This window comes from Balaenoptera acutorostrata, chromosome 9 (assembly GCF_949987535.1).
Source record: "Balaenoptera acutorostrata chromosome 9, mBalAcu1.1, whole genome shotgun sequence".
NCBI lineage: Eukaryota > Metazoa > Chordata > Mammalia > Artiodactyla > Balaenopteridae > Balaenoptera > Balaenoptera acutorostrata.
This window is the reverse complement of record NC_080072.1, coordinates 81,266,446-81,338,534: the sequence shown is the minus strand read 5'-3', so window position 1 is coordinate 81,338,534 and position 72,089 is coordinate 81,266,446. Positions and strand designations below refer to the sequence as shown.

Genomic DNA, 72,089 nt, shown 5'->3' with positions numbered 1-72,089 from the left:
AGACCTACTAGAGAATGGACTTGAGGATATGGGGAGGGGGTGGGGTGAGATGTGACAGGGTAAGAGAGTGTCATGGACATATATACACTACCAAATGTAAAATAGATAACTAGTGGGAAGCAGCCGCACAGCACAGGGAGATCAGCTCGGTGCTTTGTGACCACCTAGAGGGGTGGGATGGGGAGGGTGGGAGGGAGGGAGATGCAAGAGGGAAGAGAAATGGGAACATATTGTATATGTATAACTGATTCACTTTGTTATAAAGCAGAAGCTAACACACTATTGTAAGGCAATTATACTTCAATAAAGATGTTAAAAAAAAAAGAAGAGGATATTATGCTCGTTAACATCTATGTGCCTAATAATGCTAATTATTAGACAAATACAAATCAAAACAACAAGGAGATACCACCTCACACCTGTCAGAAAGTCTACAAATAACAAATGCTAGTGAGGATGTGGAGAAAAGGGAATTCCCACTGTTGGTGGGAATGTAAATTGGTGCAGCCACTATGGAGGTTCCTCAAAAAACTAAAGATAGAACTACCACATGACCCAACAATTCCACTCCTGGGATATATCTGGGAAAAAGTGAAAACACTAATTCAAAAAGATCCATGCACCACAGTGTTCACAGTAGCATTATTTACAATAGCCAACATGTGGAAGCAACCTAAGTGTCCATCAACAGACAATTGGATAAAGAAGACGTAGTATACATATACAATAGAATATTAATCAGCCATAAAAGATAATAAAATTGTGGCATTTGCAGTAAGTAATGTGGATGGACCTAGAAAATATTACACTTAGTGAAATTAGTCAAATACTGCATGTTATCACTTATACGTGGAATCAAAAACATAATACAAATGAATGTATATAGCAAAACAGAAACAGACTCACAGATATAAACTAGTGGTTACCAAAGGGGAGTGGGAAGCAGGGGAGGGGCAAATTAGGGGTATGGGATTAAGAGATACAAACTGCTATGTATAAAATAGATAAGCAACATGGATATATTGTACAGCACATGGAATTACAGCCTTTATCTTGTAAGAACTTTTAATGGAGTATAAACTGTAAAAATACTGAATCACTATGCTGTACACCTGAAAATAATATAATATTGTAAATCATCTATACTTCAATCTAAAAAAATAAATAAATGGACAGGCAGGCTAAGAGAGATGTGTAGGAGGGTGTCCCTGACTGAGAGAACAAAATAGGGAAGACAGAGCAGGATTACAGCTCATGGCACAATTCAGGGGTGATGAGGAGTTCATTACAGCTATAGCAAAGGCTGCAATGAGAGACACTGGGAAAAGAGGCTGAAGAAGGCAGGGCCAGGACAGGAATGTCATGCAAAGGATTATGAGCATTTTCTTAGAAGCCAAGTAGAGCCATTGAAAGATTTTATGTACATGCTAATATGATTATATTTTATTTTTTTAAATGTTACTTTGGTAAGAGGATAGTTTGGGTAAGAATGTTACAAGACTGATGCAGAGAGACTGGTAAGGAAGCTATTTTAATAATCCAAGTAAGAAATAATGAAAGCCTGAACAGAGGCAGTGAAGGAGGAAAGAAAGAAACAGACTCCAAAGACACTTCAGAGAAAGACTTCACAGGACTTAGCTGTTTAGAAATGGAGATTATGTTCTTTAAATATTTTGCATATATGTTTAATATTAAATTTTAAATATTTTTGAAATAACACTGATAATCTCTAGATGGTAGAATTGTGGGTGATTTTTAATTTACTTTTTTAATTTTTTCTTTTGTTAAATAATGGGCATGGGTTTTGTAAAATTTTTGTATAACAAAAAAAAAATTATTAAAAATAAGTAAAGATGGGACTTCCATGGTGGCGCAGTGGTTAAGAATCCGCCTGCCAGTGCAGGGGACACGGGTTCGATCCCTGGTCCGGGAAGATCCCACATGCCACAGAGCAACTAGGCCAGTGCGCCACAACTACTGAGCCCACGCTCCCTAGAGCCCGTGCTCCGCAAGAGAAGCTATCACAATGAGAAGCCTGCACAACGCAACGAAGAGTAGCCCCCGTTCGCCGCAACTAGAGAAAGCCCACGTGCAGCAGTGAAGACCCAAAAGCAGCCAAAAAAAAAGTAAAGACAACCCAGTACAAATTAGCACAGCTAGCCCACATCTTGATTCTTAAATGTTGTTCTCCAATAAAAGGAACCAAGACTCCTTGGAAAAATGGCGGATTCCAGCCTTTTTTTTTTTTTTTTTTTCCACACACACACACACACACACACACTGTATTTTATTTTTACAAGAGATAAATCAACTGACACCAAGCATTGTAAATGGATGACCACAAAAAAAGCAACAATGACTGCAATTACCAAACACGAAACACACTCATACTATGTCCTAATATTGACATTCAGTCCAGTAATCCTCCACTGTAACAGCTCCTTTACTTTGCAGTGAAAATTGATTTGTATATTTTTTGCCTCTGAGTCCTTGTGGGAATTTTTTTTTTATTCAAACAGAAAGTCACAAAAATTATAATCATCCTCATCAGTTCACTCAGTCCCATGTAATTAATGTTTTTTTCATCTTGATCTTTTGTTAGCACTTTTATGAATTCATCAATTTTCCATTAGAGTTCTGAAAATGCTTATTCATTCAGTTCAGCAGTATAGTCAGTTACCAGAAACCTGTACTTGTCACAGTCTTTTCCATGAATTCCTTGAAGATGAAACCCTTTTATAGGAACATATTTGCAAAAGCATCAGAGCACCCCCAGAACTGTCTGTAAATGACAAAAGACTTAAAAATGACCATGGTTAAAGATTTGATGAAAGTTCATAATAATGCAATTGACAAGGAAATTTAGTTATTTCTGAGATATACATTTTAAAGTAATAACTAGAATTATGACTTATAACATTATACCAGAACATACAAGATTTCTAGAAATTTCATGTAATGTCTGAAACATTTATATTAACATATTTCCATACAAATAACCCAAAGAAAGTTTAGTATTAGTTGTTTTTTGTTTGTTTGTTTGTTTGTTTATACTGCAGGTTCTTATTAGTCATCAATTTTATACACATCAGTGTATACATGTCAATCCCAATCGCCCAATTCAGCACACCACCATCCCCGCCCCACCGCGGTTTTCCCCCCTTGGTGTCCATAAGTTTGTTCTCTACATCTGTGTCTCAACTTCTGCCCTGCAAACCGGTTCATCTGTACCATTTTTCTAGGTTCCACATACATGCGTTAATATACGATATTTGTTTGTCTGTTTCTGACTTACTTCACTCTGTATGACAGTCTCTAGATCCATCCACATCTCAACAAATGACTCAATTTCGTTCTTTTTATGGCTAATATTCCATTGTACATATGTACCACAACTTCTTTATCCATTCATCTGTCGATGGGCATTTAGGTTGCTTCCATGACCTGGCTATCGTAAATAGTGCTGCAATGAACATTGGGGTGTATGTGTCTTTTTGAATTACAGTTTTCTCTGGGTATATGCCCAGTAGTGGGATCGCTGGATCATATGGTAATTCTATTTTTAGTTTTTTAAGGAACCTCCATACTGGTCTCCATAGTGGCTGTATCAATTTACATTCCCACCAACAGTGCAAGAGGGTTCCCTTTTCTCCACACCCTCTCCAGCATTTGTTGTTTATAGATTTTCTGATGATGCCCATTCTAACTGGTGTGAGGTGATAACTCATTGTAGTTTTGGTTTGCATTTCTCTAATAATTAGTGATGTTGAGCAGCTTTTCATGTGTTTCTTGGCTATCTGTATGTCTTCTTTGGAGAAATGTCTATTTATGTCTTCTGCCCATTTTTGGATTGGGTTGTTTGTTTCTTTAATATTGAGCTGCATGAGCTGTTTATATATTTTGGAGATTAATCCTTTGTCCGTTGATTCGTTTGCAAATATTTTCTCCCGTTCTGAGGGTTGTCTTTTCGTCTTGTTGATAGTTTCCTTTGCTGTGCAAAACCTTTTAAGTTTCATTAGGTCCCATTTGTTTATTTTTGTTTTTATTCCCATTACTCTAGGAGGTGGATCAAAAAAGATCTTGCTGTGATTTATGTCAAAGAGCCCAGCCATTTTTATTATAACACGTAATAACATGTAATATTACATGTTAACATAGCACATTTTTATAACATTTTCCAGAAAAAAAAAATAGTGAGAAGAGTGGCATTGTTTCACATTTTAAAAAAGCTCTTTAATGTCTGGCTTTATAGAAGAAAATTTTTTTCTCATATCTGCTGTGCATTTAATCTGTTGCAATATTAAATGTCATGTAGCCTCTGAAAAACTACACCATACATGTATGAGAGAATGAGCATAGAGAAGGAAAATAATGCTTAGCAATATAGCAGAATTTAAAACCTCATGGATCCTGTGAAAGTTCCTCAAGGACCTCCCTGGGTGCCTGGACCACAATGTGAGAACCACTGGATTAGATAACAGTATTGTATCCAAAGTTAGTTTCCTGATTTTGACAATTTGACTAAGGTTATGTAATATGTTAACATTTGGAGAATCTGTGTGAAGTGTATAGGTGAATTATTTGTACTATTTTTGCAACTTTTTGTAAGCCTGAAATCATTTCAAAACAAAAAATTTAAAAGATAGCAAAAATTAAATAAGTATTTTCATAACTAAAAAGCCATGCAAGAACAAATAGAGGTGTAGGGAATCAGGAATCAAGGATAAATTCCTGATTTCTGGATAGATGTTGGCAGGGTGATAGTAAAAATGTTTATCTACCAGTATGGCTGAGTAATGATGAATCAAAAGGCCATGAGCAGCCATGACAGTTCTACCAGGGCATACAGGCTACATACCATCCTGAAGGCTAGTGTCATTGCCAAGCTAGAGAATATAAGAGGAGTTATAGGCTGGGCCAGGGGTGGAAAAGGCACACTGGAAAACATGATGAGCTTTATTTTGGACTTACTTGAATTTGAGAGGAGAATTAGTCTGAATTTTGAATCCAAGTGACAAAAATCCAACTAGAACTGCACTATTGGTTCAGATCAAGGGGAAATTTACCAGAAGACTCACACAATCACAAAAAAAGATGTGTATCTAAGCCTTAAGGAGGATAAAATACTTCCAGCTCTCCCCTCTCCCGTTCTCCCCTCCCCCCCCATCTCCCTCTCATTTCTGCTTTATTTTCTCCTGCAGGCACCTGGCATTTCCACCCAGTGGGGGACATGGCTGCAAATAACTTCAGAACCTCACATCTCCGATCCCCAAAAAGGGATCAGTCTCTAAACCCAAATTCAATAATCCTGGAAAACTGGTCTAATTCTTGCCCTTGTGTCACTGATTGGCCCATTCCTACACCAATTAAAGGTAGCCAGAAAAATGGGAAACTGTGATTGGCCCAGCAGGGGTCAGGTACCTTTCTCACCTGGAGGAATTTTTTTTCTTCCAGGGAGACACAGCCTAGAAGAAGTTTCATTCAAATTACATATTTGAAAGTATAACTTCCCAGTCGACCAGCATCACTTCTCTAAGCAGACAATTCAGTAGATGCCCACTACACAGTACCTATGGAAAGAGAGTAAAGTGGAGATTCCAGGAGACTGTTGGATGTATCTTAAAAGATACATCATCTGGCTATTTTGCATATTGCTGTTGGGGGCAGGGTGGGCTGGAGAACACAGGGTTTTTGGGTGAAGACACACAATGGATATCTTTTTTAATTGTTGCTCTCCATACCCTGCATAGATGTTATAAATAATTCTTTTGAATATATTCAGTATGAAATATTAAAAAAAGATATATCGTCTGGGTTGATGATAAAAATTGAGGTTTCATCAGCATATATGTGGATCTTGAACTACAGTAATTTATGAGGTTACCCAGAGAGAACACATAGAAGATGAGAATACATAGAAGAGAATACACAAATAAGATGATTAGAGATGGGCCCTGGAGAAAACCATTTAAAGACCTGGAAAAGGAAAAGAACTTAAATTAAGGAGACTAGGGAGGAGCACAGGGACATGGGTGTAATGTGGTATAATCTGGCTAAAATGCTGGAATGGGAGCACATAAACTGAGTATGGTAATGATATCTTCCTCTATTCAAATGTACTCATAATTTTATTGTTTTTATTACCTAACTTGATAAACTTTTTAGATATTTTTGAATTCAGAGAACAAATAATTTAATTATTTAATTTTCCCAATTTAGGATGACTTGTTTCATGTACGTTTAAAATTATATCACATTTCTGACCATTGTAATTTTTTCTGGGAATTTGAGAGGTCATATAACTTTCCTTCCTCAATCAGGGCTAGACCAAGGCTAAGCTAATATTTAGCCTGATGATTTGGCAACTTTCAAATCTATACTCTTTGACGATTTCTTCAATGCTTAGTTAAAGGAGGTCAGAAAGAAAAACAACTTTTCCATTAATAAAGATCATATCTTTTGTGTATACAATGAGATTTATCACAGGCACTTAATGAATTACAAACTTGTTTGGACTTACCTTTTATTTCTATTTTTCCCTTACATAATTAATCAAAGCTAAATTTAATTTGCATGAGTATGGTTTTACAGATTGTTTACAATAAATTTTTTCTGTCTTGAGTGTTCTCAAAATCTCTAACATTTATTCTTCTCTTTAGTGGATATAACAATGTAAATTTACAAATAGCTTTCACACTTTTTCACTAGCTCCTCAGAGCAACACTGTGAAGTAGCTCCTCTTGTGTGAGTCTAAATCCTATTTTTCCACATAGTAAGGTGAGCCTGCATAATTTAGATGACCCGTTTTTAAATGTTTTCTTTTTTTAATTTTCATTTTGAAGCAGCTTTAAACTTACAGAAAAGTTGTAAGAAGAGTAGACAGGACATGGAAGCAACCTAAGTGTCCATCAACAGATGAATGGATAAAGAAGATGTGGCACATATATACAATGGAATATTACTCAGCCATAAAAAGAAATGAAATTGAGTTATTTGTAGTGAGGTGGATGGACCTCGAGTCTGTCATACAGAGTGAAGTAAATCAGAAAGAGAAAAACAAATACCGTATGCTAACACATATATATGGAATCTAAAAGAAAAAGAAAAAAGGTTCTGCAGAGCCTAGGGGCAGGACAGGAATAAAGACACAGACGTAGAGAATGGACTTGAGACATGGGGAAGGGGAAGGGTAAGCTGGGATGAAGTGAGAGAGTGGCATGGTCATATATACACTACCAAATGTAAAACAGATAGCTAGTGGGAAGCAGCTGCATAGCACAGGGAGATCAGCTCAGTGCTTTGTGACCACCTAGAGGGGTGGGATAGGAAGGGTGGGAGGGAGGGAGACGCAAGAGGGAAGAGATATGGGAACATATGTATATGTATAACTGATTCACTTTATTATAAAGCAGAAACTAACACACCATTGTAAAGCAATTATACTCCAATAAAGATGCTAAAGAAAAAATTTTTTTTTAATAAAAAAAAAAAAAGAGTAGAAAGGACTCTCAGTTGGACACCTCATTCACGTTCTGCCAATTATGCCCCAGGGGTCATGTCCCTCTCGTTTCCTTCAACCTGGAACAGAACTTCTGTCTTTCCCGGACTTTTGTCGACTGAAAAAAAAAAAGCATAAAACCTAAAAGTTGAGAGTTATGTTTTATCGGGCAGACAAAACTGAGGACTTAAGCTCTGGATGCAGCTTTTCAGGTAATTCTAAGTGACCGCTCCAAACGGGTAAGAGAGGAGCCAAGATATATAGCTTTTGCAGCGAAGACCAGGTGGTTGGAACATCAAAAAATTATTGTTAATTAAAGAAAACCAGACATCTCAAGTTAAGGAATTTAGCACTTTTCTGTGTATGGGAAGATGCAAGAGTCTGGGCTCACTGAAATCATTCCTTTGACAGGCACCTCAGCTACCTGGGGCCAGTATCCTGTGCTTTCCCATCCTGAGTCTCCTCAGGGTGTATTGTCATGGCCGCAGTGGCTGACTGTTAGAAGGCAGGCATCCTGTTTCTCTCCTGAGTTCCCTCAGGGTTCACTGTTGGAGTGGCTGTAATGTGGTGGGTTGATGGCTGCAGCATCCTTTGTTTACTGATATTGCAGACAATATGTTCTATTTACACTTTCATGACCTTGACATTTTTGAAATTATAGGCAGTTATTTTACAGAATGTTCTTCAATTTGGGTTTGTGTTTTTGGCTAGACTATCACAGAAACTATTGGGTGACATATAGTGTCCGTTTAATTCCATTACAGGTGATGGTAATTTTTTTCCTGAGTAATACACATTTTGTGAGATGATACTTTGTAACCATGTAAAAACCCCCTTCTTCCCTCCATTTCACCCGCTAGTTTTAGCAACCTTTGATGTTTCTTGCCTGAATCAATTATCACTAAGATGGTTTCCAAATGGCTCTTTTCCTAAAGTCATTGTTCTTTCCACAATTATTTGTTAGTTGGCTTTCTGCTGGAAGGAAGAGCTTTCTCTGCTCTTCATTATTAGTTTGTTTATTTCAGTATAGACTCATAGGTTCCTATTTTATTTAATGGACTGCAACGCATTACTATCATTATGTATTTTGATGCTAAGCAGCGTCCCAGATTAGGCCAGAGGGGCCCAACAAGCTAGCTGTGTTCTTTTGACGGGTCCCCATCATTATTTGAGAACTTCCTTACTACCTGGCACCACACGATGTTCCGGGTTCATCTTTTCATCCCCCCCCCCCACCCCCGGCTCTAGAATCTGCCATTTCCGAGAAGCCCTGGTGCTTTTTAGTCGAGGTAGCATTTGGAAAACAAAATCTGGCTGCAAAGTGTGCATGTTGGAGCTGGTGTATCCCTGTTCCCAGGCCCTCTCAGTGGACACTGATAGGAAATACATATATGTATACACATACACACAGGCTTGCACATGTGGCCCCATATTTATTTCTGTGTCTTATGAGTTTACACCAATACCCTCATTCCCATTTGCTCAGGCTTCATTCATTGTAGCTTCCCTCCTGTCTGTAGCTGTACTTCTCTTTTCTGATGGTGAGAAAGTTGGCTCCTGTTATCTTAGTCCTAGAGGTGTAGTCAATCTCTTGATCCTGCCCCACATACACACACCCTGACCCCTGCTCAAGCTTGCCTTCCCCAAGTTACCATCCCCATTTGGCCTTGTTTAATGGCTTTTTGATAAGAAAGGGAGGGAGGGAGAGAGGGAGGGAGTGAGGAAGGAAGGAAGGAAGGAAGGAAGGAAGGAAGGAAGGAAGGAAGGAAGGAAGAAGGGAAGGGGGAGAAAGAGAGAGGGAAACAGGGAAGAGGAGGACGGAAGAAGAAAGAAAAGAAGGAAGACAATAGGTTATTTTTTAATGGTGGGGGGGGGGTTGGGGAGAGAAGAGCAAAAGCCAGTTCAACAGCTAGAGAAAGAGGCAAGTGGATGCCATGTTCAAGGTTAAAGGGTCCTCAAGGCTGCCCTATTTCTCTGCTCCATCTACTCTCTCCGTAGGTAATCTCATCTAGTCTTGTAGCTTCACCATCACCTATACTTAATGCCTCCCAAATTTTTATCTCCAGCCTCAACCTTTCTCCTAACTCCAGCTTTACATCCCACTGCCTTCCTGAAATCATATGTAACAGATCCAACACAGAACTCTTGACTTCCCTTGCTCCCAAATTCACACCTCCCCTCGTCTTCCTTATCTCGTAAAAAGTAATAATTGATATTCACTGAGTGCTTAGTATGTGTCTAACACTGTTCCAATAGCTTTAAATGCCCCAATATTTAATCCTCACAACATTTCTGGAAGGGATGTATTATTACCGTCATTCCTATTTTCCAGATGAGAAAAGTGAGGCACAGAGAAATTTGTGCTGCAGGCTGTGTCAGTGACCCTCTCAGAGTCCTTTAGCCTACATCAGAGGTTACCTACAGCCAATTTCTACCTCTTTCTGAGGGCATTTTCTAGTCACAGGCACACACCTGGCCCATGTGGGATAGTCTAGAGGCTTCTGAAAAGGAATGTCCCAAGAGCAACCTCAACCAATGAAGACAGTAATTACTAGATAAATAGCCCAGCTGCCCCCCCCCCTTCCTGGGACAGTTCTGAAGTATGCTCCACATAGGGTCCCCAGTGGGGCTGAACCCCAAATGCCCACAGTGGTAACCTTCTCATTCATGTACCCTTTATTAGCTTTCTTCCCTCCCCAGGGAAATGACACAGGAAGCCCCCTCTAGCACTTCTGGGGATCACTGCACCTAAATCGTTTCAGAGTCTGCTTTTGCAGGAGACATTAATTGCCCAAAGTCACACAGATACTTAGTGATGGAGTTAGGACTTAAATCCAGACATACTGCCTCAAACTTATGTTCAAAATCACCATGCTTTACTGCATTCCCTCACTATTTGCTCAGACATAATGAGATTCATTCTTGATTCGTCCATGATACATACAGGCCATCAGCAAGCCTCAGAAGCTCTCTCTCTCTGTATCCTAGATCTGATAAGTTCTTCCCACCAGCGGCCCTGGAACATAAGCATATATCAGAATCTCCTGGCAAGCTTGTTAAAACATAGGTTGCTGGGCCTCCATCCCCAGAGTTTCTGATTCAGTAGGTCTTGATGGGGCCCAGGAATTTACAAATCCCCAAATGATGCTGGTGCTGCTGGCCCAGGGGCCACACTTTGAGAACCCCAGTCTAACCACCATCACCTCTTGCCTGGACACCAAGCAGCCCAGCTGGTCTCCCTGCTCGCACTCACACATCTGCACAGCAGCCAGTTTTCCTTTTAGACACGTTGGATGCACTGTGGTGCGTATGCTCAATCCCCCCACTCCCAGCGTCTCCCATCACATGGGGAGTCTGGTGCAGGAATCCAAGCCCAGCCAAGATTCACCCTGCTGCTGCTCTGACCCCTCCACCATGCTCCCCTCGCTCACTCTGCTCTGGCCTCCTACTCTCTCCTGGCTCTTCCCCAGACACACCAGACTCTAAAACAACCTAAAGGCTTTAGTAGCTACTGTTCCCTCTGCCTGGAATATTCTTCCCCCTAAATACTGATGAGACTCACTTTCTCCTTACATTTAAATCTCTGCTCAAATGCTGCCTTCTCACTTCTGCATTCCCTGCACCCAGAACAGTGCCTGGAACGCATAGAGGACACTCAAAACACATTTTCGAACATATATAAAAGAAAATAGAAGAGGAGGAAGTGGTGGGGCTGTGGTAGATCCTTCAAAGTGATTGAATTTATTTTACATGAAGACAAAACTCTAGAGGAAAAAAATGGAGATTTCAAAAGAAACTACCGGGCAAGCTATCAACTTCCAGAAATTGCTGATTCCTACACTGAAATAGCTCTATAATTTAGACCTTTATAATTTATAAATTATAATATAATTATTATATAATTATATTATATAATAATATAATATATAATATATTATTATATAATATATAATTATATAAATATAATTATATATTATATAATATAATTATAATTTATAATTATAAATTTATAATTTGACTCATTAAAATGATTGGGCAAGTGGAATGTGTCCTAATGGGACTTTTGACATCCCACCCCTTACAGAGACTGCTGTAAACACATTTACTATCCAACCTCAAAAGTTCACATTAGTGATCATAGCATTACAGGCCTGGGATTTTACAATAAACAAAATGCTAACTATATTGACATGTTTGTCTCTCATGGTACGTGATCTAAGATAAACATAACTGTTAGCCCTCTGACCCCAGCCTCCTACAACTCACCCCTCGGTGACCCCCTCCAGTCTACACTGTGTGCTTGCTCCTTTCAGAGCAGTCTTTCTGTAAATGCAAACCCAGTCATGTCATTCCTGGGAAAGAAACGCTCCAGTGGTTTCCCATCACAAACCCTTAATGTCTAGATGCCTTAGCCTGGCACACAAGGCTCCATGACGTTGCCCAGCCCGCTCCTCTCCGTGCCCTTTAAATAAACCCGTCAAGCCCTTAAAAGCCCTTGCTGCTACTGTGGCTGCTCCAGACTTGCTCTGGGCATTCGGCTCACCTTCTGCCTTCTTTGTTTTGCCAACATGTTCCAGCTCCGTGCCCTGGAACCTCATTTCATTCCTCCTCTTGGACCTCAGCTTGGGGTAGGACTTGTTCTCCTGGCTTTGACCATTGCCCATGGCTCACCCAGCAAATGACTCCTGGCCTCTGCCTTGCTGATTCAGTCATCGGAACTGTGGGTGAGAGGTGTCCTCCAACAGACAGGTCTCTGCCTACCTTTTCTGCCCCGTCTCCTGGTTCTGCCCCCAAATAGACTCGTGCATAGAAATACCTTCAATTTCCTAAGAATAGATGCCTTTCAATATCTCCTCACCCCATAGTCCCTCAGCTTGGAATTCTCCCCTCCCCACTTCCCTCGCCCCGTCCTCCTTCTGACCTCACCCATCTTGCTGGTGAACTCAGCTAAAGCTCCTCTCTACAGAAAGCCCTCCCTGACCCCTCCTTTCCTCCATCCCACTCCCACTCTCAACAGCCCAGGAAGAAACAGGCTGGCCCTCTTCTGCCCTCATCTAGATTCCGAAATACCTCTGTTACTCCATTAATTACACTGTGGGACACTTTGAGTTTACATCTGAGTCTCTCCCTGGAGACTCTGAGACCATGGTAGGTAGGAACAGGTTTTTATTTACCTTTTGTACCTCAGCACTAAGCCTAGTACCAGCACATAGACTAAATGCAAGAGTTTTCAACTGAGTAAATAAGTGAAGAGTGGGCAAACAAATGAATAAGTAAAATATGCCACTGAGTTCATCATACAGATTTTCTCAAATACAAACTTAAAGGGTACATGGATATAGTCTCTCAAAGTTTCACTGTTCTTTTTGTGGCGCAAATGTCATACTTTTTTTTAAGCATAGTTGATGTACATTATCATATAAGTATAGGTGTACAATATAGTGATTCACAATTTGTAAATTTATAGTTATTATGAAATATTGGCTACATTCCCTGTGTTGTACAATATATCCTTGTAGCTTATTTTATACCTAATAGTTTGTACCTCTTAGTCCCCTACCCTTATCTTTCCCCTCCCCCATTCTCTCTCCCCTCTGATAACCACTAGTTTGTTCTCTATATCTGAAATTTTCATTTTTTTTTAAAAAAAGTATGGTAGCCTTAGAGGAAGATTTACAGATATGGTTAGGTATAAGGCCTTACCACCTTAACACTATCGTTGTCGTTTCCCCAGGTTTTCTTTTTTGCCTTTATACTTTTCTTTAGCAGACAGAAACAAATTTGCCCAATTCTGTGTTTTCCTTTTTTGGTTAAAATTGTTCTTTTAATATTTTATGCACTGCTATTTCCTTTCTAATGACTAAATTATATAACATTGAATTGCCATCACTTACGTAACCACTTCCCTATTTTTAGACATTTAGGTTGTTTCCAAGTTTTTGCTCTTATAACTAAGAATAAAATAAACACTTTGCTTTTAGTCTTTTAAATTGATTTCTCACTGAAAATTCTTAGGAATATGCAATATGTCCAAAAATGTATGAACCCTTGTATGGTTCTTGGTATATATTGCCTTTTAGAAGGATTCTACCAATTTGCAATGTAAAGGCACATTTTTTTGTCACAAAGATTCAGGCCATTTCTAAGATCTTACTCCAAGTTCTCAATCTTATTATAGGAGAAATATTTAAGCTCCTAAAGTGTAAAAACAATGTCTCATATCTCTGTACTTCCAGTGCCTAAAAAATGATTGATGCTCAATAAATATTTATTGAATATGCGAATGAATGTAGGTATTCATATATATATAAAATCTTCCCTTTTTCTTTCTCTCCTCTCCTCTCCTTCTTTCTTTTCCTGTTCTTGGTGAAGATAAACAAGTTGACTTCTGCTTCTGGAAGGGGCTGGGAGGCCCTCTTTGAGCTTCTCATTCTCACAAGTGATGCCAGATCATTTGATCGTTTTCTGTATGGTGTTCTGAGGGTAGTCTGGTTTCAAATACACTTTTTCTTTCTTCTATTTTTATTCCACCTGATTCTAAAATATTTGTTTACCTAGAAATTCAGAATATCGGTTAATATTATTCTCTATTCTTTTTTTTTTCAATGTAAGTGTCTGATTTAATGTAAAAGTCGGGGTAATAAGAAAGGTATTAGAAGGCACAAAAATTAGAAACAAAAGTTAGATCTCTGGTGTCAGATAGCCTAATAATTCACATAGATTATTCTAACTAATCTACAAAAATGTTAAAGCTAATAACTGCATTTAGCAAATTTGGAGAATATAGTCAACATTTAAAAATCAAGGAAGAACTATAAAAGTAAATTTGAAAGTACCAGAAAGTAAAGCAAAAGTGTTTAGGGATAAGTTCAACAAAGGTATAAAATAACTCTGCACTAAAACTTACAGAACATTGCTAAGATAAATGCAAGAGGACCAAAATAAATACATGTTCATCAAATAAAAAACTTATTATTTAGATAACCATTCTTCCATAATAGATTTTTTAAATAACATCTTTTTTGGAGTATAATTGCTTTACAGTGCTGTGTTAGTTTCTGCTGTATAACAAAGTGAATCAGATATACGTACACATATATCCCCATATCCCCTCCCTCTTGCATCTCCTTCCCACCCTCCCTATCCCACCCCTCTAGGAGGTCACAAAGCACCAAGCTGATCTCCCTGTGCTATGCAGCTGCTTCCCACTAGCTATCTGTTTTACATTTGGTAGTGTATATATGTCCATGCCACTCTCTCACTTCGTCCCAGCTTCCCCTTCCCCTTCCCCATGTCTCAAGTCCATTCTCTACGTCTGTGTCTTTATTCCTGTCCTGCCCCTGGTTCTGCAGAATCTTTTTTCTTTTTCTTTTAGATTCCATATATATGTGTTAGCATACAGTATTTGTTTTTCTCTTCTGACTTACTTCACTCTGTATGACAGTCACTAGGTCCATCCACCTCACTACAAATAACTCAATTTCATTTCTTTTTATGGCTGAGTAATATTCCATTGTATATATGTGCCACATCTTCTTTATCCATTCATCTGTCAATGGACACTTAGGTTGCTTCCATGTCCTGGTTATTGTAAATATTGCTGCAATGAACATTGTGGTACATGACTCTTTTTGAATTACAATTTTCTCAGGGTATATGCCCAGTAGCAGGATTGCTAGGTCATATGGCAGTTCTATTTTGAGTTTTTTGAGGAGCCTCCATACGGTTCTCCATAGTGGCTCTTTCAATTTACATTCCCACCAGCAGTGCAAGACGGTTCTCTTTTCTCCACACCCTCTCCAGCATTTATTGTTTGTAGATTTTTTGATGATGGCCATTCTGACCTGTGTGAGGTGATACTTCATTGTGGTTTTGATTTGCATTTCTCTAATGATTAGTGATGTTGAGCATCCTTTCATGTGTGTGTTGGCAATCTGTATATCTTCTTTGGAGAAATGTCTGTTTAGGTCTTCTGCCCATTTTTGGACTGGGTTGTTTGTTTTTGTGATATTGAGCTGCATGAGCTGCTTGTATATTTTGGAGATTAATCTTTTGTCAGTTGTTTCATTTGCAAATATTTTCTACCATTCTGAGGGTTGTCTTTTCGTCTTGTTTATGGTTTCCTTTGCTGTGCAAAAGCTTTTAAGTTTCATTAGGTCCCATTTGTTTATTTTTGTTTTTATTTCCATTTCTCTAGGAGGTGGGTCAAAAAGGATCTTGCTGTGATGTATGTCATAGAGTGTTCCGCCTATGTTTTCCTCTAAGAGTTTGATAGTGTCTGGCCTTACGTTTAGGTCTTTAATCCATTTTGAGTTTATTTTTGTGTATGGTGTTCGAGAGTGTTCTAATTTCATTCTTTTACATGTAGCTGTCCAGTTTTCCCAGCACCACTTATTGAAGAGGCTATCATTTATCCACTGTATATTCTTGCCTCCTTTATCAAAGATAAGGTGACCATATGTTCGTAGGTTTATCTCTGGGCTTTCTATCCTGTTCCACTGATCTATATTTCTGTTTTTGTGCCAGTACAGTACTGTCTTGATTACTATAGCTTTGTATTATAGTCTGAAGAAAAACCTTCTAAACTAAAAATATATATATCATTACAAAATGGAGTATGATATGATTTATGGGTTAAAGAAAACATTTTTACAAGTCAGGCATTCAAAGTGGAGTATATTTACTGGGGAAGTCTGAAAGAAAGACTGTGGTATGGCTGGCTGTGGGCTGGAAGGCCAGCTGGTGGCTGATTGCTAGGAGCCTACCTCACTGGAAGGCATTCTTCCAGACTGGGGCTGAACTCCTTGCAAGTCAAGAAATGTAATCATTTATGAAAGCTAAACTCACTAGAGATTGAGATGTAGAAACCAGAGAAAGAGTTGAATCATTTGCAATGAGAAATAGCATCAGTCAGGGAGCTTGGGCAGGTTGGCTGGCCCCCCTTCAGTGTAGGCAAGACTCGTGGGAGTGCTAGGGAGCTGCCTGGCCACCGGGGTCAGCCAAGTGGTCCACCTCCAGCCAATTCTGTGCCCAGTGTTCCCTAGGACACTGCGTGGCACATGCATCAATGTATGTATTCCGGTAACTGTCAAGAACACAGATTTTTGAGCTCTGACAGATTTGGGTTAAAATCATGGAGCCACCACTTAATATCTACATGCAGTTCAACTAATTATTCACCTTCCCTAAGCCCAAGTTTCTTCATTTGTAAAATGAGGTGTTCTATAGTTTTGTGGAAAATGTACATAATGTGCTTGGCTCAATATCTGGCATATAATAAGGGTTTAATAAAAGTTTCAATACCTTAGGGTAATGCTACACACCTTTGTTTGATTCATTACATGGATTAAGGAAAAATTTCTCTCCCTGAGGGCAATCTTATTTTTCTTATTCCTAACTTTAATCATTCAATCAATCACTCATTCATACATTCATTTAGTCAACAGCTGTTTATTGAAAACCTATTTTGTGCCAGACACTGTTTTATGGACTAGGGATATTGCTGCAGACAAAAGATAGAGTCCTTATCCTTATGGAGCTTACATTCTAGAAGTGAAAGACAGACAAAAAACACTTGAACAATACATAGCATGTCAGTGTATACATTTAATGATGTAATGCTTTATTTTTTCCCCACAACTGTTATTTTAATCAATGGTCAATTCAATAACCGATGGTATCTTAGATGTAAGAAAATGTCCTATATTCATTTTTTATTAATCCTTCACAATATTTCTGTGGAATTTTTGAAAATCATGGCAAAAAGCAATTCTGTAGTCTCCTGTTTATGAACTGGACTGAACACTAAGCATCCATTTAATCCTCTCAACATCCCTTGACATAGGTATTATCCCCACCTCGCCCACCCGCTATTTGACAATGCAGGAGTAGTTTAGGAGGTTTCACAGATTATGGTAGACATTTTCTGGGTTTGGTTCTGATTTGTTCTTTGGCTGCCCAGCACCAATTTTCTCTCTGGGGGATATTCCCATCATATATATATTTATATATAATTGGTGGTCTCTATGGAAGCTGTCCTACCTCTTAGTGTGGAGGCCTTCTTCTTGCCTCTGGACATCAGGGTGAAGGCACATGACCCAGGCCCAACCAATAGAATTTCTCATTAAAGACTGAATGCTGAGGGAGTGAGAAAAAGACAGAAACAAGAGCAGCAGTAGCCTTGACTGTCCATCTGGAACATTGTCCAGTAGTAAGAGGCAAGGGTCCCAACAACTGATCACTCCTTGGCTCTGGTTTCTTCTGCCTTTAGTCCTGCTGGTTCTTCCAGCCTGATGCTCCAGGCTTCCTGGCAGTTCTCTAAGCTATCTGATATCCTTTAAATAAATGTTTTCTTTTAAATTATCCAAAACTGGTTTTCATAGCTTGAAACATAATAACACTGACTAGTAATATATCTAGAAAGTGACCAAATCAATATTTAATTCTAGGTCTGTCTAAATACAGAGCCCTTTAATAAGTCAACTGGGCAATCAGTAATTTATTCAACAATTATTCATCAATCCATAACATGCACAGCAGGCACTATCTCAGCAATTTCAATGTTGAGTATTTACTAAAACCCCTATGGAATCAAATTCAGCTAGGGTCTAGAAAAAAGCAGTTCTTTGCAGTAAACTTGATTCTGTAATTTAAAATGCTTATCCTCTTACATTAGTGGTACATGGAAACTTGAGTTCTGCGTAAAGTTCTACAAAGTCTGCAGGACCCCAAAACATCAACCTTGCCCAGAGACCTCCTGTTTCGTCGTGTATATTATTTTTATAATCTGATTTTTCTACAGATACTATGCTTTCCACATTTCTCTGTGATACGGGTTCTCATTCCATTCCCTTTTAGTCATTGACTTGCTTTGATATGATCTTTTTAGGTTAGAATGATTTGGATTTAATTTAGATTTGACACAAGAATGATAGAAAGAAAGGAAACTTTTGCTCCCCTGTGAAGAGAGAAAGTCAGGACAAAAAAACACCTAGTGAGAAATTACCAGCTTGAGTTTTTCACTTTGGAAGGGTCAAGGGTGCTGCCTAGAACTGGCCTTGAGGTAATACCTACTCATATTAACGTGTAAATGACTTATAAGAACATAAATTGCTACTCCTCTTCAGTTTTTGTGCTTAACAATCGAAGTGTCATACTAGGGAATATTGGGATTGATTGCATTCACACAAATGAAGAGTGGATACTGGAATCTTCTAGAAATATCTAGATCATACCTTATAAGCAGTTATTTACTTCAGTTTACTTCCAAAAATGGGACTTAGCAAATTCTTTGGCGTTCTGGAGGTGAGAGTATTTTCTCTCTATAGGTCCCAGAATTTCTGGCTATCGTTCTTCACTCCCTGCCTGCATTGGGGCCATCACGATGAATTGCAACAGTAGTTTGGGGAGAAATCAGGGGAATGAGATGATCAAATAGAGGGAAATTTCAAGGACTCATTCTTTGTTCTTCAATTGTGGCAGCTGCTGTGAAAGTGTAGTAATAGCACTGCAGAGGGCAGGAGAACATATAAATGCAAATTTTAAAAGATTGTTGTCATAGTATTTTCCTTTACTTAGACCAAAAAGTGACAATGAGTATATGTTTGTACATTCATTCATTCATTTATAAAACAAACTTACGTGACTTTTATATCATTCATTCTTCAAGGAACTTATAATTCAGTTAGTTGAATTAGTCTACTAGATCTGTGGTTTTTTCTTTTTTCTTCTGAGGATCATGTTTTGTGTGCCTCACAGCATATAACAGAGATGATGTTCACATGTGTGACAAACTCTCGTTGAGTACCTGGGGTTATTCACTAGACACCATAAATGGCCATAACCCCACTGTTTTCTCTTCATGCAGGAAAATGTGTCAGCATGCAAACAGAGCAAGAGAGAGAGAGATCACTATAGTAATAACTTTGAATCTAGCCTAAGTGTGAAAGTAAGACATTTATGTATTTTTATCATTTAACAAATAATAGTATTAAATTATTTGCAACAGACTTCACAAATGACTTTAAATACCAGGTATGTCACCACTAAGACACACTGCTGTAGATGGCAAGGGCAATACTGAATACTTTCTGTGACCAGGATGTTCTTGGCACTTTGTATATATTTTCCTTTCATCCCATACTTCATAATCCTGTTTGCTCATCTACTCCAGTGGTTTTCCAACTTTAGCATGCATCAGAATGACCTGGAAGGCTTGTTAAAATGCCTCTGCTGGGCCCCATTCCCACAGTTTCTGATTCAGTAAGTCTGGGTGGGGCCTGAGAATTTGTATTTCCAACAAGTTCCCTGGTAATAGTAATGCTGCTAGCCCAGGAACTACACTTTGAGAATCGTTAACTGAGTCATCCACTCATCCGTTCAAAAAACATTAATTAAAAGCCTACCTGGTGGGACTTCCCTGGTGGTGCAGTGGTTAAGAATCCGCCTGCCAATGCAGGGCACATGGGTTCAAGCCCCAGTCTGGGAAGATCCCACATGCCGCGGAGGATCCCACATGCCGCGGGGCACCTAAGCCCGTGCGCCACAACTACTGAGCCTGCGCTCTAGAGCCCGCGAGCCATAACTACTGAGCCCGCATGCCACAACTACTGAAGCCCGCACACCTAGAGCCCGTGCTCCGCAACGAGAACCCACTGCAATGAGAAGCCTGCGCACCACGACGAAGAGTAGCCCCCGCTCACCGCAACTAGAGAAAGCCCACGCATAGCAACGAAGACCCAACGCAGCCATAAATAAATTAATTAATTAAATAAATTTCAAAAATTAAAAAAAAACCTCCAGAGTGAAATAATTTAAGAACAATTAATTCATTAAAAAAAAAAGCCTACCTGGTGCCTGGTAATAAAGTAAAAAGATAAATTGAACATTATTCTGTAAGAGCTGACGTCGACTGAGCGCTCTGCTGAGGGCTTTGTTATGACCTGATTTACTCCTTTATGACAATTCTTCAAAGTAGGTACCTTTTTCCCTATTTTTCAGGCAAAATTACCACCCCTGAAAGGGATTAAGTAACCTGCTCAAAGTCATACGGACAAGTGTCAGAAGTAGGACTTGAACCCAGGTCTACTGGATGCAAGTGACACCCACAGACACCATGTCACAGGCTATGCTACCTCTGTAACATGAGGGGCTTACACACAGTACTACTGTCAGTCTTTTGCAGATTAAAAAAGAAAATGCTGTTCAGAGAGGTTATATAACTTGCCCAAAGTCACCCAGCTAGGAAGTATCTTAAACAAAATTTAATCTGTTTGTCCGATGCTAAAGTACTTTTTCCACCATACAACACCATTTCTCCATGCTATCTCTAAATCAGGATCCATCCAAATCAGAGTCAGGAACAAGAGTATGACTCCAGTTAACCAGCGTACACAGAGAATGGGGAATTGACAGTTTCGGTTAATGAAGAACATCTCTCTTATGTTAACTGATTCAAAAGCTTTCTAACAATTACCAGGGCACCATCCACCCTAAGTCAGCATGGTATAATGTAATGCTTCCTTGATGATTCAGGATCTTACGTGTCCCAGAACCATCATTATAAACAGCATTTGTTTCTGAGAAATGTCCAAGTGGATACAGAAGAAGGTGAATGGGGTAGATGTGTGGGGAGCCCAGAGTTAGAGGACAAGTTAAAGTATATTCTACTCATTTACCTTCTCTGCCAGCAGAATGGAAAAGCCCCAAACTGAGACTCATCAAATGTTTCAGCTGAGGTGGTTTCAAATTAATCACATTTACTCCAGTTCACATAAGTAGCTGACAAACTGCATTGAAAGTGACTGTTTTTCTCCTTTTGCCACTTGGTAAATCGAAAAGAGTGAAGCGTTCCCTGACTCCTGTGTACCACTGTGTTACCCCATCATCAGGGTAGAAAGGAGCTGTATAATTACTTTCTGAGACATGAATCATCCTTGCTCTGAGGGCCCAGACCTGTTTGACTCTATAAAAGCAGCTCAAGGTCGAAGTGCCATCCCCCGGACTGCTATAATTACCAAGCCACCAGGAGGAGATGAAGGTGCTCCCTGCATCTGGCCTTGCTGTCCTCCTCGTCACGGCTCTGAAGTTTTCCACTGCAGCCCCCTCCCTATTTGCAGCACCCCCCCCCAGGACCTCAAGGAACAGCTACCAGCTCGCACAGGTTTGTGAATCTTTGCACAATTCCCTCTTCCCCCTCCTGCCCCAGAAAACCTAAAGGGGATAATGAGAAAATAAGGAAAATAAGGAAAATCTGTTATGGCTTTGAAATCATCTTCTAAGTCCACTGAAGTCTAATGGATATGATCCCCTGTAGAGCTAAGGCTGGTGTCTGGTACACACTGAGTGCCTGTGTTGCATGATTGCATAAATAAATGAATGAATGTCTCTCCAGGTATCTTGCCGCACACAGAATTTGAGGCGGCTTGCAAAAAATACATGCATTACAAAAAAAAAAAAAAAGGCAAAAGAAGTATTTGAGGAGCAGCGTAGGAGGAAAAATAAGGGCAGAAAAATAAAAATCAAAGTGTAAGATTTGCACAGTACAGGTGGGTCAGAAACTTAGTGCTAAGATTCCTAACAGTCACAGCAGAAAGATTTCCTGTGTTCACTTTTTAGAAAAATGGCTCTTGTACTTCTTGTACTCAGGGCAAACTTGATCAAAATTTGAAGTGAACCAAGTTTTTGCTGGGTGGCTACCCGCTTCTCATGTGAGGGTCTCTCCTCTCTAAAGCATATTCCACAAGCACCTTATTTACTTACAGTTTCTGTACCTGCCCCTCCTTTAAAATCTCTCCTAACTGACTGTCGGAGAGGATCTGATAAAATAATTCATATCAGAATTTCTTCAAGACTAAGTGTGACTCAAAGTGATTCAATGTATATTTGCTTCCAAGCGTTTTATTTTTTTGTTTTTAACATTTCAAGGGAAGTGGCGAACTTTAACCTTAAGAAACAAGTCTTCAATGAAAGAATTTCCAACATTCATGAAAGGTGTGCAGGTGAGATGTTTTTACACCAGCGCCTCCGTTTCAAGTGTCTGTCAAAATGATAGCGCATCTGTGATTGCTAACCCTGCCTCCGGGTTGCTTTCCTACCTGCCAGGCTACACCTGTGTACAGCATTGCAGAGCTGATTGTTGCCTGTACACACCGGCGTGTCCCTACTGATTGTTTACACCACTCTTCCATTCTAATTGGTCCGTCCCCCTGCCACACCAGTCGTTAAACATTTTGAACATCAACTCTGCATATAAACAGCACAGTGGATGCCAAGCACAGACCTGTTGAATTGAACTTCCTTTGACTTGAGCCCACTTTCAGACGAACTAAATTCCAAATAACATATCTCACAATACTGGGGGTCTATTTCAAATTGTATTTGCTGGTGCCACCAAACTTTGAATCCCTTCTCCCCAGATGTAATCTTCCATCACCCAGCCTCGTACCCCTCTGATTCAGAAACTAGAGTCTTTGGGACCTCCAGAAGGAGGGTCATGCTGAGGCCAGAGCTGATCTGGTGGCTGAAGACCGTGGTTTTGTCCAGGTTCAGACAAACTATGTTCATTGGGCCCAAACCAGCCATGCCTGTTCATTTACAAATCATCATTTACTGCTTTTGTACCACAATGGCAGAAACCACTTGATGAAACCAAAAATATTAATTATCAGGCCTTTGCAGAAAACAATTAGCTGACCCCATAGTGGTCTATGCAGGAATAAGGTCAGTGAGCCTTGGAAAAAGCTAACCTTGCTAGGAGTATTTAGAAATAATTAGGTGTTCTTGGACTGTTGGGGATCTCTAGTGACCCCTTACTCCTTCCTCTCCAAAGCAAGTCAGCCCTCCTCAGTCTCCCTTATGTCGTACTTTCTGAAAGACCTTCGACCAAGGATCAAGGAAACTTGTCAACACCTGGCAAACAGACCTTCTCCTGCCTGCAATGGCCCCAGTCGTCAGCTCTGGGCAGGAACAGGTATCACTCTGCAGCAAGCTGGAATGATCTGGGCAAACCTCTCAAGTGGATCCCAGTGCCTAGAAAGAATTACTGTCCCACCTTATAGTTTATAGAAATATTTAACAACTTAGGCAGCCTTACAATACAACAAATGAAATGACATGAAATAGACTTATTCCATAAAAATAGCTTAAGTTCATTCATTCAGCAATTATTTATTGAAAGTTTACTGTATGCTATGTGCCAGGACCTGTTCTAAGCACTGGACAAACATCAGTGAACAAAACAAGTCAAGTCCCTGTTCTTATGGCGCTGATATGGGGATGATGGAGGAGTGGGAAGATGCTGGGAGGAGACAAACAAGTCAATCAATATGTCCCCAAGTGATATTAAAAAATAAATTAGGATGATAGCGAGTTACTGGGACCCTGGGGGGCATTTTCACTTGAGTAGTCCAGGAAGGATTCTCTGAGGAAGTGATATTTGAGATAAAGAGCTATGTGAACCTAAACTTCACAGTCGTGTGAAGATCTGGAGACAGAGCAGTCCAGGCAGAGAACAGAGCGAGTGCAGCAGCCGGGGGCTGAAGGAGCTTGGATTGGAGCATCGGGCTAGCGTGGCAAGAAGATACTGGCTGAGTCCCAGAGTCAGGCCAGGCCAGCACATACCTGGGGGCCCAGGCCAGGTTAAGCCCCTTCTACACTACTCTCTTCTTTCTAGATTGCTCAATAAGAGATAACAAATGGTTTCCTGTGCCTGGAAACTCCAGGCAAGAAACATTTCCAAATACTATTCGCTTCTTCCTAAACCCATGAACACGATAATCTATGCTTGAAAAGATAAACAGGTTTTTAGTCGATTTAATGCCCACTTGTATCTTTTAAATTCTGATTGGCTAATTATCATAAAGGCTTGGAAAATGATGAAATACTTAGTCTCATAATCCAGAGTTTTATTCTACTTTTTGTTTGTTTTTTTAAAAAATAATATCAATACAACATTTAATACAGGCTGTTAAATTGTCCTTAAAATAATATAAGCTTTTATAATCACATTATTATGAGCTTATAATTAAAGAAAATAAACAGAAAACCTTCCAAATACAAACTGTTAAATTCAGGTACTTTTACTACCATTTTACTTTCTGTGCATAAAGATACTTTTTAATTGTCATTATACTCAAAATTTGGTTCCTACCTTTCTTATTATTATAACACAATAAAATTTTGATTGTATACTATGTTCATAAAGATCATGTTAAAAAGTTACAAATATTTCAGAATATAAGTGAGTTATAATTTATTTAGCCATTTCCTTTGTTGGATATATGGAATATTTCCATATGAATAATGTTTCTATGAACATCTTTGTACGTCAGCCTAATCTAAAGGATTATTCTTTTCAGGATAGAGTTCCAGAAGTGTAATTAATGAGTAAAAAGGTATATACATTTTAAAGTCTTTTGATACATTTCAAATATTTTCACACTAAGGATCTCATTGGATCCTCATACTGGTGTGGGTAGGATAGACACCAACCCCATCTTATAGATGAGAAACCTAATACCAAAAGGAATTGCCCAAGCTTTTTAGAACCTAGGATTTGTCACACAACAAAAAGTTCCCACAGTTCCATTCCTGTGACTTAGCCAAAACAGAAAGAAATATTGAAAAACCGTATCTTGAACTTCACCTTGTCCTGAAGCACACTTAAATCTGAGCTTTAAGCTCTTCACTCTCAGGAAGGACACTAGGAAAGTGCACTGAAAGAAGAGTTGGGAGGGGGACCTGGGCCACTAGCTTCTGGGACTGCCCTCGAGGCCTCTGCTATTCTTATCTGTCAAACATTGTTAGAGACACGGAGAGGGGACCGCCATATTGCCAACCCTAGACTCCTAAGGTTTCAACAATGGGGGAGTACGGAGGGTGGGGAGGCACGTAGGACAATTCTGGTGAGTCCTGAAATCTTTGACCCAGGCCCACAATTAGGTGTTGAGCCAACAGCACACAAGTGTTAGAACAGAACACAAACAGTTCTAAGTGGGCATCTTTGTGCCTAACTGAACATTTTGACTCTGAAAAGTATGCTAAACCCTCATCAATAACTTTGGTAAGAAAGTGTACAGAATAATTTGGGCTCTCTGTACCTCAGAGAGTTTGATAATTCTTCAAAGAAGCATATTTTCTATATTTTAGCTAAAGAAAAATAGCTCAAATGGTAACTGAACATCTACTCTGCACCTAGAACTGGGTCAGGCCAGGGCCATATCTGTGAAGGCATCACGATCCCCAGCCTGAGACTCCACAGGTGAGAGTATGAGAAGCTGGTGGACTGTGGTACAAGGTGGCAGGTGTTCACTAGTCTAAGAACTACATTCCGTGGGAGCACCCAGTAGGGAGCAACTCACCTGTGTCACTGCAGTAACCAATCCTTGTGGTCTCTTTAAGTAGAAATAGTTTCTGATTTTATCTTTGCTTCATTAAAGATAGTTTTAATCCTATTTACTATGACTTGCCTTAAACCTTTTGAGCTGCAGGTCTAGCATCTTAAGCATATTTTGAAGAAAAAATATTTTATTATAAAAATTATATATGTTCACAGCAAAAAATATATAAAACATATATAACTAAAAATGAATTATTCTCAATTCCATCACTAAAATATAACCATTGTTAATCCCTTAGTCTATATTTTTCAAAACGCTTTCTATGACTCAGTGCTGGGACTAACGTGAAGGAGTGACACAAGCTTGGACCCTGTCTTTATTTAAAATTTTGATATTTTGTCCGTCATGGATTTTACGCATTAATTTTTATTTTTTCCAAAAATATTGCATTAAACATTATTTCTCTTGATCATTGAGTATTTGGCAACCCCCCACCCACTTCATCATCCTAGTCCTAGTTTATGACTATATATCTGTGTATATTAATACGCACAGACTTCTGTTTACAAAGGTGGCTTGTACTATAGTAATAGTTGTAAACCTCTTTTCACTTAATATATCAGAAGCATCTTCTTATATGACCATATTTCATAAAACCAAAATTAGAATTTAGAGTGTTAAGTGTAACACATAACCTAACAAGGGAATAAAATATTTGAAATCAAAACAGCCTCAGAACATATGGAGCATCTGGCCTTCCGCACAGAGCTCACCTCTGAAGAGCGTAATTCAGACTTACCATGAGCATCATGTTATCACAGCATCAGCTTGAGCAAACAGAATGGCTCAGAGAATCAAAGTCATCCTGCCAAAAAGATCAGGAACATAAAATGCTGATTTAAGATGGCCTAACCAGACACGGAAATGAAAGCAAATAGTTACACCTTTGTTTCAGGGCACCTGCCCTGGGTTTCAGGGCTCCATCGCCCTTTTCCTCCTCTTGGGTTCTCATCTCAGTAAGATTTTTACAAAGAACGACCACCAGGGAAGTGAGCTCCTCTCATAAGCAGGGCAAGGAGTAAGGATTGGTTGACCCCACCATAAGAACACAGAGCACCTTGTCCAAACAAGTGAGCGAGTCTTACTCCTTTTCTTTTTTTCCTTAACAATTACAGTCCATGTTCATAGCAGAAAACTTTGGGATATAGGAAAGGATAAAGAATAAATTGTCACGCATAATTTTAAAACCCAGAGATAAACAAGATTAATATTCAGACTTATTTCCTTCCATTACTTATGTTACTTATGTTCATTATAAATTATATATATGTTAATTATCAATGTCTTGATTAATGTCTTAATTTTAAGTGTTAATATAGATGTTAACATTATTATATTAATATACAGATGTAATAAACATGAATATAACATATTTACATTATATGATTTTGTTTATGAAATTATGTATAAATATTTCACTTCTACCTTTCTCAGTATATTGCCATTATATTGACTGCATTACTCCATGCCATTGAATATTTTTCAAAAATATATAAATAATATTATTTATATACAAGTAAGTACCTTATAATAATGTACAAATATAAAATTTTATATTTAATAAAATACAGATATAAAGATTTAGCTGCTTTTTGTTTTCCTGAAATAAGTTGGGTGGGTGAAATTCCTGGGCCAACAGCAGGCTCTGACCCTACATTTTCACGACCCTGTCTCACTCACTTCACCCAAGAAGTCATACAGAGTGTTTTGAGTGATACATAAGGGTTTTAAGCCTTTAAGCGCAAATAAAAGCCTTCTAATTTATGGCTAATTTCATTTGCTTCAAGGGACAAAGAGCCAGTCCTAGGAAACATGCCCCTTGGAAACAATTTGCACCCCATGTATTGAACACACCTGAATTAATTAAAAGTCTCAGCTGGGAAACAGATTGACCTGCTGCCTTTGTATAAGATGAGAGGCTGCAATATAAGGCCGCAGAGAGTTAAGAACATACTGATCTTGCATAATGTATAATGAAAATACGACACTAATAACTGTTTACCAGAAAAATAGGACAGTCTTTGTTTTGCAAATTGGTAAAGACCTCAATGACAAATAAATGGTCTGTGGGGAAAATGTTCACATTATTCTCCTTCCATTATTTTTTCCTCTTCAAATAACTATTCATCGTAGAAAAAGTATAAAAGGCACACAAATTAAAAAATCTAAAATCCCACCGCCCAAAGATAATTGTTGTTAATAACTTGGCATATATCTAAGCTTCATCTACGCAAATATATCTAATTTTTTCAAAAGTGGGAATATGCTCTGCACACTATCTTTAGCATATCAAGAATACCGTCCCTGTCTTACCTGAGCATAAGTGTTGCCCAGAGATTGTGCTGTGGACGTCAGCCTGCCTCTCCGTTTCAGGCATACCTTGACAAATATTACACAAAGAAAGGAGGGCGCCAGATTGGTGAGATGGTTGCAAGAGGAGGCAATTCCATGGTTAAAAACATTAAGGAGGGCTTCCCTGGTGGCGCGGTGGTTGAGAATCTGCCAGCTAATGCAGGGGACATGGGTTCGAGCCCTGGTCTGGGAAGATCCCACATGCTGCGGAGCAACTAGGCCTCTGAGCCACAACCACTGAGCCTGCGCGTCTGGAGCCTGTGCTCCGCAACAAAAGAGGCCACGATAGTGAGAGGACCGTGCACTGCGATGAAGAGCGGCCCCCGCTTGTCGCAACTAGAGAAAGCCCTTGCACAGAAACGAAGACCCAACACAGCCATAAATAAATAAATAAATAATTTTTAAAAAAACAAAACATTAAGGAGCTGCAGGCTTTCTTCGGCCTCCGAGTCACCGGGAAGTTAGACCGGGCCACCATGGATGTGATCAAGAGGCCTCGCTGTGGAGTTCCTGATGTGGCAAACTATCGCCTCTTCCCAGGTTAACCCAAATGGAAAAAAAATACTCTGACATACAGGTAATGAGATCGAGTCTTTCCAAATTCAGAGAGAAAGAGACTTTCTCTCCTTCTTTCTTTTCATTTAAAAATATCTTCCTTCTGATCTGTATAAAAATCATGACTCATCACAATCATAAGAGAGCATAAGAACTTTTTAGGTCTAATCTTTAGAAAATGACAGTGGAGAATTCACTAGAAAATATGATCTCAAGAGTATCATAATGGCTGGCCGTTTTAGGCATTACAATTTTACCAATTAGAGACAACACATTTTTCTCTAAAGAAAAATAAACTAGTCTAGGATGAATAGCCTGATGGTACCAACCAGTTTTCTTAAAACAATCTTCTAAATCAGAAGTAAATAAACTCACCTACTAATAAATTAATTTTTTATTAATTCCAAAAATAATTTATTGACAATTTATTAAATGTCTACCATAGGCATTCAATTTTGGAGATGTAAAGGTGAGTAGATCACCTTTCCTCTCCTTTGGGGGAGACACGCATACAAACAGCCGCAGCTCCGGGTGAGAAGTGTGAAACTACAGGTCTAAGCAGAGAACTGTGGCAGCACATGGAGGGAGCTACCAAGTCACCCAGGGACCAGCCAGTGACATCTGAGCCTGACTTGTAGGCAAAGCGGGAACCGGTCAGCCCCTAGCCCCAGGCTCCCCCACCTCCCACCTTATCCCCCCTCCACCTCCACAGTTGAGCCTGGCCCCCACCCGGCCATCCTCTGGCTTCCTCCTGTCCCAGGCGGAACAAGGATTCTGCATGATCCAAGAGGACTCATTCACCCAACCAGAATCTACACCCTCACTGTACTCTGGGTTCTCAGGCCAGAATTCCAGCCCCACAGCCTGCATCCATTTGTGGGGCCAGTAAAGGCCTCCTTCCCAGGTTGGTCCACTCTCCTCTGTTGGACCATCCATGGTTCTTCCTAATTATTATACTACATTTTACTATTATCTATATTCACGAGGTCATTTACATCTCTTATCTGTATGATGGAAATGATGTGCTGCTGCTCATCTCCTCCTAACTTTACGTTCACTCGTGGCAAGTTGGTTGTTGAAATTAGCCATAGTGAGGGTACTTATAGTATGGTAATCAGCAAACCCTACAGACGAGGAGTTTTGGTCATAGAACCGGTTGTTAAACTGCAACAGCACACCAGTGATTCCCTGTGATCAAATGGGGGCTCAAACCCAAGGAGAGATCAGATGATTCCTCTAGGCCACTTTTTAGTTGCTATGAGCCTAAGAGTCCATTAAGGTGGTGCTGAACACAATTATTAGCCTCTGCTCCAGCATAAGAATTCCACAAAAATCAAAGCATTTGGGGAAGAAACACCCTATAAGGAATTAAACACCCAAGAGATTATGAGATGATTAAGGGTAAGACAGAAATATTTTATATAAACTCCCAAAGTTTTTTCTGTCATTTCTTAAAATAAACTGTATCATAGAATTTTAGTCAGCGATTATGCACAGCAAAGACAAGGGGATAGATCAAGCTAATTTGGGACTTAAAGAAGTATAATATTCTTGTGATAATATTTTGGGCAGTCCCAAAAGCACCCTCCACACTGCCCATCCAGTTGCTCCCGAACAACTCTCCTTCTCCCCCGCCCCACCCAAAAAGGAACTGGAGACTATCTTAGTACTCTGTCTATATACCTACTGGATCTCAGAATAACTCCTTTTAACATAGCCCAAAGGACTGCAAAATACAAAATATAGCATAGTGCTTATGTGCATAGACTTTGGAGTCGTAAAGAACTGGGCTCAAGTCCTGACTAGTCATAAAACGTAGAGTGTTACTATTATCTCTGAAGGTTGCTGTGAGAGTTAGAGGGTGTACCACATTTAAAAGTGCCTAGAACAAGGTCCAGCACGTAGTGTGTATTCACAGAACATTAACTGTCACCACTGCTGCTGTGTCAGTCTCCAGACCCTGGGTCAGGACACCTGTCCACATGCTCTTCCTTTCTGGTGTCGTCTCTTCTCCATCCCTGTCTTCTCCAGATCAACACACAGGCAGCTCTGTGGGGATGGATAGCTTGTCTATAATGTGAGCGAATTTCGAGATACCAACTACACAGAGCCATGATAAATCACAGATTCATATTATGCAGTGGGCGTGCATATTCTGAAAACACTAAATGGTCCCTTCAAGGGTCCTTCGGGTTTCCCCCCGGACACTCTACCTCCCTCCTCTTGGCCCCAGTCCCTGGAGTTAAAGATCTCCTTGATCCTTCCCTCTCCATTACTGAGGTTTAGCTATTTCCCATCCTCTCTGTGGGACATGGTCCCTTCCTTTTGGGCCCCCAGGATAACCACTGTTGGTTTCTGGCTGAGAATGCACAACCTGCATCAGAATAACCTAGAATACCTGTTAAATGCAGATTTCTGGATCACACATGTGTGTTTAACAAGTTTCCTAAGTAGTTATCACAAGTCCTAAACTTTGAGAACTACTGAGTAGGCCCTAAAAAACACTAGCTTTTATTCATTAGTTCATCCACTTAGCAAGTGTTTGCTAAGTGCCTACTATGTGCAAGGGCCTGGACTAGGAAATGGAGAAAGAGAAAGTTGGCTAGGTGTCTGCTCTCAAGATTGGCTCTCACAGAATTCACTTCTAACTCTGCACCCATGATTCCATCTGAGCCCAAAGTTCTGGGTGGCAGTTCCTTTCTCCCGCCCTTCCTTTACATGCTGCCAAGAACCCCCAGCCCCTGGCCTCCAGCATGGCATGTCCTAGAAAAACACCAACTGTCTCCACCCACTGTTTGTCCAAAATGCTCTGTACTTTTCTGCCTTCTGATGTCATTGCCAGGCCAGGACTTGATGAAAGACTCAAGCCTTTTTCAGTTCAGGTGCGCATCCTTGTGAGGAGCTAGCACTTCCCCTTTAAGATACATATTATTTTAAGAAAAAACATTCCCCATGGCCCTGGGGAAATCCTGATGGTCTTTGAATAAGAATTTGAAAAACCTCAAAACTCTGTGTTTTTATTTTTTACAATTGAAAATTTTCAGTACCTTTTGGGGAAAGAGGTCCCTTCTCAATTAAAACCACTTTAGGGAAAATGGACTTCCGGCTACTCGTAAAGTTACACAAGGTATTATTCTTTAAAGTTAGTGATATATAATAACAATGAAAGCCAAACTGTTTCAGCACCAGATTATCTCAACTCTCTCATTTCACCCCTTCATTTTTCTTACTGTTTAATATGTTTCAGTAATTTAACAAATATGAAAGCAAAATAAGAATTATTATTTTGGAGAAAGAAATATAAATTGTAGATTTATGTTCAATATTTTTATTTTTAATACAACCTTGATGTAATTCTTGCTTTCTTCACTTAGGAGCACTTACTGAAATCAAGACATGTTCCTTCTGTTTTCACAGAATATCCAAATACACACCTTCCATGACTTCTGCAGAAGTGGACAAAGCAGTGGAGATGGCCCTGCAGGCCTGGAGTAGCGCCGTTCCTCTGAGCTTTGTCAGAATAAACTCAGGAGAAGCAGATATTATGATATCTTTTGAAACTGGAGGTACTGTGGTGCTTCTTAGATTTTGTCTACTAATCAGAGGAGAAATGTTTCAGCACTTTTCCTTCTACAGTATTTAATCCATGTGATCAGCACAATCCTCCTTCACACAGTTTTGAAGGGCAGAGGCCAAGATCATGGCAAAGTCACAGTCTTCATCTGGCCAGAATATAGAACCAGAGGAGTTCTCAGCATTTCTTGTCATCATGAGACTGAGCTATAGAATGGACTCAGCATAACCAGCTTTCATAGTGGTATTGCCCCATCAGGGACAAATGCTGTCAGATTTAGCTTTCCCATTGGCTAGGAGGTCATCTGACCTCATCCCATTCCCATGATGATGTCCATCGCCATATACCCCCTCCCATATTAGCCAAGGATTTCCCACCTTGAATCCTCACTGAGGATTAATTCCACAGGAGCCCTGACAGCTTTTCCGTGCAGCAATGTTTAGGAGAGTGACTGGCATTGCCGTCTTGTCCACACTTGCATACCATCTTTTGGAGATGCCAGGCCTGCCTCCAACCTGCCCACTTCTTCTCCATCCCCCAACTCCCCCCAGCGAGGAGTGGAGCCCTTTTCAGAGAAGCATGTCTAGTAGTAGATGATGGAAAGGCCATATAATTCCTTTCCCCTCTCAGCTTCCTCAGAGTCAAGGTGAGTATCACTGCCTCTTCCCCTCCACAGATAACATTTCTAAGTGTCCTATTTCAAGTCCTTATCTTAATTTTAATCTGATGTCACTGGGGAGATACATGCTTAGAAGCTGGGAGAGAGAAGATCAAGTAAGTCCTGAGTGTGACCCCTTGAGAGGTGGCCCTGGGTGTGGCCTGGTGCATGGCAGATCCTGTTCCTCCCAGAGGACCAAGGCCACCCCCAGTGAACTGGCAGGGCAGTGGGCTCAGGCAGCTCTGGAGGTGATGGAGTTAACATCTGGCTGTCTCTTGATCTTCCAAGCTTGTGCTTTGTTCCCTAAAACAAAGTTGACTAGGGACTGTGCTGCCATTTAACCAGGCCTTCAGGGCATGTAATCTGATTAGACAACACTGCACTGAAACCTGGGGAATGGCACACGAGAATTTGTTTTGTTGGTTTTTAATAAAACAAGGTATCCTCACGAAAATCCTGAAAAACTGTGAAATGTAGTTTCTATACTATCCCTCGTTTTATTCTTCCTCCTTTTCTATTATATTTGTAATGAACTTTTAATTAAATGTAGATAATAATACAAAAGCATATTAAGCTTTGAAAGTTGTAATTTTATAAACACCTTTATTGCTTTCATGAGTTTTATGCATGAAAGTATATCAAAATTAGAGAAATTTTCTTTTCCTTTTCCTTTTTTTGACACTTCCTTAAATTATATTGTGCTCTAGAAACAGAAAGCACACACTTGTTCAATTTACTATAATTGTCTTAGTCAAATCATATTTTTGTTTAGTTTTTTGTTTTTCTTATTAATTTTATTTTTTATTGCAGTATAGTTGATTTACAATGTTGTGTTAGTTTTAGGTGTACAACAAAGTGATTTAGTTATATATATATGTGTGTGTGTGTGTATATATATATGTATATATATATTCTTTTTCAGATTCTTTTCCCTTATAGGTTATTACAATATATTGAGTATAGTTCCCTGTGCTATACAGTAGGTCCTTGTTGGTTATATCTTATATATAGTAGTGTGTATATTTAAGCCCAAACTCCTAATTTATCCCTCCCTCCCTAACCCCGAATCATACATTGAAAGCACTCTGCCAACATGTTCACAGACCAGTCAGTGGACAAGGTTGCGATTGAATGACCATCTGCTCTTTCTCCTTTTGTAATCTGTGGCATGCTCATAGTCTACAGTATGCCTTGTGCCAATTAATAGACATTGCAACAAATACAATATCAGAAGAACATTTTTTATTTTTAATGCTTACTATCTTTAAAATACAAAATATCCCTTTTATTTTTTTAATGGATAGGTTACTCATTGGCATGTGAGCTTCTTCTTATAAAAAAAATGAATATTGAAAAGTAAACCTATTTGTATGAGAAGTGTCAATGCTATTGAAAAAGTTTTCCATTCACTGTGATATTAGGTACCCTGCAAAAATTGCTAGAAAGACTAAATCCTGTTGGTGTTTCTCCGCACTTGTTTAGATCACAGGGATTCCTATCCATTCGATGGGCCTTGGGGGACTCTATCTCATGCATTTGCACCTGGAGAAGGCCTGGGAGGAGATACACATTTCGACAATGCTGAGAAGTGGACTATGGGAATGAATGGTATATATGCACAATTCACCATAACCTGGAAAATATTGTACCTTCTTCTGGGCCTCCATCATGAAACCTTGAGGTTCAACGTCCCAAGCCACCCTTTAACTAGGGGAGCTGGCTAGGAAAAACAAGTAAGCCAAAAATTCAAAAGGGAACACCGTAAGGGAAAAAGATCCACTCTCAAATGTGCTGTAGACTTTTCTGATCTCTGGTTCATAGTGTATAATCTCAAGAAACAGCAATCCCCTACTCAACACATGGCTCAATTTTTCTTCAACTACATAATATTTTTTGATTCTTACTTGTACTTGGAAATAGGCTATATTCAGAAATGACCTAAGGGGAGTCAGTACTTTCCTGAGAAGTACGATGGGGATGGGTATAAAAGTTCTAGAACATCATGCATGACAACTGGAAATCTTCAGTGTGAAACTTGTGTGGATAAAAGGGAGTAGGCAGGGAACTAGTAAGGCATCTGTGGCCTAAATCTAGGTATTATTGCTACTGTTAGCTCTAAGGCCCTTCTTTATCAATCTACCTAGCACCATTGACAATGAACAAAATGAACTGATTTACATTTCCATCTTCTCCCACCCCAAAGCCCCTCCTAGCCAAGGTGGGGAGAACTGGACTAAAGTCAGCAAAGCTAAGTGCCAGGACAACCTACCAACCTTTGAATAACCCAGTTGTGAAAAGAAAATGAATAAACTGTGATTTGGGCATAAATTCTCCTGTGAAGACAGGAAATGTTGAAAATAAAACCTTGTGCTGATGCTGTCCTTTTCTCTCTCATATTGTCTAGGTTTCAATTTATTCACCGTTGCTGCTCATGAATTTGGCCACGCACTGGGCCTGGCCCATTCCACAGACCCATCAGCACTGATGTACCCAACTTATAAGTATCAGCATCCCTATGGATTCCACCTTCCCAAGGATGATGTGAAAGGGATCCAGGCACTGTACGGTACAATCACTACACTTTTTTTGACCACAAACCCTGAAAGTGACAGGCATTTGGTCTCCAACTTAAAGAAAGTATACTTTGTCAGGAGTTACCTGCATAAGTGAAGATTAAGCTAGAAACTACAGCCCCAGCTATGCCCTTTTATGAAGAGCTTATTTACCAGATATGAGTATTGCTTTCTTTTGTAAGATGTACAATTAAATTTTACATCTTTCCTCTAGAGCATATTGGTCCCTTGATGGCCATAGAAAATATAATCATTTGTGTGTATTTTGAGTGTTGCTCAGGAGTCAGACATTGGGAGAGGATGGATATTTTTCATATATATGGTGATTATCCATTTACAGATAAGTGACCTTATCTTCCTAAAAATAGCAATGATGATGGTAATAACTACCATTCAGTCACATAGGCAATCTGCAGTTTGCAAATCATGTTCATGAGTCATCTCCGTACCATCCTCATGATCAGCCTGTGGGGTGTGAAATGTTTTCCTCAATCGATAGTTGAGAAAGCTGAGGCTCAAACACAGTAACTGTCCCAAAATATTCAAAATTATCTCAAGTGTCAACATTCTTTCAAAGGTAATAAAGGATTATTAGGAACTCTATATCCAATTTTGCTTAACAGAAAGACAAATCTGTTAATCCATGAGATGAAATCTTGAAACATCATTAGACCTTGACATTTTTTTTGTGTTTGATGGATAAAAGCTGAAGAATCTAGGAAACTGACTTTTCCTTAAGCCTCAGAGCCTGGTTATTCAGGCTTTACTTATAGGAGTCCCTCCTCTTCCTCTCAGCCTAGAAAAGGGTCTGTAGAGCCCAGCTCACCCATGTTTCCTGCATGCCAGCCAGCCCATCTACTGCTTAGAAATGGGCACACACATCTGCAGTCAGATTTTACCTGAGGCATAAAAGACAAATTTCATCCCAAAAAGTGTTCGGCCAGCTGTATCCCTTCAGAGAGGGGTATATGACAGTCCTGCTCTTCCCTTGATTGACAGGAAAAAAAAATACTGTGAATCTCTCCATATAACACATTTGGCCCTAGGACTCCAATGTGAAACGTTTCCTGTGGCCACCAAGAAGAACCCACTCCAAATCCGTGCCTGCCCTTTATGGGTCCTTGTGCACTGGAGAGCCACCACCATTCTGATGGCCACTCTTACTCGGCCAGGAGCTGCAGCTTATATTTTGACATGACCATTTTTACACAGGTGAACAAAATGCAGAAGCATGGTTTTATATTGCCAAGAAGCACACACACCACCCACCCCTGACCACCTGAGCACCCTGATCTTTGGCAGAGTGCCTGGCAACACATTTCTGATCTGACCAATTTCCAGTTTCTGATCTTTTCCCAAAGCTGCACCCCACCTCTGATCTTCACCCCATTGCTGACCCTTCTCCACCCTGATCTCACCCATCTCTCACTCTTAGTGGACCCTTCCCTGTGCCTCACTCCTTCCCTGATCCTCAGCTCTGGTCACAACAAGACTCCATCAAGCACAGAGACCTGCGTGGGGCAGTGGCTCAGCCAGCCCCAGCTCACTCTTCTGTAGCTGGCAGACAGTCCTCAGGAACAGAATGGGGGATGAAAACTCACCAACACCTCTCCCAAAGGGCGGGTCCTACATTCCAAGAGGGTCCACCAGAAGATAACTTTAAATGGCAAACACTTCCAAGGTACTTCAGTGCCCCAAGAATTTGCTCAGTCTCTTCTGGGTGCCTAAGAAAAGGCTTGTGCACAGGGCAGGACACCCAGAAGTTGTTCAAAATTAATAAGAAAACACACAAGAAAGTTATAATCTTATTGAGAACAAGAGTACTTAATTATCAAAAAGAAAAAAATCAGAGGCAATTTTCAAAATAGATTCTTAATTTGAAACACCCATAGCTATCAAAGAAATTATGCATAGTAATGAAATAATAGTTAACATTTTTGGAACTTTTATTATATGCCCAGCATTCCACTAAGTGCTTTTTAGGCATTATTTAATTCTCACCAAAACCTTCTGAGGTAGGTACCATTATTGCCCCATTTTACTATGAGGAAACGGAGGCTTAGAGAGGTTCACCTGTATCACACAAGTCAGCAACTAATGAAGCCGGGGTTCAAACCCAGGTCTGCCTGTCATCGACAGCCATGTTCTTTATTACCTTGTCATATACAGTGAAAGCAGGTCCCTGGAGCAGAAGTGCACAGACTCTACATTCCTGGTACCATTTTGACCAAGTTGCTTTGAATCCTAGGACCTTGGAAGACATTCCCAGGGAAGCCCGCTGTGCCCCACAGCCCCCCTCATAATCCTATTATCCCTGACCTCTGTGACTCCAGCTAAGCCTTTGATGCTGTGACAATGCTGGGGAAGGAGCTCCTGTTCTTCAAGGACCGGTAAGCATTAAGACATGCCATCAACTCTTATCAGGCCTCAGCTCCGTATCCAGACACACGTCACTGAAGAAGACCTTGTTGCTGTCATGGGTGGCGATCATGCAGAAGTGCTGTCCTGTGTGGCATTTGGATGGGAGGCAGGAGTCTTTGGGGAGATATGGAACTGCCAAAACCCAAAAAGCACCTACTATGCTCTTGCCACTGTACTGTTTTCTGTACGAGTACAGTGTTTCTTCTAACCTTTTTCACTGTGAAGCAGAGTTAGAATCCCAAATTTACAGATGAAGACAGAAGCTCAGGAGAACACGTAACTTCATAAGGTAACACAGTTGTATTAAGTGGCTAAGTTATGACACCAGCCCAGATTTATCTGATGTCTGTTTTGTTCACCACTATATCCCTAGCGAGAGCACATAGTATATTCTCAATAAATATTTGTTATGGGGGTTGGATAGATGGAAAGATGGACAGAGAGCTTGTTGCAAGAATGGATGGATTCATGGATGGATGGATGGTCAGGTGGATAGATAGATGGGTGGATGGTTCTAAAGTTAGTATTCTTCCTAAACCCCTTTCTCAAGGCCTCCTGACTTTTCAACTATCAGCTGTCAGAGAGCACAGAGAAGGAGGGAATATTGGTGGGTTTTTGTTATACTACAGCTTTAGTTACTCAAGAATACCCTGAGGTTTAAGTTTCTATTACTGTTGTTTTAGGAATGTTTCTTTTGGGCTTACTAGTAGAAGTTTCAGTAGTTCTGTGAGTTGTAAAGAATGATGAGATAGCATTGGTATTTAACTTTAATAGCATAGGAGATTGAGTAATTTATGATACTAGAGATCCTGGGTTTTTAGTGAAGATACTATAGGAGCTATAGGAGTAGCTATAGTATCAGATACAGCTATGATTAGTGGTGATAGGTGGTTGATCTTTATTTTTTAGTATTTTTATTGTTATGGAGATTACTCATCAAAATTAAAATAAGTAACTTTAACATTAGTGTAATAAGGAAAAAGAGGAAAGTTAAACGTTTTTGGTTTGAAATTGATGTGGAAATTTTTTTCTTAATATTTATTTATTTATTTATTTGGTTGTGCTGGGTCTCAGTTATGGCAGGCTGGCTCCTTAGTTGCAGCTTGCCAGCTCCTTAGTTGTGGCATGCAAACTTAGTTGCGGCCCGCATATGGGATCTAGTTCCCTGACCAGGAATCAAATCCGGGCCCCCTGCATTGGGAGAACGGAGTCTTAACCACTGCACCACCAGGGAAGTCCCAATGTGGAAGTTTTTATCTGAAGATAAGAAGAAGTTTTTGGAATAAAGTTTTCTAGCCAAATTAAATGTAATATTAATGATGCTAGCTTTTTGGCTTGCTGAAATGTTGATGAATGGTGGCAGGCAGTGAGTAACAATCGGAAAAAACCTGAAGAGGTTGGAAAATTTATACAGGTGCAAAGGGGAATTAAATTTTAGGTTTTGTGTTACAAAGTTCAAGTGCTAGAATAAAACCTGAAACAGCTACAGGGAGAGCTGTTCATTTTAGGTCATAGGGCATAGTTATATGTGGAATAGTTGTTGGGGTAATCTTGTTGGAAGTAAAAAATCTAGTGAAAATGCTTCTGATTAAAAGATGTTTAATAGAATCGATTAGGAGAGGATTATTTTCATTCATTAGAATTAGTGTTGAAAAAATGAGGTTGTGCTAGACAGGTGAAGAAAATAATTTGAACACTATAGGCAACTGCTAGGGAAGTAGCAATGAGAGTAACTAATAGGGCTCAGGCATTGGTATACAGTGTGTTAGCAGTTTGATAATTAAGGCTTTGGAGTAAAAGCCTGTAAGGGAAGGCCTACCTGTGAGCTCTAGGCTTCTGTTAATAAGTGAGGTTGAAGTAAAGGGTAAATCTCTAAATAAGCTGCCTATTTTTCAGGTGTCTCGTTCAGTAAGTTATGAATAATAGACCCAGAGTATATAAACAACATGGAATTTAAAAATACACGTGTGCAGATGTGAAGGATGCTAAGTATGGTTGGGTAATACCAATGGTAACTATTAGGCCTAACTGGCTTGAAGTAGAGAAGACAACAGTCTGCTTAATGGCATTTTGCTGTGAAGAGTTAGTGTGGTGATAGCACCTAGACAGAGTGTCAGTGTTTTGAATAGTTTTATTATTTTCTATCAATGGTAAAAACAAATTAGTAAAAAACACCTTTTTCAACTCTTGTGCTTGAATGATGCTGGGGCTGTTGCTGGGCTTCCTGTGGCTGAGGGAAGTCGTGGGCGAGGCCAAGCTGGGAGGATTTACCAGCCACAGCTGGAAGCCCCATTAGTAGAAGCAGATAATGACCAAGGTTAAGCATGAAGATTTGTTGGAAATCTCATGAGTTTAAGTTAAATTGTTCCTTTTCTCCTTGTTCTGTGGCTTCTCAGGGAGCATAATTACTTCTCTCCTTGGACAAAAAGAGAAACATCCCAACTCTCACCTCCACTCCTCCCCTTACTGGGGACTGAATTCAACCACATCAGAATAGGCAGAGGTGGCTCAGGCATATACATGTGTGACATTATTTTTTATTCTTTTTTCTTCATTGGAAAAGTGGTTGTTGAGCTCATACAGAGTGTTAAAAACTGTTGTAGTGACTGGAGCTATAAAGACGGATCAATAGTCCCCTTGCTTTTGTACACTTCAGGGTTAGATGAGGGAGAGGGACATTCAAAAAGTGCTGCCATCTCCCTGTGTGCTCATGTGTGCATTTAGACAGAGAGAAAACACTCTGGTGTCTCTTTTTATAAGAGCACTAATCCCATCAGTCCCACCCTCATGACCTCATCAAACCCTAATTACCTCCCACTGGTCCCATCCAAATACCATCACACCATCACATTGGGGGTTGGGATGAATTATGGGGAGACACAAACATTCAGCTCATAACACAGAGTAATCACATTGTTAAACATGTTATTGGATGTCCATCCAGACTTTTCCTCTGGGTAGAGATTTATTGTAAATATGAGAGGGAGACAGGGATGTCCACAAAAGTGGGATTTTGTAATGTGCTGGATGTGCTGATTTGTACATTTTTTCACTCAATAATATCTCATTTTTCCATGTCAATGAATTTTAATTTTCATCTTTATTTTATGTATGTATATATTATCCTAATATATAAATCTGTCCTAACTTATTTAACCAATCCCAAATTAATGAACATCTGGATTTTTTCTGATTTTTAAAAATTAGGAACAGCTTCAATAATGAATGGGCATCTGATTTTCAAAGGCAAATGAGAGGAAAGCCCAGGAACTCAGGCTTTAGACTTAGGCTAATTTGGTTTAAATCTGGCCATGCTTCTTACTGATCAGGTGACACTGGGCAAGTAATGTGCCAGACACGTAGCAAGCACTCAATAAAAGGCAGTTACTATATTTAGGAGTGGAAATCAAAAAACATGTACAACAGATTAGGGATTAGAAACAACCTGAGGTATTTTTAATTATTATCTTTTTTATTAAGCCTTATTGATTATTTACTTTATTTTTATTGTTTATAACCAAAAAGTAAACCAAAGGGGAATCGGTAAACATTGACCCAGGAGTGATAGTAGGCAAGGCGCAGAGCAGAAAGCCTGGACACCGTGCAAGGTGACGTCAGCTTCATCTGAGGGATAACCTTGTCAGACTCTGCTGCCCAGACAAGTGCATGTAACACTTGTGCCCCAGTGCAGCACACTGCTTACTCTTTTGGTAATATCAATGTTTGTGATGGAGGCAAAGGAGACAGTACAGTCAAAGATACTATGCCCTTTCATGCAATTATAATTGTTTTCTTCAAAAAGCAAAAGAAAAATTGTTTAACCTTCTGTTTATCAAACTCTAAGCATTCAAAAATTGCCATAAGTGAAGATAATAACATCCTTTGACAAAATCTTGACTGTAAATACTGAGAGTGGTAACAGAATAGAAAGGGAGGCATAGATATAAGGGACATTTAGAAAGGATGGTTAGGGAAGGGATTAAAGAAAGGGAACTTGTATCTGCTCAGCCATCACCTTGTCATCTTCTCCCATTTCTGATCTGATGAGCTATTGTGGTAGGGCAGGTAATACCAAAGGTCTAGGAGGAGCTAGAAGGAGCCAGGAGTGGTACCCTTTCAACACTGGAATTGCCACTGACCCAACTTGGGACTTTGAACCTCTCTTTCTCCGCTTTAAAATGAGGTGTTGTCTGATATTCATAGCGACTTCAGTGTGTCCAGTACTCACTATGCTAAGCTCTTTGTTATCAACTCCTTACAACACCCCTGTGAGGTATGGATTATTATTCCTTTTTTATTAGACATAGAAAAGATAACTGGTTCAAGCTCACGTCGCTAGTGAGGGGTGGAGCTGGGGCCCACACCCACAATGTCCTCTGCCAGAGCCCATGCTCCTAACCTCCCTGCCTAACCACCTCCTAAGGTGCTGTCCAGAGCTAGAATCCCATGGCTCTGATCTCCTACCAGCTGTCACCAAAAGTCCCCAAGTGCTTGCTAAGCCTGGACAAAGAACAAAGAATTCTTTCAAGCCACAGCCATCATGGCAACCTGGGGGCCATGATGAAAGTGTTCCCAGTATGTTCTCTCCCACCTGCCAGCCTGGAATTCCCCATCACCAACAATAACCTGTTGATGAGACATATCAGGCTGTGGATGTAATAACCACACAGTTTGTTTCCAAAGCAAGATGGAATGCAGTGCCTTTTAAAGTCACCGTGAGATTGTTACATATTCTCCGCAGTGTATAAAGGTACATTGGTACATTCAAATGTTCTGTTGGAAGAGAAATAAACTTCAGCTATAATAAGTTGAAAGTCATATGTATATATGACTTTCATATATATATAAATATATGTATATATTTAATTCATATAGATTTCTCTTTATAATAGATGACAAAATATTAAAGTTATCCCAGATTTCCTCGAGATGACTGGAACTCCAGTCATACCTAAATGATATTTGCATCTCTCTGATTATTCTGGGTTTTACATGATATAATTTTAACGATAAAATCAAGAATATCACAATCAGCTATAGACCTTAGAAGAATAATAGCATTTTACATATGGAATAAGCATAAAGGTTGATCATGTCCTAATCCTTCATTTTGGAGATAAGAAAGCTAGGCCCGGGTCTCTCAGCCCAGCAGACCCTCCACTGCAACCCAGGTCTGCTGAGTCTATCCTATCACTCACATAGATAACCTCTGACTGTGCAATGGAACTACGAAGAGAACACTGAATTTTGACTTGAAGAATGAATGCTTTTTGACTGGAATGCATTTGGAGTGAGTAGGAAAAGCACTTTGGGGCGGCTCCTGTGCTCCTGGGCCCTTGGCCCGCAGGTTGGATAAAGAGCCACAACCTTTACCCAACCTGCAAGGGAAAGAAGGAGGAGGTCCTAGACTATCCAGGTTTCCCAAAAATGTTTGCTAGGCTTCTCCACATTCTGTTTTATTCTCAAAATAGGATTCTTTATTTAAAAACATCTGTCAATCACTAATTGTCACATTTGAAAGATGTTATGTATAGTAGATTCAAATGGAAAGAAAAATATGGTTAAGGGTCATGCAAGTAGGGATTGAAGAGAAGGGCGAATGTAAGAGGCATCCTGAAGGAGTCACCAGCAGGACTTGGACACTGATTTGGTGAGAACAATGGAAAAGGAAGCAGCACGGCCCACATAGATAGGAAAATCCAAAAGACTTCTTGGACATATGAAGAAAAACTCAATTTTAGATGTGTCGAATTTAAGGTGATGACAATTCTAGTGAGGTTTTATAGAAATAAGCCAGTGCTCAGGGGAGAGATCACAGTCGGAGGCTTCATAGGTTATAGAATCTCCCACATGGACGAGGCACTGAAAGATTTGAGAATAAACTCTAATAATTATAATAAAAATAGCTGACATTTTATGATCATTTACAATGTGCTGTGTGTTCTGCTAAGCATTTTATAGACATCTGCTCATTTAATCCACACTGTTCTTTTTCCTAGCTAGAATTTTTAACCTAGGTCTACTTGACTTCCTAGACAGAATCCCTATAATGGAGCCCCAGATAAACCAGGGAAAAGAGAATTATCTTTTTTATAAATGATCAATAGTGGACAATGCTGCTGAGGTCACCAGACTGAGGACTGAAGAACAGGATTGACTGGCCAGGATGATGAAGGGATGTAGTTTTAGCGGCGTAGTAAGGAACGAACCCAGATCCCGAGGAGTGAAAAGGCAAATGGGGGGGAGCAAAGGGTAATGGTAGATGTAGGTCATTCATTTGAGAATCTTGTTAATAACAAAGAGTTAAGATAATAGCTGGAAGAGGCAGCAAGGTCAAATGAGGATTTTTTTCAAGACGAGAAATACCTGGGCACATTTGAAGACATGAAAAGGAGCCAATGAAGAAAAAGAAATGCAAAGCACTTTGGGAAGGAGGGACAATAAAATCAGTAACCTCTGCTATTAGATGGCAACATTGGAACCTAGCATTTCCCAGGGTTCCGTGGGCTTGAGGAAAGCCTGCATAACTAAAGAGGAAGTCTTCCTCCTTCAGTCTCCCTGGGAATCTTTCTTTTCTGGCTATAAGGTTGCATCACTGAAAGTCAACACAAGGCATTGTATTTACTTAGACTGATTCTGTTATGTACTACAAATTCAGACAAAGAGGCAAAAGGTGTACCAAGATTGCTGATTCATTGCCATTTCTTCTGAACACCCTCCTTCTGACTAAGGATGAGGTTCTTTACATCTTCACAGGTTACAGCTTATAAATATGGATCTCCGTAGGCTCCTCAGATGGGTATAAACACTTAATTTAAGGACACTGTGCACAGCTTTGGCTATTTTAACCACTGTCTACATGTGGGTTTTTAATTTTATAAGCTCTGTTTCTCTTGGGTTCAGTGAGATGGGTGATGCATGTCTGATTTTTGGCCTCTGAAACATCCTGATATAAACAGCCCTGGTTAGTGAGCTCCCCTCAAATGAATGGCTTCTTGGCCAATGATGTGACTGTCTGTACTTCAGATTTTCCAGTGACAAAATTTTATATCAGCAAGACAAATTTAGAAGGAAACTTAGCTCTGCTGATAAACTCTAAGTTTTACATAATTAGTAAATTTGTAGAGTGAAAACATGTCTCTTTAAAGTATTTACAAATAATTGTAAGAGTAGTCCAGAGTTTATAAAATGCTTTAATATGCATTGTCTCAATTGATCCTTTGAAATATTAGCACAGGCTTATTATTCTTATCATTCTTTTTTGACAGAAAGAAACTGACTCCCAGAAAAATTGACTCATACAAGGTCACACATCCAATAATAAAACAAGATCTCCAGCACCCCTTTCTTCTTTCACTGCACCACAGTGTCCAGTCTCAGGGGAGAGAAGCATCAGTTCAACTGAGAGCATCAAAACAATAAAAAGAAGAAAGACACCTATTCCCCAGAAACTAGGGAACAGGGTGACAGAGAAGAAGAGAGTTAAGGAGAGTAAGGGGTGAAGACAGTAGAAAACGAAAGCACCCATCAGCTCCTGCTGGATTACCTTGACAGTCAGCAAAGAAGAGATGAAGGTCTCCCCTGAAAATGAAAGACTGAGGGGATCAGTTTAGGCAGATGGGGAGTGAAGACAGTGGGGTAAAACAAAAAAAGAAACGTTCAACAAATATGAATCAAGTCCCAGATGTGCCAGGCACTTGCTAAGCCTGAGAATACATAGATGAATAATACACGACCTTGCCCCAAGGAGCTCACAGGACTGGCAAAGAGGTTCAAGAATGTTACCAGTGACTTCATCTCAAACTTGATGATTTAATTGCTGTTCTTTAGTAAAAGCGAATGAAAATTTCAGAGAATATGAAAACTGATGATTAGATGAGTTCCACACAACCCTCTGACACCCATTTATCTAGCCAACAGATATTTTTTGAGCCCTGACTATCTGCCAGGCATAGCAGTGGCTCCTGGCTACACAAAGATAAACAGTGCAGTTAAATATTTATCAGCAGGTCTAGAATATCAATAAACTGCATTGTTTTGCCCTCCTTATCAAAGAGCAGATTACAGACTGTTGATATGATCTGTTTATTTTCATTACCAGTTCCAATACATCCTGCAGCTGTTTTTTTTTTAATTGATGTATAGTTGATTTACAATGTTGTGTTAGTTTCAGGTGTACAGCAAAGTGATTCAGTTATACACACATGTATATCTATTCTTTTCCAGATTCTTTTCTCTTATAGGTTATTACAAAAATTTGAGTATAGCTCCCTGTGCTATACAGTAGGTCCTTGTTGGTTATCTGTTTTATATATAGTAGTGTGTATATGTTAATCCAAAACTCTTAATTTATCCCTCCTCACCTTCCCCTTTGATAACCATAAGTTTGTTTTCTGTGTCTGTGTGTTTATTTCTATTTTGTATATAAGTTCATTTGTATCATTTTTTTTAGATTCCACATATAAACGATATCATATGATATTTGTCTTTATCTGTCTGGCTTACTTCACTTAGTGTGATAATCTCTGGGTTCATCCATGTTGCTGCAAATGGCATTATTTCATTCTTTTTTATGGCTGGGTAATATTCCATTGTATATATATACAACATCTTCTTTATCCATTCATCTGTCCATGGACATTTACACTGCTTCAGTGTCTTGCTTATTGAAAACAGTGCTGCAATGAACACTGGGTACATGTATCATTTCAAATCATGGATTTCTCCAGATATATGCCCAGGAGTGGGATTGCAGGATCACATGTAGCTCTATTTTTAGTATTTTAAGGAACCTCCATACTATTCTTCATAGTGGCTGTACCAGTTTATATTCCCACCAGCAGAGTAGGAGGGTTCCTTTTCTCAAAACCTTCTCCAGCATTTATTATTTGTAGACTTTTTGATGATGGCCATTCTGACCAGTGTGAGGTGATACCACATTGTAGTTTTGATTTACATTTCTCTAATCATTAGCAAAGTTGAGCATCTTTTCATGTGTCTTTTGGTCATCTATATGTCTTCTTTGGAGAATGTCTATTTAGATCTTCTGCCCATTTTTTGATTGGGTTGTTTTTTTAATATTGAAATACTTGTATATTTTGGAGGTTAATCCCTTGTCGGTCACATCACTTGCAAATATTTTCTCCCATTCCGTAGGTTGTCTTTTCATTTTTTTTATGGTTTTCTTTGCTGTGCAAAAGCTTTTAAGTTTAATTAGGTCCCATATGTTTATTTTTGTCTTTATTTCTGTTACTCTAGGAGATGTATCCAAAAAGATATTGCTGCAATTTATGTCAAAGAGTGTTCTGCCTATGTTTTCCTCTAAGAGTTTTATAGTATCTAGTCTTACATTTAGGTCTTTAATCCATTTTTAGTTTATTTTTGTGTGTGGTGTTAGAGAATGTTCTAATTTCATTCTTTTACATGTAGCTGTCCAGTTTTCCCAGCATCACTTATTGAAGAGACTGTCTCTTCTCCATTGTATATTCTTGCCTCCTTTATCAAAGATAAGGTGACCATAGGTGCATGGGTTTATTTCTGGGCTTTCTATCCTGTTCCATTGATCTATATTTCTGTTTTGGTAACAGTACCATTACTGTAGCTTTGTAGTATAGTCTGAAGTCAGGGAGTCTGATTCCTCCAGTTCTGTTTTTCTTTCTCAAGATTGCTTTGGCTATTTGGGTCTTTTGTGTTTCCATACAAATTTTAAAATTCTTTTGTTCTAGTTCTATGAAAAATACCATGGTAATTTGATAGGGATTGCATTGAATCCGTAGATTGCCTTGGGTATTATAGTCATTTTGACAATATTGATTCTTCCAATCCAAGAACATGGTATATCTTTCCATCTGCTTGTATCATCTTTGATTTTTTTCATCAGTGTCTTACAGTTTTTGGAGTACAAGTCTTTGCCTCCTTAGGTAGGTTTATTCCTAGGTATTTTATTCTTTTTGATGGTAAATGGGAGTGTTTCCTTAATTGCTCTTCCTGAGGTTTTGTTGTTAGTGTATAGGAATGCAAGAGATTTCTGTGTATTAATTTTGTAACCTGCAACTTTACCAAATTCATTGATGAGCTCTAGTAGTTTTCTGGCACTGTCTTTAGGATTTTCTATGTATAGTATCATGTCATCTGCAAACAGTGACCATTTTACTTCCTTTCCAATTTGGATTCCTTTTATTTCTTTTTCTTCTCTGATTGCTGTGGCTAGGATTTCCAAAACTATGTTAAATAAAAGTGGCAAGAGTGGGCATCCTTGTGTTGTTCCTGATCTTAGAGGAAATGCTTTCAGCTTTTCACTGTTGAGTATGATGTTATTAGCTGTGGGTTTGTCATATAAGGCCTTCATTATGGTTAGGTTCCCTCTATGCCCACTTTCTGGAGCATTTTTATCATAAATGGATGTGGAATTTTATCAAAAGCTTTTTCTGTGGGCTTCCCTGGTGGCGCAGTGGTTGAGAATCTGCCTGCCAATGCAGGGAACACGGGTTCGAGCCCTGGTCTGGGAAGATCCCACATGCCGCAGAGCAGCTAGGCCCGTGAGCCACAGTTACTGAGCCTGCACATCTGGAGCCTGTGCTCCGCAACAAGAGAGGCCGCGACAGTGACAGGCCCGCGCACTGCGATGAAGAGTGGCCCCCGCTTGCCGCAACTAGAGAAAGCCCTCGCACAGAAACGAAGACCCAACACAGCCAAAAATAAATAAATAAATAAATAAATAAAAGAAAAAACTAATAGCAACAAAAAGAAATAATGCTAACAAAATCTTTAAAAAAAAAAAAGCTTTTTCTGCATCTGTTGATCATATGATTTTTATTCTTCAATTTGTTAATGTGGTGTATCACACTGATTTGCAGATATTAAAGAATCCTTGCACCCCTGGGATAAATCCCACTTTATCATGGTGTATGATCCTTTGAATGTATTGTTGGATTCGTTTTGCTAGTATTTTGTTGAGGATTTTTGCATCTATGTTAATCAATGATATTGGTCTATAATTTTCTTTTTTTGTGTGGTATTTTTTACTCATTTTGGTATCAGGGTGATTGTGGCCTCATAGAATGAGTTCAGAAGTGTTCCTTCCTCTGCAATTATTTGGAATAGTTTCAGGATAGGTGTTAACTCTTCTCTAAATGTTTGGTAGAATTCACCTGTGAAATCATTCACCTGTGATCCTGGACTTCTATTTGTTGAGAGTTTTTAAATCACAGATTCAATTTCAGTACTTGTGATTGATCTGTTCATATTTTCTATTTCTTCCTGGTTCAGCCTTGGGAGATTGTACCTTTCTAAGAATTTGTCCATTTCTTCTAGGTTGTCCATTTTATCAGCGTATAGTTGCTTGTCTCTCATGATCCTTTGTACTTCTGTGGTGTCAGTTGTAACGTCTCCTTTTTCATTTCTAATTTTATTGATTTGGGCCCTCTCCCTCTTTTTTCTTGATGAGTCTGGCTAAAGGGTTATCAATTTTGTTTATCTTTTCAAAGAACAAGCTTTTAGTTTCATTGATCTTTGCTATTGTTTTCTTCCTATTTCATTTATTTCTGCTCTGATAATGATTTCTTTCCTTCTACTAACTTTGGGCTTTGTTTGTTCTTCTTTCTATAGTTGCTTTAGGTGTAAGGTTAGGTTGTTTATTTGAGATTTTTCTCATTTCCTGAGGTAAGCTTGTATCACTATAAACCTCCCTCTTAGAACTGCTTTTGCTGAGTTCCACAGGGTTTGGATCATCATGTTTTCATTTTCATTTGTCTCTAGGTATTTTTTTATTTCCTCTTTGATTTCTTCAGTGATCCATTGGTTGTTTAGTAGCATAGTGTTTAGCCTCCACGTGTTTGTGTTTTTTTAGTTGATTTCTAATCTCATAGCATTGTGGTAGGAAAAGATGCTTGATATGATTTCAATTTTCTTAAATTTACTGAGGCTTGCTTTGTGGCCCAGCATGTGATGTGTTCTGGAGAATGTTCCATGTGCACTGGAAAAGAATGTGTATTCTGATGCTTTTGGATGGAATGTTCTATAAATATCAATTAAGATAATCTGTCATTAATGTGTCATTTAAGGCCTGTGTTTCATTATGGGTTTCTGTCTGGATGATCTGTCCATTGACGTAAATGGGGCATTAAAGTCCCCCACTATTATTGTGTTATTGTCAACTTCTCCTTTTATGTATGTCTGTTAACATTTGCCTTATATATTGAGGTGCTCCCATGTTGGGTTCATATATATTTACAATTGTTATATCTTCTTCTTGGATTGATCCCTTGATCATTACATAGTGTCTTCTTTGTCTCTTGTAACAGTCTTTATTTTAAAGTCTATTTTGTCTCATATGAGTATTGCTACTCCAGCTTTCTTTTGATTTCCATTTGCATAGAATACGTTTTTACATCCCCCTTCAGCTGTTCCTTTCCAACAGTTTTATAGATTTTCATTTTGCTTATATTTTAAATCCATTTACAGCTGTATTAGGAGGTTACTTGCTATACATTTTTTGTCAATTTTAATTTATTAATTATTGTAATCTATAGCTCTAAGTTTGTAAATCCTCTGAATATGTGTTCTATTGCTTTATTACCCAGCAGACATAATTTTTCTTCATTAATGTACTGAAGTTTTTCATGAGTACAGATTCTTTTGGAATTTGTGATACTTTACACAAGTATCACATATAGGTAGTGTTTATTACTACCTTATACCTACAGTGTATACATTATAATATGTCATAAGTGTTTTAACTAAGGTTTCTTAACTTTGGCACTTACTGATATTTTGAGCCAGACAAGTCTTTGTCATGTTGGGCTGTCCTGTGCATTGTTGGATGTAAACTAAAATGTCATCCCTTGTCTTCACTAGACTCCAGTAGCATTGCTCCCCCTGCCCACTTTTCTCATTTCTTCATCCCCTCTATTATAATTGCCTGAAAGGCATGCTTTGTGCCTTAGTGAGACTCTAGCACAGTGACTTGAGCAGAGTCAGCATTTCAGAAGTATGTATTAAATTGACTTAATTGGAAAACACTTGTTTTTTGGATTCTTCATCAGGTTCCCAGTTAATCCATTGTTCTGTCCTCCTTATCAAAGATGAGATTATGGACTGTTGACATGATCTCTTTTTCTATTTTCATTACCTGATTCTTCTGGATACCCAAACCTGTGCTCTTTCTGTGATGGTGAAGAGAAGGGAGAGGGGGAAAGTAGTCCCTCTGGCCTTCAGCAAAGGCTAGGTCTCATTGGGTAAGGGGTCAAGTTATAAACAGAGAAAAACCAGAGGTCACAGGCTGAGAAGGAGCAAGTAGATTAGTTAGGGCATGTGATGAAAATCAACATAGCTCTAGTCTAATCGGCTCTGTTTGCCCCTAACCACTGCTGACATTTGGGCCCATCAGCTTTTCTGGGTCTCAGTTTTCCATCTGTTAATACATATGCTCTAGATAAGGCTGTGATGTGTAGAGCTTGGGGAGAGAAAGTGTACCCTCAATGGCCTCCTGCCACACTGAGTATTGTCTATGGTAGATGCCCAAATAATAATTTTAAAAATGGACACTATCCAGCCCAGTGGCACTTTACAGTTTATAATGCACTTTCATATGCTTTATCTCAATTGATCCTCATAAGGATCTCAGGAGATAGGCCAGTTATTATTATTTGCACAGTTATTATTATTTGCATTTACGAGATTATGAAACAGGGCTGAGGCGGCACAGCGGCATAGGAATGGTAGCCTTGTCCAGCTACTGCGGCACTAGGGTGTCAGTTGGTCCCGCCCAGAACACTTCAGTTCTGCCCTGCAAGGATATATTTAATAATAGATTGGTGTAACTCTTTAATACAAGAAAATCGAAACTGAACAGCCAGAGGAAACCTTTCCCAACACCGAAACCAATGGCAAATTTGGTAAACGCCCTGCTGAAGATATGGAAGAGGAACAAGCTTTTAAAAGATCTAGAAGCACTGATGAGATGGTTGAATTATGCATTCTGCTTCAGAGCAAGAATGTTGGGGCAGTGATTGGAAAAGGAGGCAAGAATATTAAGGCTCTCCGTACAGACTACAATGCCAGTGTTTCAGTCCCAGACAGCAGTGGCCCCGAGCACATATTGAGTATCAGTGCTGATATTGAAACAATTGGAGAAATCCTGAAGAAAATCATCCCTACCTTGGAAGAGGGCCTGCAGTTGCCATCACCCACTGCAACCAGCCAGCTCCCGCTGGAATCTGATGCTGTGGAATGCTTAAATTACCAACACTATAAAGGAAGCGACTTTTTGACTGTGAGTTAAGACTGTTGATTCATCAGAGTCTGGCAGGAGGAATTATTGGGGTCAAAAGTGCTAAAATCAAAGAACTTTGAGAGAACACTCAGACAACAATCAAGCTATTCCAGGAATGTTGTCCTCAATCCACTGACAGAGTCGTTCTTATTGGAAGAAAACCTGATAGGGTTGTAGAGTGCATAAAGATCATCCTTGATCTTATATCAGAGTCTCCCATCAAAGGACGTGCTCAGCATTATGATCCCAATTTTTACGATGAAACCTATGATTATGGTGGTTTTACAATGATGTTCAACAACTGCCGGATGTCCTGTGGGATTTCCCATGTTGGGAAGAGGTGGTTTTGACAGAATGTCTCCTCGTTGGGGTGGGCGTCCCATGCCTCCATCCAGAAGAGATTATGATAATACGAGCCCTCGTTGAGGACCTCTTCCACCTCCCCCTGGACGAGGTGGCTGGGGTGGTAGCAGAGCTCGGAATCTTCCTCTTCCTCCACCACCACCACCTAGAGGAGGAGATCTAAAGGGCTATGACAGAAGAGGAAGACCTGGAGACCGTTATGATGGCATGGTTGGTTTCAGTGCTGATGAAACCTGGGACTCTGCAATAGATACATGGAACCCATCAGAGTGGCAGATGACTTATGAACCAGAGGGTGGCTCTGGATATGATTATTCCTATGCAGGGGGTCATGGCTCATATGGTGACCTTGGTGGACCTATTATTACTACACAAGTAACTATTCCCAAAGATATAGTTGGATCTATGGCTGGATCTATTATTGGCAAAAGTGGTCAGTGGATTAAACAAATCCGTCATGAGTCAGGAGCTTCGATCAAAATTGATGAGCCTTTAGAAGGGTCCGAAGATCAGATCATTATCATTATAGAAACACAGGACCAGATACAGAATGCACAATATTTGCTGCAGGCCAGTGTGAAGCAGTATGCAGATGCTGAGGGATTCTAATGCAAGATATTTTTTCTTTTTTATAGTGTGAAGCAGTATTCTGGAAAGTTTATCTAAGACTAGTGAAGAACTGAAGGAGTCCTGCATCTTTTTTTTTTTATCTGCTTCTGTTTAAAAAGCCAACATTCCTCTGCTTCATAGGTGTTCTGCATTTGAGATGCAGTGAAATCTTTGCTGTTCACCAGATGTAATGTTTTAGTTCCTTACAAACAGGGGTGGGGGTGGGGGAGGGTGTGCAGAAACTAACATTGAAATTTTGAAACAGCAGCAGAGTGAGTGAATTTTAATTTTTGTTCATTGTTGGTGGTTAAAAAAAAAAAATCCCCCCGTGTAATTATTGTGAACACTTTGCTTTGTGGTCACTGTAACATTTGGGTTGGGGGGGATGGAGGAAAAGTAACAATAGTCCATATGTCCCTGGCATCTATTCAGAGCAGTGTGCAGAATGTAATACTCTTTTGTAAGAAACGTTCTATGATTTTTAAAATAAATTTAGTGAACCTAAAAAAAAAAAAAAGAGATTATGAAACAGGCTTGGATATACCGGTCAGCATTGGAATTGCAACTCCAGCTTACAGCTTTCTAAAACATGATGTGCTTTTCCTTTTGCCTCTTGATGTTGCTTAGGAACATGAAGTATTTCTCTCTCTCAATACAGCTCTCCTTTAGATTTTGTCATCAGCTTAAAGTGCCTCACCTGGATGGCTTTGCCAGCCCCCTAAATGGAATGACACATCCGTCCTATGGGATACACTCTATATTCTCAGAGCATCATGAGCTTGACTCTTCATTGCACGAATTGCTCTGAATTATAATTGTCTAATCACTTATCCGCCTCTACTACTAGATTATAGCTTCTTGAGGGCAGAGCCTGAGTCTTATTCAGTGTTTCATCCTTGATGTCTACCTCAGTGCCTGCTGATAGGTGCTACATAAATATTTGTTAAATTAACTAAAACTCAACATAAGATTTGAGGAGTGCCTAAACTTACTACATGGAAAATTAAATGTCAGAACTTTATTACAATTTCCCTGTCTGCAAATAATTTTATGTGTTGATTCTAGCTTCTGTGGAGTCAAGTAAACTATTCGTATTTTATAAGAATGATTTTCATCTCCAAAGTTCAAAGTGGACTTCATTTACATTGAAGGTTTCAGCCCAGTACCCTCTTGTATACTCCCACAATTTTATGTAAATAATACTGGATAAATGGGTGGTTGAGCTGATAAATCTTAAGTTAATGTGTGTGTACCAGAGTTTCTCTGAAGTAGCCATTAGGTCCAAAGATATAAACATTTTCAATAGATAAGTACATAGGCAACATCATTTATAATTGTTAATGTTTTTGCTGTTTTTACAGGAAATAATTAACCTCTTCCAACCACAAAAGTTTGGCTCATTTATATAATATCCATAAAGTGCACCTGGATGGTATTTTTCTTTATGAGATTTTAATTTTTAAAAGATCAGAAGAGGAAAGGAAAATTTGTAGCAAATGATACTTGGAATAGGAAGCTGCACAGCTTAAGTGTATAAATTATTGATGTCAACCCTTGCTATCCTTTCATGTTTTGAACATCCTTAAATAAATGAAGGAAAGAGGATTACAGAGATGCTAAAAGAATGAAAAGGGAGAAGAAACTGTTTACTAAAGTCAAAAAATTATGTTCTCCTCAAAAACAAGGCAAGAGCAAGAGGCATTTAGAAATGGCCTCTGAAGTGTGGTTTGCAGTATATTTCAGCCCAGGTTCAATTGAAGATCTAAGTCAACCCTTGATCTTGATTTCTTTTCCATTGCCCAATAGGATTTTCTGGCGTCAGCAGGTTCACTTGATGTCAGGGATCCGGCCCAACACCATCACCAGCTCCTTCCCCCAGCTTATGTCCAATGTGGATGCAGCTTATGAAGTGGCTGAGAGGGGCACAGCTTACGTCTTTAAAGGTACCCTAAAGAACCCTCAGAGAAAGAAGTGGTAGGGTACAGTGCCTGGTGTGTTTGGAACACCTAGTACTGTCAGCATTTTTTAACTATCACAGAGCATGTTCAAGTCACTTCTCCTCAGATTGGGGATGAAAAACCCCTCTACTGTACTGTGACAATGACAGGAGTGACAGTGACCATCAAACTCTCCTCAGAGCCAAAGATGTCGTCTAGTGAGGCACTGTGATAAGTGACAGTGTCCAGGGAGGTAGAAAACTAGTCCCTGACCCCTGGACCTCTGCTCTGAGTGACATGGTATACTCTACTGAGAGCCTCTAATTCACAAAAATCAGCATGGAACCCTCAGGAGAACAATACAAGCAGCTGGGAGTGGAGAGACGCCTGCAGCTTCAGGAGATGGACACACACAATATGTCTCTGGCTCCAGACCTTTACTATTTGAGTGACTTCGGGAAGTTATCTAACTGCTTTCAGTCTTCATTTCTTTCTGTGCAAAATAATTATAATAATAACAACCTTGAAGATATGACAATGGCTAGCCAATGGAAGTTGTCCAATAAGTGGTAACTATCAGTTTTAGCTTGTATTTTCTTGATGCTGAGGGCTCAGGGTAGAAGGTTAGTGCCAATTTAAGCAAGAATCAGCTTTTGTGAGTTGCTTGCCCCTTGTCTCTCATACATATTTGAGACTGAAATGAGATTATATAGACAAAAGGCATCTTGAAAAAATTGAATGTGTTAAATTTAAAACATAATTGTATCAATATTATTGCTTTCTTAAGGCATCACTAGGGATTTTGCCTCCAGAGCAAGTTTTAAGTCTTTTACTGAATTGCATAGAGGCTTTTATCTCCTACTAGGTTTTAACCATGGTAAATATCCGATAAACTAGCCCTATTTGTGATCCTGCATAGAAATCCTCATGAGTGAAGAGCATCACTAAATGGTACAGAGTTTTTGTAAATTTTAATTTCTGTTTCCAGGACCCCACTACTGGATAACAAGAGGATTCCAAATGCAAGATACTCCTCAGACTATTTATGACTTTGGGTTCCCAAGATACGTGCAGCGAATAGATGCTGCCGTCTATCTCAAGGATGCACAGAAGACCCTTTTCTTTGTGGGAGATGAATACTACAGGTATGGCTTTTCTCCTTTTGATTGTCCAGATGAGACAATGAGAAGTCCAGTGAGAAGGAAAAATTCTTTTGCAGAAAAGAATACAGGCAAGTTTGCTATAGGCCCATTGACTCTTCTCAGCCACTGGGGTGTCATTTACTGATGGTTGATACTGTCTTCAAGATACTGAACCATCCAAATAAGTGAAACTTTCATTCAATAATCCCATTGTTTCATCTTTAGCACATGAATCATCCAAAGCTTTCAAATCACTCATTAACTGGACCCCCAGTGGCCTAAAAGAGTGGATATAGCACTCCCAGTATATAATTACCCACTGGGAATGCCTGAAAGAAGAACTGATTCCCTCTTGAGTATCTATGCATTCCAGCATAGTCTGTGATTTTGTGCAAAATGAATGTGGTCATGACTATGGGGCTCTTTGAAGGAAATTTTTGCTGAAAGGCAAAGGCCTTATTGCTAAGTCCTTTAACCCAGAACATGAAGATTCTTCTTATCCAAGGAGGATTACAGATCATTTCCATGCCCGTCTTGCAGGAGGTTATTGTAAGCAGATCCAATCACTCCACACAGGGTCACACCCCATCTCTCCTGCCTCATCTTACCACTTTAATTGACTCATGTTAGAGAACTGAGTGCAACTCTTTGTCAAGCGCTGCCTCTGCACCTTCTTTATTCACAGTTCTCACTTTAGCATTGCTTGTTTTTCTGAACTATAAGAAAGAAACCAAAACAGACTCTAAACAGGTGACTGTGCTAAATGCTTTAGGTCCCTGTTAGGGTCTGGTTGGCAGAGGACCCAACTTTGGTCCAAGGGTTTTCATTCTATTTTCTATTATCTATTTTTAATAACCATTTCTGTGGCATAAAATAAATTTATAAATAAATATTTGTCATCTTCCTCAATTTAGAGCTGAGAAAGTAATATAACTGAAACACAGATATACTTCATGAAAAGAAAAATTTATTTCATAAAAATGAATGTCAAAATGTGGACCCTGCTGACTTTTCTGGGCCACTGAGAGCCCTGGTAGCATTGCTCAAAGTATCACGTGCTGTCATGAGTTGTCATTTCCAGTCCAATGTTTAAACCACTAAGCCAGCTAATTTTCTTTCAGAACTTCCTTTATGAAATAGTAATAGTTATTCCCTTATTAAGTCCCTAATATCTGCTGGGCATATTCTCCAAAGTCTTTCTTTAAGGTAAGGTGGCTGTAATCATCGTGTTGACATGCAGGAAGATAGATATTGAGAAATCCAACTCCCATTTTAGGTTTTCAGAGAATGGCATCCAGAGATACGTGTATGAGCAGGTGTGTGAGAGTATGAGTTATGATTATTCGGTTATTTTTCCAAGCCTGTTCATAGCCCGATTCTCCTTGGGGTGATTATCCACTCTCTTATTATTTCTATTCTCTATTCATTGCCTGGTCTTTGGACTAATCTACCACCCACCAGCTCCCGCAGTAAAGCATGGACCTCCAACCAGGCAGGACTGAGGCTTAACAGCTAACACAAGGGGCCTGGTGAGAGGTTTTTAATTCTCCATAAATTTAGGGATGGGGAGGGGAGGGTCCCTGATTTTAACGATGTCTTATCCCCCTGAGGAAATAATTTTGAACCTTTCCAGCTGAACCTCTGTGAGTGTCTATTAAGGAAAAGTCTTTAGTAATCTAGATAAAACAGATCCATTAAAAAGTTGGCCTAGGGCACTAATGCAAATATTAAAGAGCTCCTTTTGCTGGAAAGGAAAAGAAACTGCAGTAGGCACTTTTGATATTAACCTCCCCAGGTTATTGAGAGTATTAAGTGATATAATGCATGTAGATACCTAGCACAGTGCCTGGCATATAGTAGGTGCTCAAAAAGAGTGACTGTTCAGTAATAGTAGGAACTTATATGGTAATTAGCAAATAATTGCTTTAAAAGTTGTGATAATTAACAAATGATTGCTTAAACTTCCGTATTCCTATAAACAGCAATCTAGTCAAAGAGCTGGTCATAGGGGATTTCCTTTTTAAATACTGAAGGGCCCTGAAATTGCACTGAAATCTCTGCTTTTGGCAAGGCAGAGACAGTCATTTCAGCAATTGGAGTCTTCTACTTTATACTCTCCAACATAGACACCGGTTTACATACTAAGGAATAAGACAAATAACCTTGAAAAGGTTATTTTCAAATAACCTCAAAAGTTCAGGAAAAGCTAACATATCATCTTTATTAATAAATCCCCCTGAATTCCACACATTTCACACATGAGTATGACATCTTATTGTCTTGTAAAGCCCTATATTGGTTAGAAATTATGTTCAGCTGCTAGTAAGAGAGACCCAGTAATAACTGTGGCTTAAACACATAAGGGTCTTTTTTTCTCATATATGTAAAATGTCTGAAGTTTATCAGATTTAGAGCTGGTAAGGTGGGTCCATGGCCATTAGGGACACAAGTTCCTTCTGACATTTTGCTCTAGTATTAACAGGTAGCTTCCACTCTCATGGTTGCCACAGGATTCAAGGTGGCCAATGGCGCCTCAGCCATTACATCCTATTCTAAATAGGAAGAAAGAGGGCTGGAAGGAAAAAGCAAAGGAGGCAATGGAATTCTATAGGTAAAGCACATGGACACACTCAAAAAATACAGAAGCCTCAAGTTACAGACCAATAATTTTACTATTGACACCCATTGACATTGTGTTAGGATTTATTTTCCTTAGTCATTCCTCAGGTTCTTCTTTGGTCCTCATGCTAGTTAAGTCTGTGACACAAATAATGTGCCAAGGGAAGAAAAGTCTCTGGATATGCAGGTTGTCAGGGAAATTCTCCATGAACCCCTAGGGCTGGGGACCTGTTTTAGTGAATGAAATGGCATGAGAAAACTGCTGAAGAATTCCTCCACTGAGGTTTGAGTGTTGGCTTGGGGCCAGGTTGATTCAGGCTGTAAGAGTAAGAACCCACATGTCAGTGTACTATTGATAGTAACTTACAGAGGAGCAGCCCACAGAACTACAAAGTGAAATCCAAAAGGGGGTTCTGCCATGCTGATGCCGTCACATGCTACATTACCAAATGACATACTGGTTAAACTTTACTAACAAGGGCTACTTCCCCACACATTTGTTTGCTTTCATTCCTTCCTTTTCTTTTCCTAGAAGGCCTCAATGATCCAGCCAGTTTTTTTCTTTACATTACTTCCACTACCTATGGTTAATTTCTCCCTATAGATGTTCTCCCTTGCCTACTAATACCAGAGCAGTGATTACACCACGGAGTTTCTGAGAACTGGGGTGGGGGTGGGGGGGAGGACGGGGAGGTGCTATCAATTCCATCATTCTTTGACATGGTCAGTGTTTTCTAAATTTTGTGTAAAGTGACTTACCAATCTACAGGTTCCAGCCCTTTTCCACTCCTAAATCACTCTTTCTATATATATGGAGGCATGATTGATGCAAAATAGGATACAGTCTTCTAAATTCTTTCCTTCCTAGATACCCCAAGAATACTGCAACTGGATCTGTTTATTTAAGGATTTTATAGTTAGTCACCATAGAGAAATAAATAATAAGTAATAAAAATTTAAAAGATGGGTGGAGTTCAAAATCTTGGTTTTTTAATCTTATTTTTTTTAATGTATTGCCAAACTACCACATTCAACATACATATATTGGGCATGATTACATGTCAGGATCTGTACTGGGACCTTGACACATGAGAAGGCACAAAGTTTGCTGTTTATAAGAGTGTAGACAAGAGTAAGAGAGTGTTAATGTCAACTCTAACAGCAGTCATCTGGCAACCTGGATTACTTTTCTGTTTTAGTTTAATCATCTTCAAAATGGAGGCAGAAATAATATCTACTTCATTGAGTTGTGGAAATGAATGAGAAAAATGTGAAATGCCTGTCCTATAGTAAGTACTCAGTTCATATTGGGTGTTATTAATGCCCTCAACAAGTCTTACAGTTGAGGGTAAATATATAGATAAGTAATTAAGAGCAATCCAGGTGCCACAAGTGGCCTCGTAAAAGACTGCACAGGGATCAGTGGGGCAAACAAAGAGGAAATGGCCAATTCTAGAAAATTGTCAAGAGTTCTTAGAGGAAGCAGTGACTGAGCTTCATCTTGAGAGTTGAGTAGGAGTTTCCCAAACAGGAGGGGCAGGGTGCTTCCAGGCAGAGAGAGCAGTTGAAACAAAAGCACTGATGCATAAAAAAGCCTGTGTATAGGAGGAAAACCTCAAGCAGTTCAGTAAGATTAGAACGTGGGCTAGAATGAGAAATTTGGCCCAAGGACGGAGATCATGGAGGGCCTATGCCTTTCTAGGGAGATCAGTGTTAATTTATAGAAAAGAGGGATATCTTTAAATGTTTTAAACAAGGAAGTAACCCATTAAGATTTGTGTTATTAAAATATCACTCTGGCAGCAGTGTGACTGGATTAGAGGGGGACAAGACTGGAAGTCAGCCAAACCAGTTAGGCCAGAAAGTAGTGGGAAACATCTTCAGAGTGCTTAAAGAAAAAACTCTCAACCAAGAATCCTATATTATACAAAGCTATCTTTCAAAAATGAAGGCAAAATAAAGACATTCCCAGATAAACAAAAACAGAGAATTTGTTGTTAGCATCTTCCTTACAAGAAGTACTAAAGAAAATTCTTCAGGCTTCAGCAAGTAACCCCAGACAGTTATTTGAAATTTTGAATCCACATAAAAAAAACAGAGTACCAGGGGGCTTCCCTGGTGGCGCAGTGGTTGAGAATCTGCCTGCTAATGCAGGAGACACGGGTTCGAGCCCTGGTCTGGGAAGATCCCACATGCCACGGAGCGGCTGGGCCCGTGAGCCACAGCTGCTGAGCCTGCGCGTCTGGAGCCTGTGCCCCGCAGCGGGAGGGGCCGCGATGGTGAAAGGCCCGCGCACCGCGATGAAGAGCGGTCCCCGCACCGCGATGAAGAGTGGCCCCCACTTGCCGCAACTAGAGAAAGCCCTCGCACGAACCGAAGACCCAGCACAGCCAAAAATAAATAAATAAATAAATAAAATAAATAAATTAAAAAAAAAAAAAAAACAGGATAAGAGGGAAAAATATTCCTTTAAAAAAAAAAAAAAAAAAAACAGAGTACCAGTAAATGTAATTATGTAATTATAAAAGATAGTATAAATGTGTATTTGTTCTCTTAACTGATTTTTAAATTAATTAAAATTAACTGTATAAAGCTGTGTGTGTGTGTGTGTGTGTATATATATATATATATATATATATATATATATATAGTTGTATGGTTGGGCCTATAACATATAGAAAGATAATATACATTTATATATAAACTTTGAAGCAGCTTATGTTAAGTTAAAATATATATATGGTATGCTCTATAGCAACCACTAGGGAAATAACTTTATTAAATAGAGTAAAAAAATCATGAAAGAAATTTAAATGGTACACTGGAAATTCTTCACTAAAGCAAAAGAAAGCATTAAGGAGGAGAAAAGGAACTAAAAAAGATATAAGACCTGTAGAAAATAAAAGCAAAATGGCAGATTTAAATCTAATTATATCAATAATATTAAATGTGAATAGATTAAACAATCTAATCAAATTGCAAAGGTTGTCAGACTGGATAAAAAAACAAGATGTCACTGTGTACTCAAACATACAAATAGACTGAAAGTAAAAGGATGGAAAAAATATACATCATGCAAACAATGACCATAGGAAAGCCAAGGTGGCTATGCTAATACCAGGCAACAAAACGTATTAAAATAATACTTTTAAAATAAAAAGTATTACTAGGAATAGAGAGAGATCATTTATAGTGATAGAAGCATTACTCTACCAGGAATATAAGACAACCTAACAGCAGGGCCCCAAAATGGATAAAGAAAAAAACTGACAAAAATGAAGGGAGAAAACCACAACTGAAATAATCATAGTTGGAGACTTCAATACTTCACTTTCAATAATGGACAGAACGACTGGACAACAAGATCAATTAGGAAAGGAAGACATGAACAGCACTATCAGCCAACTAGACCTAACAGATATCTATGGAACACTTCACTCAACAAAAGAAGACTACACATACTTCTCAGGTGAATGTAGAACATTGTCCAGTACAGATGATATGTTAGATCAAAACACAAGCCTCAGTAAATTTAAAACCATTAAAATCATACAAAATATCTTCTCTGACCACATTGGAATAAAGCTAGAAATCAATACCAGAAGGAAAACTGGAAAATTTACAAATAAGTGGAAATTATACTTCATGCTCTTCAACAACAAATGGGACAAGAAGAAATCACAAGAGAAATTAGAAAATACTTAAAGATGAATGAAAATTAAAACACAACATATGAGAACTTATTGACGAAGTTAAAGCAGTGCTCAAAGGGAAATTTCTAGCTGTAAATACCCATATTAAAAAAGAAGAAAAAACTCAAATCAATAACCTAACTTTCCACTTAAGACACTGGAAAAAAGAGCAAATTGGGCTTCCCTGGTGGCGCAGTGGTTGAGAATCTGCCTGCTAATGCAGGGGACACGGGTTCGAGCCCTGGTCTGGGAAGATCCCACATGCCACGGAGCAAGTGGGCCCGTGAGCCACAACTACTGAGCCTGCGCGTCTGGAGCCTGTGCTCCGCAGCAAGAGAGGCCGCGATAGTGAGAGGCCCGCGCACAGCGATGAAGAGTGGCCCCCGCTCGCTGCAACTAGAGGAAGCCCTCACACAGAAACGAAGACCCAACACAGCACCCCCCCCAAAATAAATAAATAATAATTAAAGGTGCTAATAATTTAAAAAAAAAAAAAAAAAAAGAGCAAATTAATCCTAAAATAAGCAGGAAAAAAGGAAATAATAAAGATTACAGTGAAAATGAAGTAGAGAATATATAAACAATTTGAGAAAATCAACAGAACTAAATTTGGTTCTTTGAAAAGGTCAAGAAAATTGACAAACTGCTCACTAAATTGACCTAGTAAAAAAGAGACCAAAATTACTAAAATCAGAAATGAAAGAGGGAACATTACTACAAACCTTACAGAAACAAAATGGGTTATAAAGGAATGAACAATTATGTGTCAATAAATTAGAAAATTTGGATGAAACAGACAAATTCCTAGAAAGATACAGATGAAACTGAGTCAAGAAGAAATAAACAGCCTGAATACACCTATAACCAGTGAAGATATTTAATTCATAATTTTAAAAATTATCCACAAAGAAAAACCTAGGCCTACATGTTTCACTGGTGAATTCTACCAAAACATTTAAAGAATTATTGCCAATTTTTCACAAACTCCTCCAAAAAATAGAAGAGGAAGGAATACTTCCCAATTTATTGTATGAGGCCAGCATTGCCCTTATATGGAAACCAGACAAAGGCATCACAAGAAAATGAAACTTCACACTAATATATTGTGAATGTGGATGCAAAAATCTTCCAAAAATACTAGCAAACCAAATCCAGAAACATATAAAAAGAATTACACACCATGACCAAGGGGGAATTTTTTTCCCAGGAATGCAAGGTTGGTTTAACATCTGAAAATCAAGTAATATAATACACCATACCAATAGAATAAAAAAATTAAAAACCATATGATCATCTCAATAGATGTAGAAAAAGCATTTGACAAAATCAAACACCATTGCATGATAAAAACATTCAGCAAACTAGGAATAGAAGGAAATTTTTCAATCTGATAGAAGGCATCTATGAAAACCCACAGCTGATATCATACTCAGTGGTGAATGATTGGATGCTTTCCCCCTAATATCAGGAACAAGACAAAAATTTCCATTCTCACCACTTCTATTCAACATTTTACTGGAGGTTCTAGAGGGGCAATTAAGCAAGAATGAATAATATAAAAATTTAATGATAGAAAAGATTGGAAAGAAAGTAAAATTATCTTTATTTTGTATGTCATATAATCTTTTACATAGAAAAGCCTAAAGAATCCTCAAAAAAAAAAGCTGTTATAACTAATAAATGAGTTCATCAAGTTTGCAGAGTATGTGTTCAATATGAAAAAAATCTATTGTATTTCTATACACTTCAATGAACAATGCAAAAATGAAATTAAGAAAACAATTCCTCTTACAATAGCATCAAGAAGAAAAACATACTAAGAAATAAATTTTAACAGAACAAGTAGAAAACTTGTAATCTGAAAACTACAAAACATTGTTGAAAGAAACTAAACAAGATCTAAGTGGAAAGATATCTTATGTTCATGGGTCAGGCTTCATGTTTTTAAGATGGCAGTTTCTCCCCAAATTGATCTGCAGACTCAACACAATCCCTATCAGAATATCACCAGTTTCTTCAGGGAAACTGACAAGCTGATCTTAAAATCTATATGGAAACTCATAAGACCCAGAATAGCCAAAATATTTTGAAAAAGAAGAACAAAGTTGGAGAGCTCAGACTTCTCAATCTCAAAACTTACTAGAAAGCAAAAGTAATCATGAGAATGTGATACTAACATGAGAATAAGCATATAGGTAAATGGAATAAAATTGACAGTCCAGAAATAAACCCATATATCTATGCTCGGTTGATTTTTTACAAGGAAGCTAAGGCCATTCAATAGGGAAAGAATAAAATTAAGAAGTAAAGCAAAATTAAAGGAATAAACAAGAATTCCAGTTTGTACATATGTAGTTTGAAATGCTAGTGAGACTGAAGAATGGAAATGTCTGGAAGGCAGTTGGAAATACAGGTCTTGAATTCAGAGAATTCAGGCTGGAGATATAAATTTGCATTTCATCATACAATAAGATAGTAATTGAGACCATCAATACTTTTCAACATTGTTATTAATTCTTTGTTCCAGAATTTTCTCACAGTCACTTTCCTCATGGGGACCTGGTTCCTGACCCTTATGTAGGATGGTACATTGCAGCTTCTTACTCTTCTCCCTTCTCTTCATTCCTGACCACTCTCCCTCCTGCCCTCTCTAGTGAGATCACAAAGGTCCCTTCCTCCATGAAAGCCATGTGATTCCTGGCTAGAAGTGGATTATTAACTTCAAAGGGGATTCCACTAGAAATTCCACTAGATTTCACTAAAAAGGTCTCCTTGAAGAAACTTCCTGAAACATATACCATAAATACTTATCAATAAATTCCTCTTTTTGTCATCCTTTCTCACATTTTCTTTAAGCATCTTTTAGCAGACTGAACTCCCTATTGAGTACTTCAAAGAGGGCAGAATGGAGTTAAGTTTTGCCATTGACATAAGTTAGAAATCATCACAATGAAAACACCAGAAATTCCTAACAAATCTGAGGTCTGAGCATACAATTAAACAATATGCAAGTACTTTACCAATATAGTCCCCAAATTCTTAGATTACAAAGGTAGAGAGTAAGGTAATATATATGAAAAACCACATCAGATATCTATGGCAATATCGCTAGTAAAGTGTCACTGTCAGTAATGATTTAGTTAATATCTATACCTATTGATCAATATTAAATGATGAAACAAATACCCTTAAAGGAAATAAACATAGTTACTGGTCAATCATTTTTAGTTGGTATTTAGGTTTCACAAACAAGACCTCAGTAATGAGAAGACGTATGCAATGATTTTAGCAGGTATCTAGTATATTTACAATAAATATTTTCTTAGTATTCAAATATTGATGGTTTATTATGTGTTAGGAATCACACTGAGTATTTTCTCATATTCTCTCATTTTCCCACCTGCCTTCTCAACAATCTTGAGAAGTAGGTACTGCTACCTCGATTTCATAGTTGAAAACATTGCATCTAAGAGATTAAGTGATTAGATCAAGGTCACACAGCTAAAAATAGTCCATCTGAGGCTATATTTTATGCCCTCTGAATCCAAATCCAGAGATCCGTCCCATCTACCATACATAGTCACCTTTTATTCTCTTCACCATTGATTTATTTATTTACTGTCAATTAAAATACCCATGCCCATAATTCTCATCCTGTCATATAATTTTATTTTCTTTTACCCGCAGCCAAATCCTCAACATACTAGTAGACCTCCTAACCCCTTTCCTGCTGAGGTTTCTGGACTACCTCCAACATTCTCTAGCCCTCCTTTCTCCTCTTCTCAACCTTGCCTACTATTGCATGTTATCCTAATGAAGTGTGTTTTAAAAATTAGGTAAAGACTAAACTCTTTGGTGACTTAGGATCCCAGACCAAATGGCAACATTCACTAAACGTCATACTAGCCAGTCAGTTATTGGTTCTTGGGACCAAAATAAACTACAAAGTCTTATAGCTTGGGCCAGACCTTCACGTTGACATGTACCAGGCACGTGTGTGTGTGTGTGTGTGTGTGTGTGTGTGTGTGTGTGTGTGATTTCTCTCATCCTCATGACTACTGTATTGCAGATAAGGAAACCAGGGCTCAGAGCTCAGAGCACTTTCTCCTGATCACAAAGCCAGCAGGTAACAGAGTCAGAACTCAAACCCAGAATCATCTGACTATACACTCTTTGCTCTATAACAGAAATCCTCAAATATCTGTCCAAAAACCAAGGGCTAGATCATCACAAAGTTTTCAGCAGTCCACAGAAAAATAAAAATAGCACAATATAATAAACACTGGGGGGTGTGATCTGGGTCAGTATTATTGGCAGAAACCATCTTTTATTCTGAGATTATGTCCTTTCTGCCTTTTTTAGTATTAAAGTTTCTTTTCTTTGTGAAATGATAATGAAAATAGGTGGTAATTTTTATTTTGAGGGTTGATGGTAATGTTCTTACTTGGTAAAATGAAAAGTAGGTAACCCTATGTTAATTATGTAGGCCCATCTACACAGTGTCTACGTAAAAGGTCCAAATGAAATATACATGTTATCAGCTAATCTTAAAATGGTGACTTATGTGTCAGACTGATACTTTGAGATAGATTTTATTGAGAGTAATACTCTTTGGAAAGCTGTTATAGGATAAGAGGCAAGAAGGCAGAGAGGGGGTTGGCAGAAAGGGAGAGGGACTATTAAATACACAAGTGGTAGAAGGGATGGAGGAAAGAAAAAATGATTTCACAGTTTTGCCAAAATTTTTGCCTACGTTTTTATAAATGCAATTGAAAATTAAAATTCTCAGCCAAACATTGCATCTCTAAAATTTCTTCTGAAATTTTATTTACATATAATATTATTACCTCCATTATCCTCTGAACATATATATATAAGATTTTAGATGTCACCATCACCCACCTTAGCAAACTAAGCAGACAGATAAAAAGAGAAAGATTTCTTTTTCAGATCTTTCTATTGGATTAATAGTCATCATTTTCTCTTTAAAACTTATTCCTGTATTATTTAAACGGTTTTTCTAGTCTCAGAAAAGATCTTTACTCTCTCCTTTCATACTTTCCAGATTTCTCAATCCAATTTAAATATAATACAAGCAGATCCCAACTTGTAATAGGTTTCCCTATAGATATTCTTTAGTCAGTCACTTGTTTGGAACTGAGAACACATTTTGCCATAAAACAATATAAATTGTGATTAGGTTCTCAAAATCACTCATAAATGTTTAATGAACACAAAGGTAAGGCATAGCTCTAATTATAATAGCTCAGCTTCTAATCCTCTATTCAGAGCAGACAAAAGAGGATAAAGACATGAAAGGCATTTCACCATTTTCCCTGAGCTTAGGAGTCAACATTAAGCAAAGAATTCAAAATGTCATGTTCTCTGACATCCCCCCACCACATTTCCCTCTATATCTACAGACACCAAATGTCTCCTGGTCACTTCTTTGTTCTTCCTTTTGCATCCCTCTCCCCAAATATTTTAAGCTTTAGAATTATCTTCCTCACTCCCTTCACTCAAAGCATCCATTTTCCCAGTACAGCTGCCTCAGGGAATTGAGAGAAGAAAACCTAGTGAACAAAGATTAATATGTAAACAACCTATACTTTCAGTGTCTGACTCTAGATTTCAGACACTGGAACAAAGTGAACAAAAAAGTCCAAGCCATGGGAGAGGCAATATGCCTGTCTGTTCTTTCTCTCCAGTCTTTCCCTCATTACAGTCCAGATACCTTGCAACCACTCCTTCTAATATCATACAGGTGTCCTGTCCCCACTCTTTATTGGCACTTCTGATGACAACAAAATATGGTAAATGTCTTCCATGTTTATTTGTGCTTACAGTAACTCAAATAGCTTGGTTTTCCCCTTGGCCTACTTGGAAGATTCTAATAGCTCTCCTGGAAAGGGAGTTTGGACTCCTATTGATACTTCTAGGATTTAGCTTCCACTCCTATCCTCAACACCCCATAAAGCACCTCAGCCCACTAGTCAGTTTCAGCCTGAATACTTCTTTCCCAACGTTTGATCTGCTCAGTATCAAGAAAGATCTGTCCCCTGGCCTGTGCAGTCATAGTCACATGAAAGGCACATTTCAGGAGAAAGTGGATGTGATCTGCTGCTGCAGGAAACTCTCAGTGGCCCAGTCACAGGAGAAATTGACCTTTGGGTGGGAAAGGAGTGGCGTGTCCACCTTGGGAATGTCCGCATTGGGGGCTCTATGCTAATGAAGAAGGGACTTTCTCACACTTTAAATGAAATCTTCTTGAAGGGAAAAGAGTCTGCCCTGCCTACATGCTGAACTCATACAAGTCATACTGATTCATACAAGTCACAGTCTTTTCTACAAGGGGTAATTTAGATCACAAAGAGATGTATTAACCAATCTGCAGAGTTATCATTGCATGGTAGTTGTGGATTCAGAAAAAAAAAAAACCTAATCTACTCTTTGGTCAGTTGTATAATCTTTCTAGGAAACAAAACAATTTAATTCAATTAAAACAATTTAAAAGGCAAAGTCTCCATTATTCCAGATTTTCTCATTTCTTGTCTTTATCTACTGAGCATTCACACATTTATTTATTCATTCACTGTGCATTATTTGTTCAATCCCTCCTCTGTGGGTACACAGCAAGAAGCTCATTAATGAAAGCCTCTGTGAAGGGCTTTCAACTGTTTGGTAAGCCAAGAAATTCATACATACAGAACATAAGAGAGACAGAAATTGCAACAGTAAATAAAGCACTAAAAATATATGTAGAGTTCCCATTGAAAGGCAGTATTTTTTTTAATTATAGAAATATGATCCTATAATTCTAAACAATATAACTACTTCTAAACAATATATCTGGCAATTTTTTAAAGAGAATGTTTAGAACAAATGACTCCCAAACTAGTGTTCCCAGAATCTCTGGAAACTGGGAGAGAAATGGCAGAATATGTGTATGTGTGTGTGTGTGTGTTTGAAAGAGACAGAGACAGAGAGACAGAGAGAGATCTAAAGTAAATCATAAATCAGCCCTGGCTAAATATGCCTGACTAGCACAGTGTCCTCTACAATCAATAAATACTTCTTGTTTATATATTTATGAAATAATATTTCTTCCAGCTATGATGAACGAAAAAGGAAAATGGAAAAAGACTATCCAAAGAATACTGAAGAAGAATTTTCAGGAGTTAATGGCCAAATAGATGCTGCTGTGGAGTTAAATGGTAAGTGTTTCCACCAAAAAGTTTCTTTGTAGAAATTGTAACAAGAAATCTGGTCTCTGCTTTAACATAGAAGAAGATGGATTTTCAAATGGGAGTCCTTGGTTCTTATTTTTTTGTCCCTGAGTCCCTTATAAATTTAGCTAACAAGATTAACCACCAGAAAGGGTATAAAAAGTCTGTCATTATGGTTCTTTCTTTACAAATGGAAAGTTTTAAAAGTATAGCTTCAGCGCATTAGTCAGCTACATCATAAAGGCCGTCCAGTCAAAATTACCTTTTTCATCTTTAAAATGCACATACTCTCAACCTTCCCAGTGCCTTTCCCCACACCATCACCCAACTCCTGAAATTCAACACATAGCTGGGAAAGATGAATTGAATTGAACTGGGTTGAATAAGTTTAATTGGATCTTTTGAATCGGTCAAAACATTCTTCTTGAGTACATAGCACAGAGCTGGACACTGTTCAGAAACGCAAAGACAGTTTGATATGGTCTCTGCACTTGTGGAATGGTTATTCTCTTTGGGAAATGACCCTCCATCCAACACAGATGAAATTACTAGAAAACAAGACAATCTATAATTTAGTATTGAATTGTGTGGTAGTCTTCACAATAATTGCAAGAGGTGATCTGAGGAAGAAAAGATCAAAACAGGCATCAGGTGCTGTAGATTTCATGGTGGGACTTCAGCTGGGTTTTAAAGAATGTTTAGAGGTTTGACTAGGGAAAGAAAACAGCAGAGGCTGGATTTCCTGGAGGGGAACAGCCTGAGTAGAAGCAAAAAGCACCTCTGGCATGAGCAGAGAGATGAGAGATGATCGACATGTTAGGGGTGTCAAGTTCTAGGGCTCAGAGAGAGCTGTGCAGAGGATTAGCTAACTGCCACCTGACACGTTCTCAGTCCCCCTTTGGTGCTACCTCAAGAAAGTTACAACTACAAGACAATCCCATTTATAAATTTGCGAGTCATTTTCAGTAACCATAATTTCAACTTTGTCTCTTTTAGGCTACATTTACTTCTTTTCAGGACCCAAAATGTACCAGTATGATACAGAGAAGGAAGATGTGGTTAGTGTGCTGAAATCTAGTTCCTGGATTGGTTGCTAAATAGAAAAGTCTAGTCTTTCCTAAGGAACGAAGATGACCGAGAGCAGCTGGTAACCGGATCTTAAGGACTAAATCAGAATTCAGGTTATGTATTCTTCCCATGGCCTTCAATTCTAAGGGTAATTTAGAATTTGTTGAAAATAATTATGCTTCTAAACTGGTTCTTAATTTTGGATTCAGAATTTTAATCCAAATGGAAAATTCCTATATGGTCAACTTTACACAAAATCAGAATCAACAAAATGCACGCTTCAGTTAGACACCCGTCATTTTTTTCTTACCTAATACACTGAAGCAAATTGATAAGTTTGGTTTTTATTTCCAGGAAGAAGCCTACTTGTGGACTCCCTGACACATATTATAATTCTTTTAATAGGAAATAGCATTACTATACAAATTATAATAATTCTTTACAAGCAGTAGCTTTTTTGGCCTTAACATTTGTTATGATGAATATAAATGTATCCGTCTTTACTTTAACATACCACAGACAACATACTGTATAAATTTTGTTTCTCATTGTTTTTGTGTTTGTTTTTTTGTTTGACTCTATATGTGCTCACTGGTCTTTGAAGTAGGTTACAGTGGGCAAACCTACTCAAATGGATTTTCATACTAGGTAAGAGGTGGGCACTTTGCAACAGGAAGACTTTTAACAAAAGCCAATAAAAACGTTGTATAAGAATAGTTCCTCATTTCTCTTTCGTTAATGTTTACTAGCTTCTATCACACTATGGCAACAAATTCTGGGTACCTATAGAAAACTCAAACCTTGATATAGTATCATGAGTATGCAGACCCAGAAAAAAGACTCATAATTCACTCTTTTTCCTTCTTCCTGAAAATAAGATGCCCTCAATGAAACTATCTTTAACCCATCTAAGTGTGTCTCTTCTGAACAGCTTTCCATTTAAGGAAGTTTGTCTTTTGTTTTAGTTTTTCTCACTTCAAGGTAAACCTTTTTTTTCCTACCTAGTCATTAGTACAGATAAAATACAGCTGTCTGTCATTCTTATTTTTTTTAATCTTACATTTTAGTAGTTCTACTATAAAACACTGATAAAGGAAATTGAGGATGATTCAAAGAAGTAGAAAGATATCCC

General features: G+C 38.8%; 1 protein-coding gene and 1 pseudogene across 1 annotated transcript; both read left to right on the top strand.

The window, feature by feature from the left end:
• Nucleotides 1–21,530: 21,530 nt before the first annotated feature.
• MMP20 (matrix metallopeptidase 20) lies at nucleotides 21,531–70,986 on the top strand. The gene is given in 11 exon segments (XM_007191222.2): nucleotides 21,531–21,659; nucleotides 28,270–28,356; nucleotides 28,665–28,825; nucleotides 32,221–32,369; nucleotides 34,518–34,643; nucleotides 35,440–35,601; nucleotides 37,857–37,998; nucleotides 55,080–55,216; nucleotides 56,199–56,355; nucleotides 69,774–69,877; nucleotides 70,886–70,986. Coding segments are annotated over 11 exon segments (1,455 nt in total).
• LOC103013681 (heterogeneous nuclear ribonucleoprotein K-like) lies at nucleotides 42,476–53,466 on the top strand (annotated as a pseudogene).
• Nucleotides 70,987–72,089: the final 1,103 nt, after the last annotated feature.